The sequence below is a fragment of the Pongo pygmaeus genome, chromosome 14 (genome assembly GCF_028885625.2).
Source record: "Pongo pygmaeus isolate AG05252 chromosome 14, NHGRI_mPonPyg2-v2.0_pri, whole genome shotgun sequence".
In the NCBI taxonomy this organism is placed as follows: Eukaryota; Metazoa; Chordata; class Mammalia; order Primates; family Hominidae; genus Pongo; species Pongo pygmaeus.
The window spans coordinates 35,899,068-35,970,735 of record NC_072387.2 but is presented as its reverse complement, the minus strand read 5'-3'; the positions used below and the strand labels follow the sequence as shown (position 1 = coordinate 35,970,735).

The 71,668-nt window shown below is 44.5% G+C and overlaps 2 protein-coding genes across 13 annotated transcripts; one reads left to right on the top strand and one right to left on the bottom strand.

The window, feature by feature from the left end:
- Positions 1-24,442: 24,442 nt before the first annotated feature.
- MTIF3 (mitochondrial translational initiation factor 3) lies at positions 24,443-39,555 on the top strand. 12 transcript variants are annotated; one of them, XM_063650725.1, is made up of 7 exons: positions 24,920-24,986; positions 25,132-25,198; positions 29,919-29,987; positions 33,274-33,580; positions 34,744-35,204; positions 37,920-38,077; positions 39,308-39,555. In XM_063650725.1, exons 4-7 carry the CDS (start codon positions 33,483-33,485, stop codon positions 39,521-39,523), a joined length of 933 nt encoding a protein of 310 aa, XP_063506795.1. In that variant the 5' UTR covers positions 24,920-24,986; positions 25,132-25,198; positions 29,919-29,987; positions 33,274-33,482; the 3' UTR covers positions 39,524-39,555. The 12 variants fall into 12 exon arrangements, with proteins under 12 accessions (XP_063506791.1, XP_054302519.1, XP_063506794.1 ...); XM_063650721.1 differs by lacking the exons at positions 24,920-24,986; positions 25,132-25,198 and adding an exon at positions 24,443-24,541; XM_063650724.1 differs by lacking the exons at positions 24,920-24,986; positions 25,132-25,198 and adding an exon at positions 24,723-24,908.
- On the bottom strand, positions 39,510-51,392 carry GTF3A (general transcription factor IIIA). The gene is given in 11 exon segments (XM_054446155.2): positions 39,510-39,765; positions 40,003-40,062; positions 40,161-40,390; positions 40,975-41,055; positions 42,386-42,459; positions 44,574-44,662; positions 45,167-45,263; positions 47,945-48,045; positions 50,207-50,473; positions 50,475-50,689; positions 51,332-51,392. Coding segments are annotated over 11 exon segments (1,440 nt in total). The 3' UTR covers positions 39,510-39,600.
- Between the last annotated feature and the right edge of the window lie 20,276 nt (positions 51,393-71,668).

The following is a 71,668-nucleotide window of genomic DNA, read 5'->3' as shown; positions in this document are numbered from 1 at the left end:
TTATTTTCAAGTGGGTTTTAAGGACAGCAGCCATAAATCAAAGTGCATTATGGTGCTCCAAGTTGACAAACAGAGCACAGGAAACATAATCTAAAGAACAGATGTCACAAATAGTAGCAATTTTATACAGACAAGCCTTCTTCAGTAAGCCCAAAACTTCCTTCCTGCTCAATAATCTCAGTGTCCTCTTTTGGGAAAGAATTGTTTCAGCTCTTGGGTTCTGTGCCCACAAAGCCACTTGAGAAGAAGCATGTAGTTTCCAATAAAGAAGCCCGGGTTAAAACCTGGGACTTCCCCACCCGCGATGTGGCCGTCCACAGGGGCTGGGTTGCTACAGGGACAGCTGGTGGTTAACGCTATCTCGTCATTGGGGCCTATCTGGATGGGTGCTCCAGGTGCACACCACAGAGGGGGTGGTGCTGCTCCAGCCAGACCCCAAAGGTCTCTGCTGGTAACCCATCAAATCAATCTGGTTCAACTTTCATTTAACAAACCTGTGAGTTTTTCAGTTGCCACGGGTCTCAGGTTGAAGATCACATAACCTGAGCATGCCCAGATGAACCAAGCATGTAACCACTGGTGGGACCTAAGTGCTTAAGGAGACGGGATTGAGTTAAGATGCAAACATTCCACGGAAGGATCCAGTCAGATCATGCCTCCTGGCATCACCTCATTGCAAGATCCAATCAGATCACACCTCATTACCTTGTGCTTATAAAAACCCAACCCAGCACCCAGCTCAGGGAGACAGATTTGAGCATAGCCCCCGTCTCCTCGTCAGTCAACTCACACTAAACCTTTCTCACAGCCAAAACCCAGTGACTCAGTGTTTGGCTTTCTGTTGCACACAGGCAAATGGACCCACTTTGGTTTGATGACATGCTTTGCTCCCAGTGAGCAGTGCACAGGCCTGGGCCAGCCTCTCAGGTGAGTCCTCAGCAGAGCTGCTCACCCTTTAACACAGATTCTGACTCCGTAGTTTGGGGATTGCAGAGCCTGAGAGTCTGCAGCTCTCATGAGCTTGTAGGGGGTGCCCATGGACCCAGAGTCCTTATGGGGGAGATGGCTCTTCCTTGAGACTCTCCTAGATGAGTCCCAGGCAATCCAGGCAGAGGGGAGGCCCTGGAGCTGCCTCGGCCATGCTGCAGAGACCATAGGGTCTGCACGTTAGTACTAGCATACTGGGCATTCACAATCAAAAAGAGAAAGGAAGCAATGGCTCACACCTGTAATTCCAGCACTTTGGGAGGCCGAGGTGGGAGGATCACTTGAGGCCAGCAGTTCGAGACCAGCCTGGACAACATAGGGAGACCCTCATTTCTCCAAAAAGCAAAAAATTAGCCAGTTGTGGTGGCACACCCCTGGGGTCCCAGCTACTCAGGAGGCTGAGGTGGGAGGATCACTTGAGCCCAGGAGGTCAAGGCTGCAGTGAGCCATGACTACACCACTGCACTCCAACCTGGGTGACATAGTAAGACCCTGTCTCAAAAAAAAAAAAAAAAAAAAAAAAAGAAAAGAAAAGAAAAATAAATCTCAAAGGATTTAAGGAAATGGATGTGCTTTCAAGGCTAAAATAAAGCTATTTTGGAGGAAGTTCTACCTTCTAAGCATCTTTAAAGGTAACCCATTCAACTATTTTAAAAAAGCAAAAACAAAATCCCATCTGTTTCTGGTCTTTTTTTTGTTACCCCTCCCCAGAGAAGAAACTGGAAGACAAGATTCCTGGCCCCCTTTTCCAGTTCTCCTGCGGTGCTTCCATCACACTGAGGGTGATGAACAATCTGTATCCAGACAGACCACTCTCAGTCCCTGGTTAGCGGGAGGGGTGGCTACTGGGCTGAATTCAGATCTGTGTGATTCCACAGAGTAGGACCACCTTCCTTCTAAGGCCAACTGTCCTGTCTTCTTTTCTGCAAACTTTACTCGTTTTATTTTGTTTGTTTGTTCGAGACAGGTTTGTTCTGTCACCTAGGCTGAAGTGCAGTGTTGCAATCACAGCTTATACTACAGCCTTGACCTCCTGGACTCAAGTGATCCTCCCACCTCAGTCTCCCAAATAGCTGGTCCACAGGCACATACCACCATGCCCGGCTAAGTTTTAAAGGTTATTTGTAGAGATGGAGTATCCCTATGTTGCCCAGGCTGGTCTCAAACTCCTGCCCACAAGCAATTCTTCCACCTCAGCCTCCCAAAGTGCTGGGATTATAGATGTGAGCCACCATGCTCAGCTTGCAACATTTACTCTTTTGTTGATTAATTATTTTGAAAACTTCCATATACAATACATACATAAAAACAAATAACAGGCCGGGCACAGTGGCTCACACCTGTAATCCCAACAATTTGGGAGGCCGAGGCGGGTGGATCACTTGAAGTCAGGAGTTCAAGACCAGCCTGGCCAATATGGTGAAACCCCATCTCTACTAAAAATACAAAAATTAGCCGGGCATGGTGGCGCATGCCTGTAATCCCAGCTACTCGGGATGCTGAGGCACGAAAATCACTTGAACCCGGGAGGCAGAGGTTGCAGTGAGCTGAGACTGCGCCATACTCCAGCCTGGGAGACAGAGCAAGACTCCATCTCAAAAAAAAAAAAAAAAAAAAAGAAAGAAAAGAAAAGAAACAAATCAAATAACGAACAGAAGATTCCAACCAATTCCTTAAAAAATTAAAGTGATGATTAATTATAATTGAAGTCCATGCTATTTTTTAGACTTTATTTTTTTAAAGCAGTTTTAAGTTCACAGCAAAATTATAGAGTTCCCATATAGCGTTGACCCCATTGACTCACAGCCTTCCTTACTATCAACATCTTGCACAGGGTGCTGCATTTATTACAATCCATGAACCTACATTGACACATCATCATCCAGAGTCCATAGTTTACATTAGGGTTCACTCTTGGTGTTGCACGTTATGCGTTCTGATAAATACATTACATATGTATCTACCATTATAGTGTCCTACAGAACAGTTTTACTGCAGTAAAAAATCCCAGCGCTCTGCCTATTCAACCCTCCCTTCTCCCTAACCCTAGGCAACCACTGATCTTTTTACTGCCTCCATAGTTTTGCCTTTTCCAGAATGTCATATAGCAGGAAATCAACCCCACGCTACTTTGTTAACTAGTTTTCCTTACTCATGTAAGCCAGGAATGAAAATGAAATTGGCAGATCCAAGCTGGCCTGACATTGGGACAGTTGCTCATTCTCTTTATGCTTCAGTTTCCTTATCCATAAAACGAAAGGGGTGGAGAGCTGAACTTGGACGTGCCTCAGCACTCAAGGTTGGTAGAAATTAGTTTAACTCTACAAGTCCCTTGAAGGCAGGACCGATAACATTCTTCTAATCCCAGCTGCCAAAACAGGATTTGAAACATAGTGGGTGCTCAGTAACTGAATAGTGAATGAATTTTATTTACATTTTTAGTTTAATGGTCATAATTTATCCAAACATTAAAGAAATTGATATTGAAATCTATATGAATTGATGCCTCCAAAGCCAAACTATAAATTTCAACATGACCCCTTATTCTAATTGTAAAGATAAATTAGACTCTACTAAATTTCTCTACCAAAAAGTGCAAAAATTATCAAAAAAGGTACAAATGCATCACAAGAATAATCTATGTGATTAATAATTCATGTGATTAAATGTCAGAAAGATATGGATTTTGTTTAGGGGCCACTAAACCATTACCATTTTACAAACAAAGAAAACTGGATAAAACTCACTTAGCTCATCCCTGGGATTACAGACATAATTATATAAATAAATCCCACATCACTGATGTTTCACAAAATTAAGATTCACTAAGTACTTTCTACAACCTTTATAAGTTATTTTCATAAGTTTCTAATAGGATTGGTGGACACAGTTCTTTCTTAGCCCTGCCCTAAACCATACAATGAATCTATCATAGACAACTGGTATACTTCAGGTTTGAGCATGTATTTGCATTGCCATAGGAAACAGCCCTTTCTTGGTCAGTTTTTGGAACTAGGTTCCTGAGATAAACCATCACGGTCTTTGCCTCCATGGTTATGAAACCGACCCAGTCGTCCCAGAGACAGTTCTTTTGGATAAACATAGAAATGGACCTTTCTGGCTGGGCGCAGTGGCTCACACCTATAATCCCAGCACTTTGGGAGGCCGAGGTGGGAGAATTGCTTGAGCTCAAGAGTTTGAGACCAGCCTGGGCAACATGGCAAGACCTTGTCCCTACTAAAAATACAAAAAAAAAAATTAGCTGGGTGTGGTGATGTGCACCTGTGGTCCCAGCTACTCAGGAGGCTGAGGGGGGGAGGATAACTTGAGCCCAGGGGGCAGAGGTTGCAGTGAGCCAAGGTCCTGCCACTGCACTCCAGCCTGGGTGACAGGGTGGGTCTTTAAAGCTTGAAATTTACATTTGTTTTATCTGAGTTCCTTCCTCAGGAAAGGACCCCCAGGCCTCTCAAAAAGTATCAAAGATCTCAACCTCACCAGATCACTGCATCCAGACAGTGAGGGCCAGGCCCCTCCCTAGTTCCTGTTTTCCAACACATTGTTACATTTCTTCCCTGCTATATAAACTCCTAATTTTAGTATGTCAGGGAGATGGATTTGAGACTGATCTCCCACCTCCTCCTGGCCTACAGCACCCAATTAAAGCCTTCTTCTCTGGCAGTAATCATTGTCTCAGTCATTGGCTTTCTGTGCAGCCAGCAGCAGGTCCTAAACCGAACGCCAGGCATTTCAGTAAGTTACGTTTTTGTTTTTGTTTTTGTTTTTTACTACTTTTTGCCATCACATTCTTGCATTTTGTATTTCTTTGCTTAACATTGTAACATAATGCTTCTACATTATACAGTGTTCACCTTTAGAGGAGAAGGCCTCTTTACTGCCTTCCACTGAACCAGCCACTCATGGTACCTGCCAATCTCCATGGCCTCTGCTGAGCATTCTCTCTGACGGCCCCCAGTCAGGGACACTGGAGGACCGGAGGCTGTGCTCTGGTGCACACCCTCACACTTCTGCTTTCACCCGTTGGACTGTCTTCTAACCAAAAGTCTGTTGTGTTTGTACCCATACCTGTTCTTGCCATCATATTTGATTTTATAATTGCTAAATTTAATTAAATATTACTTAAACCATTAAAATGTGAGTGCAAAAAGAACTATAAAGACTAAGTTGCAAATTTCAATAAAAATGAGTCACTAAAAATAAAGGCTACTGAAATGGATATAGTGAGATAACTATAAAAGCCTGGGGGGAGGGGAATCTAGGTGATTCTGCATTCATATAGATCCCCAAATGTCTTTAATTTCTTACACCATGGTAGTGTATAGATGTGATTATGCACAAGATAATGTGGAAGTCAAGGCAGCAGACTTACACTGGAAGAAAAGCTTGGGTTCTAAATTGAAAGACAGGAAAGTAAATGTAACTGTATTCTCAAAGTAAAAATGAATATTTAAAATAATTTTTTTAAAATCACTGGTTTCAATTTAATTGCACAAGAGGGATGTATTTTAAAAAGTACATTAACATTCCCGTGTGTTGATGTATCATAATTTAGTAAACCTGTAATTAATTTTCACTCCATTAGATTGTTTGTAAGTTTTTTAAAAATAGTACTACACTGAACACTTTTCATACTATGGTTTTTTGCTTGTTGAATAATTTTTAGGATAATATTAGAGTAGTACAATTTCTGCTTCCAAGGATATAAATACCTTTCTAGATTTTGGTAAGTACTACCTTTTTGCTTTCCAAAAGAGTAATAGTTTCATCTTCTTAACAGTAGTCTAGTGGGTTGTGTTTTTGAGAGGTGACAGCGTGCTGGCCGTCCTCACAGCCCTCGCTCGCTCTCGGCGCCTCCTCTGCCTGGGCTACCACTTTGGTGGCACTTGAGGAGCCCTTCAGCCCACCGCTGTGCTGTGGGAGCCCCTTTCTGGGCTGGCCAAGGCCGGAGCCCACTCAGCTTGCAGAGAGGTGTGGAGGGAGAGGCGCGAGCGGGAACCGGGGTTGCGTGCGGCGCTTGCGGGCCAGCTGGAGTTCCAGGTGGGCGTGAGCCTGGCGGGCCCCGCACTTGGAGCAGCCGGCCGGCCCTACTGGCCGGGGTAATGAGGGACTTAGCACCCGGGCCAGCGGCTGCGGAGGCTGTACTGGGTCCCCCAGCATTGCCAGCCCACCGGCGCTGCGCTCGATTTCTCGCCGGCCCTTAGCTGCCTTCCCGCGGGGCAGGCCTCGGGACTGCAGCTTGCCATGCCTGAGCCTTCCCCCACCTCCGTGGGTTCCTGTGCAGCCCTAGCCTCCCCGAGGAGCGCGGCCCCCTGCTCCAAGGCGCCCAGTCCCATCGACCACCCAAGGGCTGAGGAGTGCAAGCGCACGGCGCGGGACTGGCAGGCAGCTCCACCTGCAGCCCCAGTGCGGGATCCACTAGGTAAAGCCAGCTGGGCTCCTGAGTCTGGTGAGGACTTGGAGAGTCTTTATGTCTAGCTCAGGGATTGTAAACACACCAATCGGCAGTCTGTATCTAGCTCAAGGTTTGTAAACACACCAATCAGCACCTTGTGTTTAGCTCAAGGTTTGTGAGTGCACCAATCGACACTCTGTATCTAGCTGCTCTGGTGGGGCCTTGGAGGACCTTTATGTCTAGCTGGGGGATTGTAAATACACCAATTGGCACTCTGTATCTAGCTCAAGGTTTGTAAACACACCAATCAGCACCTTGTGTTTAGCTCAAGGTTTCTAAGTGCACCAATCGACACTCTGTATCTAGCTGCTCTGGTGGGGCCTTGGAGAACCTGTGTGTCGAAACTCTGTATCTAACTAATCTGATGGGGACGTAGAGAACCTTTGTATCTAGCTCAGGGATTATAAAGGCACAAGTCAGCGCCCTGTCAAAACAGCCACCCGGCTCTACCAATCAGCAGGATGTGGGTGGGGCCAGATAAGAGAATAAAAGCAGGCTGCCCGAGCCAGCATTGCCGAGCTGCTTGGGTCCCCTTCCACACTGTGGAAGCTTTGTTCTTTCACTCTTTGCAATAAATTTATCTTGCTACTGCTCACTCTTTGGGTCCACGCTGCTTTTATGAGCTGTAACACTCACTGCAAAGATCTGTAGCTTCACTCCTGAACCCAACGAGACCACAAGCCCACCAGGAGGAGCAAACAACTCCAGACGCGCTGCCTTAAGAGCTGTAACACCGCAAAGGTCTGCAGCTTCACTCCTGAGCCAGCAAGCCTACGAACCCACCAGAAGGAAGAAACTCTGAACACATCCGAACATCAGAAGGAACAAACTGCAGACACGCCACCTTAAGAGCCGTAACACTCACCGCGAGGGTCCGCGGTTTCATTCTTGAAGTCAGTGAGACCAAGAACCCACCACTTCCGGACACATTTTGGCTATCTATTATTACATAACAATCTAACTATAGCTTAAAGCAACCACGGGCTGGTCAAGGTGGCTTGCACCTGTCATCCCAGTACTGTGGGAGGCCAAAGCAGGAGGATGGCTTCAGGCTAGCCTTGGTAACATAGTGAGACCTCGTCTCTATTTTTAAAATAATTTTTAAAAAGCGACAACCATTCCATGAATTCTTACGTTTACAAGGATTGATCAGGGCTCAGCTCGGAAGGTTGATTCTTCTGCTGATTCTTAGACTGGTCTTGCCTGTGGCTGCTTATTCAGCTGCAGGATGAAAGCACTTGGGCATATCCTGAGTCTCTGGCGTGACATCTCCAGGCTCTGACACTGCTTCCAGCCTTCTGGTAAATAAACTGCCAACGTAGGAATGGGAGGGAGGCAGAGAATCCAGGAGTGCGAGAAGGAAAGATACCTTTAAGATCAAACCTTTCAGTTTACCTCTGCTCCCCTCCCACCTCACCCCTACCCTGGCTTCGTTCCACGTGAAGGAGGAGAGATGAAAACATCACAGTGCAAAAATCAGAAGATGGACCTGAAAACCCAAGATAGACTTATTGCATTTCAGGGGCATGGAAACCTTTATTTATTTCAAGAACCTTTTGCTTTAGGATTCCAGATTCCCCTTGAAGCAGTGGGAGTAGAATGCTTCTCTGCAAGTCTTTGTCTGCATTCATTCTGGTCCCCACATTTGAGTGTGCAATCAATAATTACTACTTTCTTTTTTAAACACGACTTCAGCAAAGCTGGAGTGTCACCAATACAAGAGGCAACTCTGAAACAAAGAGTAAAACGTATAAATAGGCCCTCTGAAAGCACAACAAAGGCTGGGCTGTGACCTCCACAGAGGAATCAATATTTCAAATGAGCCTCTGTGCTCTGGGAGCGCAATTCTAATCACCCGGCCTATCTCCACCCTCCTCCTCATCAGCTTCCTCCCCACTTCCCACCTCCACACAAAAGAACAGTGCCAGAAAGCTCAGATATCACCAAATAAGATCTCTGGCAGCAGTGCCACACCGTGCCTCTCAGCTGAGACCTTCTGGAAGGAATGTGACCCTCAGCAGAGGACCATGGCATCAGGCCTACATTTAGGAAGTTGGCAATGTCTTCAGAATGTAATTGGAAGAGTTCCAAATGATCAACCTGTCAAAAACCATCTCCCCGGGGTGCTGACCTGAAATTTTTCCTGGGTGTAGAATGCAGACAGAAGAGAAGATAAGGGCGAGTTATGGGTGGGAAGACAACATTAAAACGTGGAAGAGGAAAGACAGCCCTTTGTAGGGAGCCAATTTCAGGGGCCATCAAACATAAACTTCACCTTCCTCTCAGCCTCATCCATTCTGGCCTCTGCTGTGGTCCTGCTGAAGGCTTTCTTACAGGTCAGAGTCAAGGTTCATGTTTCTTTTGTGGCAGTTCCAACATCACCAGTTTATAGAAACCCTGAACCTGCCCCCGACAGCACTTCATGTAATATTTTATCATGAAGCAATAATAATAATAATGTGGTATCTAACATTTAGGAGACATCCCAGCTATATGTTAAAATCACTATCTTCATTTTACAGACAAGTGAGAAACATTTGATAACCTGCCCAAGGTAACAGCTAGTGAATGTCCCAAGCCCAGTCTTCCCCGATAGCAAAGCCCAAGCTCTTTCCCATGTTGTCAGGGAGCTGCTGTGCAAGAAACATGCCAACGGGAGGCAGGCCGGGAGGACCCTCAGGCCTGGGAGAGCTGCTCAGTGTCCACCCCTCCAAGAACGCCATATGCACACCCTGTTGTTTGAGTTTGTCTGTTTTCCTAGGGAAGAGCAGCAGAAATGGTAGCCACTTGGCAGTGCAAGTAGGTGTCATCTAGGGCATACTGCCAAAACTTGAGCTTTCTTGAAGCAATATTCTAAGAGGAATGTTGTTTACCTCATTTTCCTCCTCATGTGCCTCAGACTCTGGACAGCAGTGATCAGAGCCGGACCATCAGTTTCAGTTGTGGATTATTACCAATACTCAGCAGAGACCTTTAGCAGTCACCCTAACTCAATCATGTTCAACCAAAGCTTTCATTATCCTAACAATGAAAGTCACGGAGCCCTTTTCCCTTTTTATTTTTTTGAGACAGGGTCTTGCTCTGTCACCCAGGCTGAAGTGCAGTGGCACCATCATAGCTCACTGCAGCCTTGACCGCCTGTGCTCAAACAATCCTCCTATCTCAGCCTCCCAAAGTGCTGTGGGCTGGGTATTATCCTAATAATGAAAGCTTTGGTTGAACATGATTGAATCTGCTCTATAGATTGAGAATTTTATACCATTTATTACATAGTCTGCTTAAATATAATTTTATACAACAAACTACAGTGATAGGCGTTGTGAGGTTCATTATTATATATCTCTTTTTGGGAAGGCTGGGTGGAAACCCTTTGTGGCCTGGACTCTTCAGTTTTCACATAGAAGTCAAAAATCCTCAGATTAAGTATTTTAGAGAGACCTGGGATCAAGAGATTAATACTCTCTTACATTTGTGTATTTCTTTATAGTTTTCAAAAGAGTTTATCTTTTTCACCGTTGCAATTCTGTGACATTATTATCTTATTTTATGGATGAAAAAGCAGGGGACCAGACCATCAAAATTACTTGCTCGGGGACCCACAGCAGGTAAAATACGGAGTTGGGAAATAAATCCAGGTCCTCTGACTCCCACTATGGAGTTCTTTCCTCCACACTAGACACAATTTTGAGAATAAAAGAAATACCGGTATAAATATTCCTTCATGGTAGGTGATTTCCATGGTCACCTTTCTAACAGTATTTTTGAGATGTCAAGGAAGTTCTGGGATTATACTCACTTTAAGAAATACCTAGGTATATATTCAGTTGAATAAGAATATATTATTATTATTACACAGATAACTAGGACACTATTATTTTAGCTACCGTTTATAGAGCAGTAGCTAAGAGCATAGACTCTGGAGACAGATTCCCTAAATCCTGATCCCAGCTCTGCCACCTATTAGTTGGGTGACCTTGGACAAGTTACTTAATCTTTCTGGCCTCAGTTTCCTTACCAATGAAAGGATACATAATAAAAACAATATTACTAAATTATAGATCTTTTAATGAGAACTAAATGAGTCAGTATATGTAAAGTGCTTGGAAGAGTGACTGGCACACATGGTAAATCCTGTATGCATTGTGTGTGCATGGATGTGTAAAGTTATTTATTTATTTTATTTTTAAATTTTTATTTATTTATTTATTTTTGAGACGGAGGCTTGCTCTGTCGCCCAGGCTGGAGTGCAGTGGCGCGATCCTGGCTTACTGCACACTCTGCCTGCTGGTTCACGCCATTCTCCTGCCTCAGCCTCCCAAGTAGCTGGGACTACAGGCGCCCGCCACCATGCCCGGCTAGTTTTTTGTATTTTTTTAGTAAAAACGGGGTTTCACCATGTTAGCCAGGATGGTCTCGATCTCCTGACCTTGTGATCCGCCCGCTTCAGCCTCCCAAAGTGCTGGGATTTACAGGCGTGAGCCACCAAGCCTGGCCCACATTATTTATTAATATATGCCCTGAAGCCATTCTGCTTTTAGGCTGGGGCCAAGTGGGATCTGTAGGAGGCCTTAATTTAGAGCGGGACTCCTGGGTGTTGAGGCCGTTTTCTGATCCAGAATTCTCTTTCCCACAAACAAGACAGAATTCCTCCATCAGAAAGACCAGAGAGATAGTGCCCCTGAAAATGCATGTCAGGAATGGCCTGACCTAGCCCTTGTCTTAGAGGCAGGACAAGGCCAAAGGCCCCCAGGGGGAGCGGACATGGGGCAGCCCTGCAAGTGGGGAAAGGCCAGGCAGTTCCTGCTGGCTGAGCACCCTAATCTGCTGCAGCTCACTTCCCTCCAATGTGTACACGCTGCTGGGTCACAGGAAGTGTGTGGCTAAGTGACAGTATCATTTCCAAGAAGATGCTGAAGCTGAAAATTAGCCCGCCAGCAAACGTAGCACAGAGTATACAATGCTACCACCCAGAACACCACGTGGTTCTGGACCGCGTGTGGCTCCAACCACTGGCTGCTGGGCTCAGAGGGCTGCTTCCCCGGGTTGATGGAACCCTGGTGTCCCCTGTCCCAGGGCCTTTTGCTACCTGTTGGTGCCAGCTGACGAGTCCTTTCTGTTGGCAGTTCCTCTCCTGCACAGATTTCTCATTTGTAGCTTTCCTACAGCTGTGTGTGCTGCCTCCTCAGGAAAGCCATGGGTCATTTGTCATGGAATTAGGGACAACAGTCACCAAATCATTTCGCTTCTTTCCTCAGAAGCCTAATTCCCATTTAGTACAGTATCTTACAGGCAAGTCAGAATTATTCAGTAGCAGCACATGCACCCCCACACCCTAAACTAGAGAGACAGGACGTTAACCAAAGAGTCGAATGGAAGAAAAGAAATTCTAGAGGATTCTAGGACAAATTTCCAGACCCAGCTTCTACAGAGCACCTTAGACACTCCAACACTTTACTTAGGAGTAATTTGTATAGAAAGTGCTAGATCGGCCGGGCGCAGTGGCTCATGCCTGTAATCCCAGCACTTTGGGAGGCCGAGGTGGGCGGATCATGAGGTCAGAAGATCCAGACCATCCTGGCTAAGACGGTGAAGCCCCATCTCTACTAAAAATACAAAAAATTAGCTGGGCGCGGTGGCGGGCGCCTGTGGTCCCAGCTACTCGGGAGGCTGAGGCAGGAGAATGGCGTGAACCCAGGAGGCGGAGCTTGCAGGGAGCCGAGATCGCACCACTGCACTCCAGCCTGGGCTACAGAGCAGACTCCCTCTCAAAAAAAAAAAAAAAAAAAAAAAAAAGAAAGTGCTAGCTCCAGTCTAGTCCCTCTCATGAGAATATTTTAGCCAATTGTCAGTAAAAAACAGAAATCTGTATTCTTGTGAAATAGTAAGCTTTATTGTGTGTGTTAACGAATAAAACAAATTCCATTTGCACACTGACTGAATTTATAAAATCTCTCTCACCAAAACGGATTTACAATCTAATGCAATAGCTATGTTTTCATTTTCATTTTCTTTAATATTATATCAGCAGTAAGCAAAATAAAGTTATGACATCTTTTGAACATAAATGTCGTGAGAATTGACTGTTTTTCTAATTGCTAAAGCCAAAGTACAAAATCTGAGCACCCTCAATCCTGTGGGATATGGACTCACTGGGGAAAACACACAGCAGATGAGCCAGCCAAAGCCTGGCTCCAGATCCAGCAGGCTGCCATGTGGCTCCGCAGACCTCTCCACATGCTTAGAATTCTCTACTGTCCTGTGTTTTGTCTTTGAGTTTGTTACATAACAGTGCTAATGTTTCTCAGCCCCAGTTTTGTCCTTCTGTCCACACTTATTGCCTTTGCCTGGGAAAGCGGTTCTCACTCTGTAGGAGCAGACACACACGCACACGCATGCACACGCACATGGCAAAGCTCATGTGTGGGCCCTCCTGCCACACTCCAGGTGTCCAGGAAGCAATCGAAGGTCTCACCTAACCAGGTTTGGGGTAAGATGCAGCTCCTGTGATGCCAACTGTCACTCAGCAGTTCTCTCACCCATTAAAGAAGCAAGTGGGCCAAGCACTTCTATAATCTCAGTGCTTTGGGAGGGTGAGGTGGAAGGATGGCTTCAGCCCAGGAGTTTGAGACCAGCCTGGGCAACATAGTGAGACCTCTTCTCTACAAAAAAAATTTAAAAATAAAAAATTAGCAGGACGTAGTGGCATGCACCTGTAGTTCCAGCTATCGGGAGGCTGAGGCAGGAAGATTGCTTGAGCCCAGGAGGTCAAAGCTGCAGTGAGCTATGATTGCACCACTGCACTCCAGCCTGAGCAACAGAGCAAAACCCATCTCTAAAAATACAAAAAAAGAAAAAAAGAAGTGAACAAGAGGCCAACTACAGACAGAATAGCTTTAAATCCATCCTAATTTGCAAAAAACAAAATCAAGTAAAATCAGTGGCAACTTCTATGACTTAAACTATTATTAACACAAATGACACACACACACCAGTGTGTCATGACATGATGGTTGAGTGTGAAAGGCGGCGTGATGAATTGCCAGTGATTATAGATTATAACCTTAAGTGATGCATCATCATGTGAGGCACACATTTTTATTAGCCCACATTATTCAGTTACATGCTCTCCTAGTAATAATTTGAAGTTGCAGTTATAATTACTAAAGTAAATCCATTTTATGGTGTCTGTTTTTGACTGTGAGTGTTAATACCAAAACATTTGTCCAAGTCGGTCATAAAATCTGCCTATTATATACAGAAAATGACAGATGTGGTTAGACTGGATTTTCTTTTCTTTCTTTTTTTTTTGAGATGGAGTCTTGCTCTGTTGCCCAGGCTGGAGTGCAGGGGCGCAATCTTGGCTCACTGCAAGCTCCACCTCCCGCGTTCACACCATTCTCCTGCCTCAGCCTCCCAAGTACCTGGGACTACAGGCGCCCGCCACCACGCCTGGCTAATTTTTTTGTGTTTTTAGTAGAGATGGAGTTTCACCGTGTTAGCCAGGATGGTCTCGATCTCCTGACCTCGTGATCCACCCATCTCGGCCTCCCAAAGTGCTGGGATTACAGGCGTGAGCCACAGTGCCTGGCCTGGATTTTCTTTTTTGAGACAGTCTCGCTGTGTCGCCCAGGCTGGAGTGCAGTGGCACGATCTCGCTCACTGCAACCTCCGCCTCCCACGTTCAAGCGATTCTCCTGCCTCAGCCTCTGGAGTAACTGGGACCACAGGCGCACGCCAGCACACCCGGCTAATTTTTGTACTTTTAGTAGAGACGGGGTTTTACCATATTGGCCAGGCTGGTCTTGAACTCTTGCCCTCAAGTGATCTGCCCACCTCAGCCTTCCAAAATGCTGGGATTACAGGAGTGAGCCACCACGCCCAGTCTAGACTGGATTTTCTAACACACTGTGAGCCAGATCTGATCTTCCTGATTTGGATGTAGAAAGCTCAACCAGAGTTACACATATGTGATCATTTAATAACCCTTTTGACAATTATTATGATTATATTGAATGTAGGTTGCAGATTATTGAGTCTATAATATAGTAACTAATGCAAGCAAATCCAAAGACCTCACTGTTTCTCCTTTATGAGACACAGACTTTCTCTGACTTTTTCATAAATTATTTAGACTTTCTGTGCTTCTAATTCAGTTATTATATGTTACTACAGGCATAAACATGATACTTAACACAGAAGTTTATTTCAACAAAAACCCCTATTATCTCAGCAGAGCTTCCCATGATGATTTAGAAAGTTTCCTCTTAACACTGTAGTAAAACACCTAGTGGCATCTATGCAGTACTCTCAACTCAGCCAGAAAAAGAAGAGGAAGCCCCTAAAAGACACAAAAGCCTACACTAAAGCTTGTATACTCTACTCAGAGACAGCCTGTTCTCTCTTTTTTTTTTTTTTTTTTTGAGATGGAGTCTCACTCTGTCACCCAGGCTGGAGTGTAGGGGCACGATCTCGGCTCACTGCAAGCTCCGCCTCCCAGGTTCATGCCATTCTCCTGCCTCAGCCTCCCGAGTAGCTGGGACTACAGGCGCCCGCCACCGCGCCTGGCTAATTTTTTGTATTTTTAGTAGAGACGGGGTTTCACTGTGTTAGCCAGGATGGTCTTGATCTCCTGACCTCGTGATCCACCCGCCTCAGCCTCCCAAAGTGTTAGGATTACAGGCGTGAGCCACCGCACCCGGCCTATTTATCTATTTATTAACTTTGAGTCCAGGATATGGAACCAGTTAGGTTAGTTTTTGTATTTTTTTAGAGACGAGGTTTCACCATGTTGCCAAGGCTTGGATCGAGGGATCCACCTGCCGTTGGCCTCCCAAAGTGCGGGGATGACAGGCGTGAGCCTACCGCACCCGGCTTCCCCCTCCACCCACCGCCTGTCTTCCCGACAGTTTGACGGCAGACTGTTTGGCTGGCTTGCTTAAATTCATTATAAATAGAAATTTAGGATGTCAGCTTCTGGCCTCATGGACTCTGAGCTGAGGAGTCCCTTGGTCTGTCTATCATAGGACCGTACACGTAAGGAGTAGAAAAATCAGCCTCCCAAGTAGCTGGGACTACAGGCGCCGGCCACACGCCCGGCTAATTTTTTGTATTTTTAGTAGAGAGGGAGTTTCACCGTGTTAGCCAGGATGGTCTTGATCTCCTGACCTCGTGATCCGCCCGCCTCGGCCTCCCAAAGTGCTGGGATTACAGACGTGAGCCATGGTGCCTGGCCAGCCTGTTCTCTCTTATCCAGAGACCATTCGAAAGTCTTTGTTGTGTATTTTATAGCCCACAACTGTTCAACAAATACTTAGTGTACACTAAGGATATACAGACGAGCACGCCAGCTGCTGCAGACAACACACAAATTAGTGAAGGTGTCGCCCCTGCCTTCAAGAAGCTGATGATGTCAAGGGTGGGATATGCCAAGTATACAAGTAACTATGTTGAGAGACAGAGAAAAATAAATGCCACAGGATGGGCAGACAAAATGGCGGAGGTCCAAAAAAGGGAGAGATGCATCCCTCTGGGCTAAGGGAAGGCTTCATGGAGAGGTGGTATTGGGTGAGGGCGGGAAGGCTGCATTCCAGGCAGAAGGGAGGGCACATACAGCCACAGAGACAGACAAGTACCAAACACGGTTAGGGAACAGCAGTCATTTGGGTGCTCAACAGGATTGGGTGAAGAAAGAGTTAAAGCTGGAGAGGTGTGGTTGCCATGAACAGAAAGTTGTTGTAAAAAAAAAAAAAAAAAAAATCCACCTAGGGGTTATCTAAAGACAGAAAACAAAGACCAGTAGACCCCACTGAGACTGGAATTAGAAAGGTAGAAAGGAAGTCTCCTTCCCCGATTTCTCATGGGGCCCCTCTTTCTGCATGGTTCTCTGTCCATGTCTATTTCATTCTCCTCCTCTCGACCAACTCATCTGCTTGAAGAACTCCAGCACGCACAAGGCATTGGCTTGTATCGCGAAAGAAACAACTTTATAAGACTTTTTAGTTCAAGTACTGTGTTGGTTAGGAGTAAGTTCAACTGCAGTATAAGAGTGTGTTTCTCTCTCACATTCAAGAAATTCAGAGGTAATGAACCTGTTGCTGGTGTGATGTGCCATGGTGTGAGCCCCCAGGCGCCTTCCATCTCTCTGCATTTCTGTGCAGGGTTTCCACTCCATGATCCCTTATGAAAAGCAAATTCAAAGACCATGATGGGATGCTCCAGGATGACTTCGAAGCTCAGCTGTTGTGTCTGCTTTCCAGCCAGCAGAAAGGAGGAAGAGGGGAAGAGGACTCCCTGGAAGTTGCACATACCATGCCTGCTTATTTAAGGTGACCATATAATATGTCATCTAAACTGAAATTCTTGTGTGGATAACAGGCATAAAGTAGGATTTACCATTATCTGCCTCATATAAATTGCTAGCCAGAGCTTGGTCCCATGACCACACCTTTCTGTAAGAAAGGCTGAACATACTGTTTTTATTCTGGGCAGCCACGTGTGCATAAAACCTAGGAAAGAGGAAGACGGCTATTGAACTAGTATCTCTGCCACAAGTACCCTTTGACACCCACCCAAGCCCTCTGACAACCCTAATTTCCCAGAGCAAATTCGCAAGCTGTCATAGTCTGTGAACTAGTTTCCTATAGGCCAGGCTTCTATCCCAGTCTAATCGCAATGTACAAGAGGAGGAGGTGGGACACAGGACATTTAGGTGCAAGGTGCCCCTTTCAGAGGCTGCGTGCAGGAACAGAGACCCTTAGAAAAAGGCCTGAGTGTTGTAGTGGAATTGACTTGTTTCACTACAGCAGCTAAAGATCTGTTGCAGACAGCAATCAATACTAGAGTGGAAAATCACAATCCAACAGGGCAGGCAGGCCATGGAAAACCACCAAAGTTTTTTTTTTTTTCAAGGAAATAGTGTGCATGAAGCTTTACTAAGACAAAGTTATCCTGGCAGTGGTGTGGGGGCTGATTTGGATCAAAGCAATATGGAAAGCTAGAAGACTCCTTGGGCAATACCTGTATCAGGCCAGGTGATAATGAATTTGACTTTGAGCAGAACGTTAGAAGGGGAGGAGAACTATTAAAACTGGGTAGGCAGTTATAGCAACAAGAAAGGCCAGATGACAGCCTAATGGTAAGGGAGGGGTAGGAAAATCTATAAAAAGCAGAATTTCAAATTCAGAAACCATGATGGTTTGGCCATGTAGTTAGTGGCACTTAATACACATATGAAGTGTTGTATGTCACCATATCATAATGTACAATCATGATACTCCCAGTTCTTTTTTTTTTTTTTTTTTTGAGATGGAGTTTCGCTGTGTTGCCCAGGCTGGAGTACAGTGGCGCAATCTCGGCTCACTGCAACCTCCGCCTCCCATGTTCATGCCATTCTCCTGCCTCAGCCTCCTGAGTAGCTTGGACTACAGGCATGCGCCACCATGCCTGGCTAATTTTTTGGTATTTTTAGTAGAGATGGGGTTTCACCATGTTGGTCAGGCTGGTCTCGAACTTCTGACCTCAAATGATCTGCCTGCCTCGGCCTCTCAAATTGCTGGGATTACAGGGATGAGCCATCATGCCTGGACTGATACTCCTAGTTCTTAAAAAATATCATACCATACTTCAGAAAGCAAGAATGTAATACATTATATAAAATACTTTCATTCATAATGGTAAAAATATAGAAATTTGTATTGATTTGAGAGGTAAGCTTAGGGTATCTGGAAGATTGCCTTATATAAAACATCTTATTTCCCAAATAATACTTAAATGAGTCCTCACCATACCTGAAACAAACATGTTTTCAAATGCAGATTATAGTTCAGCACTTAGATGTGTAGATTACATTTTCCTTGCTGACCATCAGGTAGAAACATGGCTCTGAAAACCCAAGTTCAGCATTTGAAAATCTCAGCTAAATGAATGATTAAACTCATTCAAAAGCTAAGCCTCGTATTTATCAGAGAAACACAGCTGAAAAACACATAAGGCCTTAGTATGATGCGGGACACTGAGTATCAGTCCTAGGTAATCATACATTTCCAGTTGAAGAGTTAGAATTTACATGACTCTCTTTTGAAAGCCCAATTTCCATAACAGTTCAGTTCTTGAACAGAAAGTGCAGAGTAACAGAATTTTAAGAGCGAGCATAAAGGACATACACAGAAATCTATGGCTATCTTTCTTTGCTTACATAGAAATGCAATAAACAACTAGTCCTGCCCGGTATTATGTTCTAAATTTGAAGAAATGCACCTACAGAGAAGGCCGCTTTGATAATTTTGAATAACTGGGAAAAGTTTACTAGGATGGCCGAGAGAAAAATTCACACAAAGAATCTTCTAGAATTTGGAGCTCTGCATCTGACTGCTGGAGCATTCCTCCATTTCCAATAGGGATTTTTTTTTCACAGATTATTTTTTACTTAGCCAAGCAGGGAGCCTATTTCAAAGCTCCCAATTTGGAAATCATGGAAGCTTTATAAAGTTTTCCACCTGCATCTCTTTTTAGGAACACAGTTCTTTATTCTCTAAGGGATGAAAACCTTTAGCATATAAAAACTTTGTTAAGCTGTCACTATCAATAGGGGGAAAAAAATAACAGTGGACAAAGAAGAAACAAATTGCATCTTCGAATAAGTTTTCTTGAAGCTCTTGTTAAAAGCTATAACCTCTGATGTTAACTAAATTTAACCCATTCTGACCCTCGTGGCGGCCCTTAACCTCTTCTTTCTTCTGTTTCCTGTGGCTGCTGCAGAGAACTAGCCCAGTTATTGGAAAAGCGTTCTCTGTAGCACACAAAGGCCCAGCCTTCCTGCTATCCCATCAGGAGGCCCCGAGTCGACCGAGGGGTCAGCACCTGTGCCGAGAAGCAGGTGACAGTGAACTGCCTGCATCCTTCTTGGGCAAGTTTGTAAGAGTGTCTACCCTTCAAATATCACACTGCAGTTTCAGGCATTCAAGCCACTGAAGTTTAGATTTTCTTTGTGAATGCAGACTTTACACAAATTAATCTATTGCTGTTCAACTGACTGTAAAATTAGTAGATTTACTGTTGCAAAAAAAAAAAGAAAAAAAAGAAGAAAAACTAAGAGCTTTCACTTTCACTTTGGTAAGGTCAGGGATGTGTCCTAGGCTGTTAAAAAGCAGGCTTTAAAAATCTTTGCAGCAGAACCTAGCAACTTGCAAGGTGAAAAAGCAGCAAAACAATGACTCCAATGTACAGTCGAAAGTCTGCTTCTCTATACAGTAAACATCTGAAACTCCACATTTGAGGAACTTTCCAAAATGGAATAATTTGCCTTTAATTCCATTTGCCTCAAAGATGGGAAACTGTGAGAGCACAAATTTATTTTATCACAAACATTCTATTTGCTGTCAGTCCTCCCCTCCTTAAACAGCCTTGTAACTACAACACCTCACATAGGTGTTTAAAAATAGTATAGGGTTGCATTTTTTTTTTTTTTGAGATGGAGTCTCCCTCTGTCATCCAGGCTGGAGTGCAGTGGTGTAATCTTGGCTCACTGCAACCTCCACCTCCCTGGTTCAAGGGATTCTCCTGCCTCCGCCTCTCAAGTAGCTGGGACTACAGGCGTGCACCACCATGCCCAGCTAATCTTTTTTCTTTTTTCCTTTTTTTTTTGTATTTTTAGTAGAGATGGGGTTTCGTCATGTTGGCCACGCTGGTCTTGAACTCCTGATCTCATGATCTGCTCGCCTCGGTCTCCCAAAGTCCTGGGATTACAGGCCTGAGACACCGTGCCCGGCTGGGTTGCATTCTAAATGTAAAATGCTAACTAATCATTTGGTCCTGTTTTGCTTTATCTACACAGCAGTCAGCATGGTACATTTTGTACTAGCTCTTTGTTGTTCTGCATGATGTCCTATGATGGTAATAGAAATTATTTTCATTGTTTCAAAATGATCAAAGTTAACTGAATCACCCCAAAACTCAACACCTCTGAAATGGAAAGACATGTCTCTGTTGTGTTCCAAATGAAACTTCTGAACCTATTTTCTGCTTCTGCAGTTGCAAAAGAGACTTTTCACAGAAGATAAGTGGATCTTCCATATACAAATATTTTTATTTGGCAGATATGAAAGCTTTTTTAAAAATTTATTACAATATGTCATTCATTTTAGACAAACTTATTTTGCTGATTCACAACCACCACATTTTAATAACGGAGGCCATCATATTCTGACAGGAGAAATGGTTAATCTGGAGTCTAATGTTATGGGAAATCTCACTCATGGTAAGGAAATCTATTTTCAATCTAGCAAGTAGTTTGAGAGCACACAAAGGGTTATAACACAGATGTGGTCACCAGATGTTCTCCAGCTCTACTGCAGAACCAGACTAAGTAGCAACATGATGGATTTAGGTTATGTAAAGGAAAAGACTCCCGTCTTATAAAACATTGAAATGAGAAGCTAAATCTCCTTGCCTCGAGTTTTGTCTTGTTTTAAATATAGAGATGTTTTACATGTTTGGAATGGATTAATTATAGTCCTGCCTGAGGAAAATGGTAGAGATTTCATAAGAAGGCTTTCAGCTTTAATAGTTTCTAACAGACAATAATAGACACAAAATATTGGCCTGACAGTATCTTCAGGAAGTTTTGAACGAGTTACCTAACACTCAGCCAAAGCCTCTCGCATGCCTTGTTTCTATGACTCTTGACAAGTCTGTAAACATCAACTAAGGAGAGCATGAACCCTTTTGGCTATTAAACTGGCCTTGTAATGACAGAGTTGCTGCCGTTTAAGATAACTGCTCTCAGCTACATTTAGCTGGCACTACATAGGATCTCACACATAATAGACTTAAATTCCCCCAATTTTAGCAAAACTGCCCAGGTAAGAGTTTATAATCTGGAGAGGGAGGAGTATATAATCTATGAACAATTATTTGTTGAAGAATATGCTGAATATCTGAACCCACATGGGCTTTAAAGTTTGAAGATGCTTCGTATCTTCAAAATAAACCCAGGATTTTGACTGGGCATGGTGGCTCACGCCTGTAATCCCAGCACTTTTTGAGGCCGAGGCGGGTGGATTACCTGAGATCAGGAGTTCGAGACCAGCCTGGCCAACATGGTGAAACCCTGTCTGTACTAAAAATATAAAAACTAGCCAGGCGTGGTAGTGGGTGCCTGTAATCCCAGCTACTTGGGAGGCTGAGGCAGAAGAACTGCTTGAATCCAGGAGGCGGAGGTTGCAGAGCCGACACGGTGCCACTGCACTCCAGCCTCGGCAGCAGAGTGAGACTCCGTCTCAAAAAACAAACAAACAAAACAAAAAAAAAACAACCACCAGGATTTTTATTATTAGATTTTTAAATGAATTGTTACAGTCATTGTGGCATTATAAAGATGCAGCCCACTGTTCATAACTTTTTAAAGAAATCACCCACAGACTGATTCTTTTGTGGATCAGATATGTTGTACCTCACTGACCTCGGGCTAAGCAAGTAAATCTCACATACAATCCTGTTTTGGAAGGTCCCTCGGCGTTGGGGAAAAGTGGGAGGACTTGGAAAGCTAACAGGCAAAGGGAGGGACGGGATATTTCCATTATTCCTTCATCAGAGCAAATCACCAATATATTCATTGAAAGAGAAAGTTCATGGGCATGCTATGGAAATTAACGTAGAAATTACTATGTAGTAGAAAACATAGGCATTTTTAGAGTCACCATGATTTGAGTCTTATTGAGTTACATTTTTGAGGGGGTTAAATTATGTGTAGAAACGATAGCAATTGGGAAAGCTCTACACATGTCTCAGAGTCCTCTTCTATGTATATAACGGAGTAGTTTATTAAAGATCTGTGGCATAGTCATAGCATTTCCCCAAACCAAAATCTTCATCTTTATTCAAGGATCTTCAAAGTCTGCCCCTACCAAGCAGAGCTTAAGGCTCTCAATGACTCTTTAAAAGCTGCCAAGTGGCCGGGCGTGGTGGCTCACACCCGTAATCCTACCACTTTGGGAGGCCGAGTGGGGTGGATCACCTGAGGTCAGGAGTTCAAGATCAGACTGGCCAACATGGTGAAACCCCGTCTCTACTAAAAATACAAAAATTAGCCGGACTCAGTGGCAAGCGCCTATAATCCCAGCTACTCGGGAGGCTGAGGCAGGAGAATCGCTTGAACCCGGGAGGCGGAGGTTGCAGTGAGCCGAGATCGCGCCACTGCACTCCAGCCTGGGCGACACAGAGAGACTCCATCTCCAAAAAAAAACAAACAAACAAAAAAAAGCTGCCAAGCTCCATTTCAGCTGGAGGTCAAAGAAGAGTTCAAGGGAAAAGATGAAAAAAATGGCTTCTCTCCATCTGTAGGCATGTCTGTAATTGCCACCCCATCTCTGCATGTCTTCTCCCAGGAACACTAAAGCACCATCTTCTAGGTGTGGAGACATCTGACAATGGAAGTCTAGAAAGCTTCCTAAACCACCTGCTCTGGACACAGCTGCCTTCAAAGAGGGACTGCAAATGGATGCTGGCCGGTAGCTTCAGTTACCAGTGATTACTTGGTGTGAATCTACCTGTGCCATTACCTTAGCAAATTTTAAGTCTTTAGTTTGGGCACTGAATGTTTCAGTTACTTGTACATACTTCGCATCCTTTAATGTTTTCATGGACTCGTAACTTTACTGTTTCTCTCACTACTTCAGTCTAGCAATGCAAGGAACATTTAAAGTTTGCCTGGGTTTGGGGTCCTTTGGCTTTTTAAAATTATTATTATTCTTGATTCTGCTACTAGTTGCGCGACCTTGGGCAAATTTGTTTCAGTTCCCTCATCTGTAAAATGGGTAATAATAGTAATTGGCTCATAAGGTTGTCCTGAAGATTAAATAACTTGAGATGTGTTCAGTGCGTAGAACAGTGTCTGGCACATAGGCAAAAGCAATCACAAATGTGGGCGATTATAATTGCTGAGCACCTAACTTTTCCCAGGTATTGTGCTACTCAGTCTATCCCCGAATCTACGTCACACAAAATATCTTGGCATTGAGAAATAATTTTGATAGAATAAAATGAATAATTAATTCTTCTTGATTAATTTGGAAATGGCCAAGATGCACACCTGGACTTTCGGTCTCACACAAGAGTTGTTTCATCACCTCCCTATTTTAACAGTGAGCGTCGAGCTACCAGCAGCTAAAAAGGAAATGGAGATTTCATCTTTTCTCTCAAAGAACTATTTAAAGCTTTAGTAGTTTTGTCATCTGTAATAAAAGACGTAATGCTGATTCAAGGAGTTAATGAGAAATAAGACAACGCCTTCCAGTGGACAAGTAGCCAATAAATGTTAGTTTCTCTTCGTACCAGGAATCCAAACATTCCAGGTATGAAGCCAGACTAGGTGGCTTCACGCCTGTGGACTCGCAGACGGCCCTTGAGGAATTTCTTATTGAAGAAGAAAAGGAGGGGAGACAGGGGCCCACAGCCCCAGCACCCGGCTTTCGAGCAGGCTCCACGGGTCCGGGTCCGTTTTCCCCTTCGCCAGCTGGGGCCCCGTTCGAACCTCTCCCAACTACAACGCGGAGGCTCCGACGCCCCGGCCCCAGCTTAGTTTTGCCTCCGGGAGCCGCGCGCCACCGGAGACCCGCGGGGAGCCGTTCGCACTCCGAAGCTGTCTGCTCACCTGCAAATCCGAGACAGCGCCCTTTCACTCACGATCCTTATAAAAGACGCTTATAAAACATTTTATTCAGTGTTACATTAAAAAGACGTTTATGAAAGCTATTTATAAAGCCCTAGTGGGAGACCGATATTGGTGTTAATGTAACTGGAGGAAGGGCTGCTCTGACTGCAGCAGAAATTCGACATTACCCTTCATCGCACCTGTGGAGCAGCGGGAGCCAGGTGAGCAGCAATTTCCCCTCAGGGACTTCCTCCGCGCTCTCCGCATTTTCTGTCGGCGGAACTGAATCCCAACAGTAGAAAAGCGTGGCTCCGCCCATCACTTCCTTTAAACGACACGGGATGAAGCCCCGCCCACTACGGAGAGCGAAGGGGACTCGCCGGGGAGCCGCTGTACTTGCGTCCGCTAGAGTATACCAATCCCTTGCCCCAGCACAGGTAATGCTAAATATGAGGCGTGCGGAGCCGTGCGCGGACCGGCACCGGGAGGGCGTGGTCTTAGGGGGCGCCCCTGTAGAGGAGGCACCTGGAAGGTCAGGGCCACCCCCTCCCGCCGGTGCCGAGGGCGGAGAGGCTCCGCAGGTCCTGCTGCGGAGTCGGGGGGTTCTGCCGGGCTGTAAAGCCATTTTCAGCGACGCCGCTGCACGAACTTCCCAGAGATGTTAGACCTAGAGTCGGCGCCGGCCCTACTGAGCTTTTCTAGTTCTGTCCCGCCCTGCGCGCCCACCTTTGTGCGCACGTACGCACGCAGTACGTCGCTACGTCCGGTCTCTAGCCCGGACGCTCCGCCGGTCGCCTTCTGCAGGTGGGCGTCGCCGCCGTCTAACCCGCAACCGGGTCGGGGGCTCCCGGAAGTGCTCTTGCGGATTACTGCCTGGCACAGGTGGGGCAGAGCGAGCCAGGCGAAGAGCGCCTGCGCAGGACATGCTGGACAAATGCATTGTTTTTGCTGCCTGCTGCTGCGGGAGGAGGCCTTATGGGGGAAGGTCGCGAAGTGACTGGGATTTTTTTTCTCATTTGTCATTTAGTGGGCTCCGTGGCTTAAGACTTGAACCAAGTAAACCAAGTTCTCTTACTGAGAAGTCTCAGTTTCAAGTACGTGTTGTGAAAGGCCTAAGTCTTAGAAAAGTAGAGGGTGGAGAGAAGAATCTGAAAATCGACTAGTATTTATTCTGCCAGGCACAACACAGTAACGAATAAGTCCATTTTGTTCCTGCTTCGTAGAGTTTACGGTCTAGTGATGGAGAGCAGTAGTACTAAGATCATCACAAAACTGTAATTGTAATGAATGTTTTAAAGGAAAGATAAACTGGACTGTAGAAGCATTCAGTGTTAAGCTCAGTAAATTGGGGGAGGGATGGGAGAACTGGCTTAGTTTGGGAGGTAATCAGAAGGATGCGCTAAGCATTGATCTGGCGTTTCCTAAACCAAGGACAAGAGTACTGTATTTCAAAAACCGAATGGCCAGTGTGGCCTAGGCATAAAGAAGAAACTGGAGAGGTGGGAAGGGCCTTTTGGCCTGGCGAAGGTGTAGATCTTTAATCTCGGGGCAGTTTTATTTAAGGTGAGGAGGGTCCTGGGTGTAGTGACCGCAGTGCAGTGGGAACTGGTTGCCAGGGCTCAAGCCGAGTTAGGAGACTGGCAGGAATCCAAGCGAGGTGGTCGATGTTTTAAACTGACGGTGGTGACAGTGGATACAGAGAGGACTGGATGGATTCGAATGGGGTTTAGGAAATGAAGTCGATGAGGCTTGGTGTTGGGTTGACTGGGAAAGTGGAGGCGTCAAAGGTTCTTGGAGGTGACGAGGTTGTGGATGGGTAGTGATTCCATCACTAGAGTTCTGGAAGAAGACTAACATAGACATAGGATTAACATAGGAGAATAAGTTAAATATATATATTTTTTTGAGAGTCTCACCCTGTTGCCTAGGCTGGATGCCTAGGCTGGAGTGCGGTGGCACGATCTCAGCTCATTGCAACCTCTGCTTCCCGGGTTCAAGTGATTCTCTTGCCTCAGCCTCCCAGGTAGCTGGGAATACAGGCTCACGCCACCAGGCCCGGCTAGTTTTTTTTGTATTTTTAGTAGAGATGGGGTTTCACCATGTCGGCCAGGCTGGTCTTGAACTTCTGACCTCAAGTGATCTGCCTTCCTCAGCCTCCCCAAAGTGCTGGGATTACAGGCGTGAGCCACCGCGCCGGGCCGTAAGTCCAATTTTTAATACAGAGTCTTTAGCTCTGGGTTTAAAAGCTTTTTAAAACATATGGTTATTACTTCAATTTAATAGCTAAAGAAATATGGTTAAATAGTTGGCCAAAGATATATGTTGGCTTTTTCCAGTGTTTTAAATGGGAGTTCTAGCACGTAAAAGCTCAGCCTCATTATGGAGAGTATACTTTGTGCTCCCTGCGGAAGAGCAAAACCAGAGCCAACGGAGGGTAGCATGAAGGCCCAGTAACGGTAGCGCAGGTCCTCTGGGATTAAGGCTGCACTGCTCAGGCCAGAATGGGGCAACTGGGACAGTTTGCAGGCAGAAGCAAGGACTTTATGAAACTTCTTTGGAAGGTATAAAAGAGTTCTTAGAGTCATGAGAATTGGCAAAATTAATTGCACAAATATTTAGTCCGCTAGAATCTGTGCAACTTTGATCCAATCTCCCAGGAAAGAACAGATAACAGTATGAGCTTGTGAATATCAGCTGTATGAGAAAAGCAGTGGAGTGAACAAATAATAGAAGTTATTTTCGTCTCTGCAGTCCACATGATTTCAAATGCATGCAAGCGATTTTTTTATAGGACAAGAATGCCCACCCACCCACCCCTCATATCTATTAAACCACATATTTAAATCATGTTCCAGGAAGTTTCCCTGCAAATATTTTATCAGTACTTCTGGTAGAATGCAAAGTAATGAATTATACAGGGAATACAGCTGTCCTTTGGAGCAGTAATAATTGTCTTTTTTTTAGTACAAGAATGTTCACAGCAGCTATTCATAAGAGCCAATAAATAAATAAATAAATAAATAAATAAATAAAGGGAACAGCCTAGGTGTTCATTAACAGAAAACTAGATTTAAAAACTGCGATATATTCATATACTTGGAGGACACTTCTTAGAAATAAAAAGGAACAAAGTAATGATCCATACAACGTGAATGAATCTCGAAACATGCTGAGATGTCTTACAACAAAGAGTAGATACTGTTTGGTTCCGTTTATATGAAGTCTTAGGACAGACTATGATGGGAAAAAATCAGAACAATAGTTGCCTCTTGGGGATGGAGATTGACTTGGAAATGGCAAGAGGGAACTTGCCATTTCCTATCGATAGGAATTTTGTCGATAGGAGTTTTGGTTACAAAGGTGTATGCTCTTGTCAAAACTCAGATAAAGTCTGAGTAATCATCGAATTAAAAATGGATATCTCATACTATAAAGTTATGCATTATAAGTAATTGACATTAAGATAATTGGCTTTTAGAATATTGTGGCTGTCTCGGAGAGTATAGTTGTGGGAGTGAGTGCAGCAAATGCAACAGGATTATCATAAGAACGTAAGCGTTTGTTTCTATTTTGAGTTAGTCTCCTGGCCTCTTCAGCCTAGTGTTGTTTACCTCACAGAGGCATCAGAGAGTTTCATCAGAGAACATGGCTTCCTATTTTTATTCAACTTTGAAAGGTTAGGGGCAGTCTCAGGCATCCTAGCTCAAACTGCCCTTGACCCCACTTATAGTGTTTTCTTACTCTTTTTCTTAAAGTTCATCTTTTTTTTTTGGCCTAACCCAGAGGTTCTGAACAGGATAGGGAAGAGGAAACATCTGTGTTTTGAAAAGCATCCCCAGGTGATGCCGACAGGCCCTGGTTTCTGAGAAACACCACCCCATTGTAGACCAGTTAACTTTTAACCATTCACTAGCAAAAAATTGTGCAAGTTCTGCCTCAAACTGAAACCATCACCATTTGTTTTATTCTTCTAAAATTTTTATTTCAGTAGCTTTTGGACTGCAAGTGGTTTTTCATTACATGGACGAATTATATAGTGGTGATTTCTGAGATTTTAGTGCACCATCACCCGAATCGTGTACATTGTACCTAATGTGTACTTTTTTTATGCCAGCCTCCTTCCCATCCGCCCCCATCACCATTTATGATGAGACTTTTAGACTTGAGTTTAAGGAAAACTAAATGAAGAAATAAAGGCACTACGCATTACAAAAAAATCAGAATTTTAAGTTTATAAAGTTCCTTATTTATGGGTCACTTAGATATAGGCTTGAAACGAATAAAGGGAATATTTTTTTAAATTATGTACAAAGCCAGAATGCCAATGTATTAAATTACAGTGAAATTTAGAACTTACACAGACTAGAATAGTTACATTGACATTACTAGTGAACCGTTCCTCCCTCTAGGCTATTGATTTGTTCTTTAAAAATGTATTAATTATTGAACACCCGTATAACCATAACCTAAATTCAGCAAATGCTGCCATAAGTGCATTGTTTATATTTTCTGCTGTGTGGTTTCAAAGCAAGTGATAGATGTCATGACACTATCCTAAATACTTCAGCATTTGTTTCTTAAGAATTCCATTTTCACACCTAAGAAAATTAACAAGCGGGTGCCGTGGCTCACTCCCGTAATCCCAATACTTCAGGAGGCCAAGGCAGGTGGATCATTTGAGGTCAGGAGATCGAGACCAGCCTGGCCAACATGGTAAAACCCCATCTCTACTAAAAATACAAAAATTAGCCAGGCGGTAGTGGTGCACACGTGTAATCCCGGCTACTTGGGAGGCTGAAGCAGGAGAATCACTTGAACCTGGGAGGCGGAGGTTGCAGTGAGCCAAGATTGCCCCACTGCACTCCAGTCTGGGTGACAGAGTGAGAACCTGTCTCAAAAAAAAAAAAAGAAAATTAACAATATATCTCTAATAGTATCTAATACCTAGTCCCTATTCAGATTTTCCTCTCATCCCCAACATTTCTTTTCAGCATAATTATGTCTCCTTGATTTTTTTTTTTTTTCTCTCAAGAATAGCTTCCCTCTTCCCTTTTCATTCCCAATGGCATTGGCTTTTTTAGACACTAACCAGGTGTCTTGTTCCATCTGGATTTGTCAGATTGTTTCCTTGTGGCATCTTCTGTTGTTTCTCTGAGTCTGGCCCTTGTATCCCCTGGAAACAGGAAGCTAGACCCTGCATCAGGTTCAGGTCAAACCTGTCTGGCAAAGCTGCTTAATAGAAGGTGCCATGCACTTTGGGTAGCTTCCCATCCGGAGATATGGCAAGGATGGCAGGTTGTCCCACTGTTGGAGATGCTGAGTCTGACGTTGGCTTAGGATGACAGACAGCTGTCTACCCTCAGCAGAGTGTGCTTTTCCCTCTCGGTCTGAAAGTAATCTGTGTGTGACCCTTTGGCATCAGCTCTCTTGCATCCATCCCTGCCTGAATCAGTAGTTTCATTGGGGTTGGAAAAATGGTGATTTTCTTTTTTTTTGAAACAGGGTCTTGCTCTGTTGTCCAGACTGGAGTGCAGTGGTATGATCAGAGCTCACTGCAGCCTCAACCTCCTGGGCCCAAGTGAACCTCCTTCCTCAGCCTCCCCAGTAGCTGGGAGTACAGTTGCGTGTCAACAAACCTGGCTAATTTATTTTTTGTAGAGACTGGGTCTTGCTATGCGTCCCGGGCTGGTCTCAAACTCCTGGCCTTAAGTGATCCTCTCGCCTTGGCCTCCCAAAGTGCTGGGATTACAGGTGTGAGACATCGTGCGTGGCATGATTTTCTAATTACTTTTACTTTTCTTTTGTGTTTATTAGCTGTCATTCTTCTCTACAGAAGAGCTTCTCCTCATCAACTGGGGATGATTACAGTTCTTCCTAAAAAAGGTAGGATAAATGCTCAGTTCTTTTTATTTAATTACCAATTTTCAAAGTAAAGAATCAAGATAATAGTCCCATGCAGTTGTGGCAAATTATCATTTTCATAGATTTTTGTATATTCAGTGTATTGAAATGAATGACAGTAATTATGCCTTACTGTTTAAATTACACCAAAATTGACCAGTGGGAGTCTCTTCATGCTACCAAACTGTGAATGACATGTAAACAAACAAAATCATAATACCATCATGGAAATCTGAAAGCTAAATATTTGATGAAATAAAGGAACGTTTTTTAATTGGGATAATGTTATTGTGAATACTAAAAAGATTAAGGAGTACCTCTTAGAGATACATACTATTTCCTGAAAAAGTAGGATTTACTTTGAAAGCATTCCTGGATGGTTAGGGGGAGATAGTTGAGGGGTAAAGATGAAACCCAGCTGCTGTTTATTATCCATTTCTTTCTGTACGAGGTTAAAAAGTTCCCTAATAAAAAGTTTTTAAATTATGAATTTATGTTGATAGCTGCAATTTAAATGTAATATTACAGGTTGTTTTAACTTTGTATTTATATTTTTATCTATAAGGGCCTGTTTGGAAGAAACATATATTTTCAATTTTGCTGATTTAAAGCCGGTATTGAGTTAGTATTAAAGCTTAATTGCAATGAATTGCATTGTTTGCTGTATACATTTAAAAAAATTGAAGTTTCTTAAAAATTTAAACTAGTGGCAAAGAACTTTAAAAGTTACATACTTCCAGTGTTTTTCTCTTTTTTTTCGTTTTGTTTGAGATGGAGTCTCACTCAGTCGCCCAGGCTAGAGTGCAGTGGCGCAATCTCGCTCACTGCTAGCTCTGCCTCCCGGGTTCACGCCATTCTCCTGCCTCAGCCTCCCGAGTAGCCGGGACTACAGGCGCCCACCACCACACCCAGCTAATTTTTTTTTATTTTTTAGTAGAGACAGGGTTTTGCCGTGTGAGCCAGGATGGTCTCGATCTCCTGACCTTGTGATCCACCCACCTCAGCCTCCCAAAGTGCTGGAATTACAGGCGTGAGCCACCACACCCGGCCTACTTCGTTTTTCTACTCTTTCCCTTTCCTTTGTTTCCTTCTTGGAAAGTGTTTTTAAAGCTTTTTTAAAAAACCTACATCATTTTTCTGAAATAGTCTTTATTTTGTAAATAAATAAAATTTATTTTCAAGTATAAAAATAATACTTATAAAATACTTATAAAAACTTGAGAAATACTGGCAATTAGGAAAAATAGGGGAAAGAATTGCTTTTGTCTTCAACATTTTTATAAATTTTTTTCATCTTTTCCTATATCTAGTTATTTTGTTTGCTTGTTTGAAAAAAATCAAATTTTGAAATTTTTTATATTTTAATATGTTGATAATTTATTAAACAAGGCACTTTAGCTTTTATTCATAACTACTAAGGGAAAAAGATAGCTAATATTGAGTTAGTATTAAAGCTTAATTGCAGTGAACTGTTTTGTCTACTGTATACATCAAGAATATTTGAATTTATATATATATCTATTTAGTAACATGATTTTACATGTGATAACTTCTACATCATTGTCGCTAATACAGACTTCGGAAAGAAACAACACTGATTTTAGACATAAGGTTTATAGAGTAGGCTTGTGAGCAGGAACTTAGAGTCCTCTAGCAGAATACCTAGTGACATTTGGGACTGGATGCTGATGCTAGTTTTCTGATGATAAGTGAAAAAAAAATCTTCTCTGATCTTTTCAGATTTTTCTTCTTTTTTTGGTTTGGGGGCTTCCTCCATTCACAAAAGATCTGACTTTTTATTAAACAGTATGTCAGTGATTTAAAATCACTTTGCTCCCACTTTAGAGCCTTTACAGCATCTACAGCTGGAGCCACCAAAAAAAACGGAAAAAAAAAAAAGAAAAACACTGGAAGTATATAACTTTTAAAGTTCTTTGCCACTAGTTTAAATTTTTAAGAAACTTCAATTGATTTAACCATAAATCAATGCATGTCATACACTGTGGATGGAGCATCTGGCCACAGATCCTCACCATTACTGACGGGCATCTGAAATGCCAGCTAGAAATGTGAAGGGTGTAGCTTGTAGGCATTCGTGACGCATCCGAAGGCATAGAGGTTAAATGCCAGCAGCCCCGCCATAGCTCCTTGGCTGTTTCCTTCGGCCCGTGCATTCATTCAGCATGTACTCGCTGAGCCAGGCTCTGGGCTGTAGTGCTGGGGAACATAGCAATGAACAAAATGGACAAAGTCCATGTTCTCATGAAGCTTTCATTCCAGTGAGGAAAGATTATGAACATATATGCAAATAAATACAGAATGTGTCCAGCAGTGATAAATGCAGTAAAGTTTTTAAAAGGCAAGGTAATGGGCTGGAGAGTGTTGGGGTGTGCTCTTTTATGGAGGGGTCAGGGAAGGGCTCGCTGAGTAGGTAGCATTTGAGCAGAGATGAGGTAAATGAACCATGAGGCTATCTGAGGGAAGAGTGTTGCAGGGAGAGCGAACTTCTGGGTGCCAGGACCCAGAGGAGGGATGTGTTCACTGTTCACAAGGAACAGCAAGGAGGCTAGAACAGAGTGAGCCGGAAGAAGCACGGTCGGCACACGCCAGTGGGCATGGTAGAGAGCTTAGCTTTTACTTGGAATGAGATACTAGCCAGGGGAGGGTTGTGGGCAGAGGAGGAACGTGATCCGACTTACGCATTTTTAAGGATTGCTCTGTGTGCCCTAGCAGTAATAAACTCTAGGGCTTGAGGTCAGAGGCAGGAAGAGCAGTCGGGAAGCTGCTACTGTGATGCAGTTTTACTGTGATGCAGTTGAGCGGCGCAGCGGTTTGGGAGTGGGATGATAGCAGTGGAGAAGGTGAGAAGTGGTTATACTGGTTGAACAGTAGGTTTTGCGGATGGGTTGCTGAGAGAAAATAAAGAGTCAAGGATAACGTTGGTACTTTTGGCCTGAGCAACCAGAAGAATGTGTTGCCATTACATGAGACAGGGAAGACTTGAGGGAGGAGCAAGTTTTGCGTGGAAGGCAAAGCATTGAACTTTGGACACGTTAATCCTCAATGACTATTACATATCTAAGTGGAGAGGTTGGGTAGGCGGTTAACTCTACAGGTGTGGAACTCAGAGAAGAGACTGGCACCAGAGCTATAAATTAGAGTGTTGGGTATTACCAAACTAGGTAAGGAGGGTGTTGAGAATATGCATGTCCATCACTTTCTGTTTAATTTACCATATTTTTTTGCATATCACTCTTGAACATGACAGGTGAGAGATTAGTGGGTTGTACAGCCCGGTGGGGTCAAAGCCAGGGACCAGAGGGAACTTCCAGTTTTAAACACCTCAGGAGATTCTGGGACCATTCTTTGAGAAGCACCCTGAAGACACCTTCTGTTTTCCTCTTTCATCTTTGACAAGTCACACCTCTCCAAGTTTGTGATTCTCTAATGATTCCTAGCATGCGCTAGATGAGATGAATGGGTCCTCTCAGCACTCTTTCAGCCTGTACTTCTAAGATTTACCAAATGCATGAATGGAAGGACAGAAAAGCAATTAAAAAATCAATGTGCCATTTGTAAGTGCTTCAAATTCAGTCTCATAACCATGAAGTAAAACCACTGTCACCATACATGCCTCTGTTAACATTTGGTAGTAATTAATACCTGCCTTACCTTGAGAATGATCTTTGTAGTTTATGAGGTCAGCACTTTGATTTATGTCACAGTGTTTTCTGACAGTCTCAGTTATTCTTGCAGTGGGCTGGCGTCCTTCCTGGAGAGGTCCCTTTCCCATAGTGTGTTCCTATCTGCTATATACCATCAGATGTACTGAAAAATTGTTAACAGTTAATTATATTAGAAGTTTATCAATTGGTGTTTATGAATCACCAAGCATTTTATGTACTGCATCCTCATAAATAAACCCCTAAGATGATATTCGCTTTTGGAGTTGGCACTAGAAGATGCATGAGAAATACACTTGACCCTAGAACAACACAGGTTTGAACTGCATGGGGTCCACATATATGTGGATTTTCCTCCGCCTCTGCCACCCCTGAGAGAAGACCAACCCCTCCTCTTGCTCCTCCTCCTAAGCCTACTTGATGTGAAGACAATGAGGATGAAGACCTTTATGGTGATCCACTTCCACTTAATGAATAGTAAATATATTTTCTCTTCTTTATGTGATTTTCTTAATGACACTTTTTTTCTCTAGCTTGCTGTATTGTAAGAATACAGTATATAATACATATGGCATACAAAATATGTGTTAATCAACTGCTTATGTTATTCAGTAAGGCTTTCAGTCAACAGTAAGCTATTAGTAAGTTTTTAAGGAGTCAAAGTTATACACAGATTTTCAACTGCACAGGGGGTCTGTTTTCCTAACTCCCAAGTTGTTCAGGGGTCAACTAAGTAGTCAAATGAGATCATGTGTACAGAAAAAAAAAAAAAAAGTGAAACCAAAATGCTATGTAAATCCGGTTTATTCTAATAGCCACTTGTCTTGGGGACAGTACCACCATGAGTTAGTCTGGCCAGAGTCACCTGCTAGTCCACTTTATCAGTGTAGACTTCCTGTGTGTGGATCTGAAAGTCTAGAGAACAGCATTTCCCTCACACTTAGACTTGCAGTTACAGCCTCCACAACCTCACACACACCCTGCCATGTACCACAATGTCAGACCAAGGGAATAAGTGATTGAATTTTAATGAACTCTTCTTACTACTTTCTTAGGATGGCTGCTCTTTTTCTAAAGAGGTTAACACTACAAACTGTAAAGTCTGAAAATAGTTGCATTAGATGTTTTGGTAAACACATCGTGCAAAAGACAGCACCAACACAGTTGTCCCCTATTGCTTCTGCCCCAAGACTCTCCTTCCTAATTCATGCAAAAGCCTTTAGTACCGCTGAAGACACCCAGAATGAAGGAAAAAAGAAAAAAAAGAATAAAACAGCTTTTAGTAACATTGGAAGAAAAATTAGTCAGCGAATTATTCACTTATTTGATGAGAAGGGCAATGATTTGGGAAACATGCATCGAGCAAATGTGATTAGACTTATGGATGAGCGACACCTGCGACTGGTTGAAAGGAACACCAGCACAGAACCTGCAGAGTACCAGCTCATGACAGGACTGCAGATCTTCCAGGAGCAGCAGAGGCTGAGGGAGATGGAGAAGGCGAGCCCCAAAACTGGTAGGTGTTTTGCTGTTGGCTCCCTGAATCCTTTAAGAGCTACAAATCTGCAGTTTAAATTCTAGCATTTGTCAAGGTGCCTGTGACAATAGGGAAATGAGAAACTAGAAAATTCACAATTGTACCACCATTCCCAGTGTCTGTCTTTCCTCCTTTATCCTGCACTTACTCCTGTTCCCTTTTTTTCACTGTTTTTCCATAATACCCTGCCCATTATCTCTTCCCTTTAAACCTGTGTAAAATGTGGGAGAAACCAGGCAAACAAACCAAAGTGAAGAGAACTCTTTCCCCTGTCCTGTGGCCTTCTCCCAATGCCACGGCAAGCTGAGTAGCTGATGGGTGAAACGGAGTGAGATTGGGAGGGGTACGTTCAAGTTCCCTGCCCTCTGCCCTCTGCCGGGCCACTCATTTAACCTCCCTCCTTTTGTTTTTCTTCCCCTTCTTCAACTCTAAAGTGGAGGTGTTTGGTTAATTATCTGAAAGCACCTTTTTATTTTTTTGAGACGAGTCTCTGCCTGCCGCCCAGGCTGGAGTGCAGTGGTGCGATGTGTGCTCACTGCAACCTCCGCCTCCCAGGCTCAAGTGATTCTCCTGCCTTAGCCTCCCCAGTGGCTGGGATTACAGGTGCCCGCCACCACGCCCGGCTAATTTTTGTATTTTTAATAGAGAGGGGGTTTCACCATGTTGGCCAGGCTGGTCTTGAACTCCTGGCCTCAAGTGATTCGGCCTCCCAAAGTGCTGGGATTACAGGCGTGAGCCACTGCGCCCAGCCTGGAAGCACCTTTTAAACTCTAAAGTGATTCACAGAGCATCTCCCATGCCAAAGCATTTTGTTACAATATCAGTAGCAACACTCTTAGATATACAACCAGTCACTTGATGAGGCACTTGTCATTTAAGCCTCACAGAAGTCATGAATTGGATATTAAGCAAAGATGTTTGTTTTTCATAGTTCCTAAAAAGTGTTAATCATTATGAAAGTTCAATGGATGGCGCACGGGGACAGGCATCAGATGACTGCTCCCAGCACTGCATCATGAGGTTGTGTGCCTTCAGAAAACCACATGTTATCTGCGGCTCAGTTTTGTAATGCCACATTTAACAAGGATGTTGACTGGAAAACAATATTCAGAAGAGACCAACCAGGGAGGATAATGACATCAAACTATGTCACTTAAGAAAAAAATAGTCATTGGGCGTGGTGGCTCATGTCTGTAATCCCAGCACTTTGGGAGGCCAAGGCAGGTGGATGGCTTGAGCTCAGGAATTCAATACCAGCCTGGGCAATATAGCAAAACCCCATCTCTACAAAAAATTTTAAAATTAGCAAGGTGTAGTGGTGCAAACCTGTGATCCCAGCTACTGGGGAGGCTGAGGTGGGAGGATCGCTTGAGCTTAGGAGGCAAAGGCTGCAGTGAAGAACCATGATCATGCCACTGCACTTCAGCCTGGGTGACAGAGCGAGACCCTGTGTTTAAAAAAAAAAAAAAAAAACGGTCTTGCTCTGTTGCCCAGGCTGGAGTGCAGTGGTGTGATTTCGGCTCACTGCAGCCTCCATCTCCTGGGATCCAGCAATCCTCCCACCTCCGCCTCCCATGCAGCTGGGACCACAGGTGCACACCACCATGCCTGGCTTTTTTTTTTTTTTTTTTTTTGTAGAGACGGGGTCTCGCTATGTTGCTCAGGTCTTGAACTCCTGAGCTCTAACGATCTGCGTGCTTCAGCCTCCCAAAGTGCTGGGATTATAGGCCTGAGCCAGCACACCTGGCCCCCAATCTTTATGATGAACCCTGGTGCATACTCTAGGGTCTATGAACCTAAATGGATCAAACTGCTCTCAGCAGCAGTGTATGCAGTTTCTCTACCTCCTCCCTCATTTGTCATTTTAATGGTGAGAAATTAATGTGTATTTCACTATCTTTTTTCTTCTGTGAATTGCGTGTTTATATTCCTTTATTATTCTACGTAGATGGTTTTTCTTCCTGATTTATAGGGTTCTCTGTTGTGTATGATGCAAAAAACCGTATCCCAGTTATATTTTTCCCTTTTTTTGCCTTTTTTTCCTTAATGAATTCCTTCCCCTATCCTGAGATCACAAACCATTCTGTCTTTTCTCCTGTTTGTTTTAAAGTTGTATTTTTCACCTGTGGAACATTAGTACATCTGGGGAGACCTAACTTTTTGTCAGCTATAAACTTCTCAATTGTCCCAACACCTTTATTGAGTAGCCGGTTCCTTCTCTATAATTTTCCAGTAGGCAGGATTTCTGGAGACAGAGGGCATGAACACAGGACATAGGGACCCTTAGCTGTCCAACAGTCTGGCTGACCCCTTAGTAGCAAGGAGAACATCTCAAAAGGAGTGGGTAGTGCACTCCCAGATGCCAACCCACAGCTGATAGATAAGGATATTAAGGGCACCATGAAGCCGAACTTGATCCTTTAAACGACTATCTTTTGGTGTTCTTTCAACAAACGATGGTTAACAATAAATGGAAGCATTTCAGATTTAAGTACCCTTCCAGGGCGGGTAAAAAATTGGTACCTTTATGTGTATCTCCCCCATTTGAAAAGACATTTACTGGTCTGTGAAACTGAAACCCAGACGAGAAGATTGTCAGGTGGCAACCTAGGATTTTATGATGGGCATGTTGGGAAGTTCAGGGTTCACAGTGGACTAGTCAGTAGTCCTTGCACCCTATCTTTTTCAAACCAGGACCAACCGTAAGAAAGGAGCTGATTTTGTCTTCAAATATTGGACAACATGATTTGGACACAAAGACTAAACAGATTCAGCAGTGGATTAAGAAAAAACACCTAGTCCAGATTACTATAAAGAAAGGAAAAAATGTAGACGTGTCAGAAAATGAAATGGTAAGTAAAGAAGGTACAAGCCACTGCTTGTGCTTTTGGTCTTCTGATCTAAAAATACAATTGTAGGCCAGGCGCGGTGGCTCACGCCTGTAATCCCAGCAGTTTGGGAGGCCAAGGTGGGTGGATCACAAGATCAGGAGATTGAGACCAACCTGGCTAACATGGTGAAACCCCGTCTCTACTAAAAATACAAAAAATTAGCCGGGCCTGGTGGCGGGCGCCTGTAGTCCCAGCTACTGGGGAAGCTGAGGCAGGAGAATGGCATGAACCCGGGAGGCAGAGCTTGCAGTGAGCCGAGATCGCGCCATTGCACTCCAGCCTGGGTGACAGAGCAAGACTCCGTCTCAAAAAAAAAAAAAAAAAAAAAAAGAAATTGTAGAAAACCTGAAATATAAAGACAAAGTGACTGGTAATTCTTCCACCCAGTGATGTTAACAGCTTTCTGGTTTGCTTTTCAAAACTAAGCATACTGTAGATATAGTTTCCATTACAGCGTATGTTGCCATATGAAAATTGTTTTATTCTTTAAAAGCAATATACTATTTTATAAATTGTAGAATAACCCTTAAACAGGAAAATTAGAGACTTTATAGATTGATCTTTTGTTTCTTCTTTGTACTTATGAGGGGCATTACTTACGTAGACTGTCTTCTAGAAAGTGTGTAATTTCCAATCCCATAAGTTTATGGAATACCTATTTTGCTTTTTTTTTTTTTAAAGTTAGATAACTTTATCATCCACTAAGGGTATCCTTAGGAATCCAGCTCCACAGTAGAGTCGCTTAAGCATAGGTCGCAACCCAGCTGATTCAGAATTTCTTGAGCCCAGGTATCCATTTGTTTTAGTCACTGAGAGAGACTCTGTTAGGGGCAGTAGACAGTGCTGAGAACTGCTCGGCTGACACCTTGGGGATGAGGAGGTATTTTACCAATGCCCAAACCCAGTGCTTTCTGTTTGGGGGAGAGGGTAATCTGAGCCAAACATAGCCTCTTAGTGCCATGACAAAGTGGAGATTTAAAATTAGGAAGCATTCAGCATGTCAGTTTAGTTACATGGTGTTACTGTACAGATTTCAGTCAACTTAACCAGATACGTATGAACTGATTAGCTAATCACTTAACCGACAGCAGCAATTCAAGGGTGCCGGTTTTTGTGAATGTTCAAGCAGAACACTAGAAAGCACCAAAGCCTCTGATTTTAAATTAATCTTTGGCTGTTTCCCTTTTTTAGGAGGAGATATTTCATCAAATACTCCAGACTATGCCTGGAATAGCTACATTCTCATCTAAGCCACAGGCTGTTCGAGGAAAAGCTTTAATGTGTGTTCTTCGTGCTTTGAGCAAAAATGAAGAGAAGGCATATAGAGAAACTCAAGAGACCCAGGAAAGAGACACTTTGAACAAAGACCATGGAAATGATAAGGAATCAAATGTTCTGCATCAGTAATTTTAATAAAGAAAAGTATGCTCTGAGAGAAAGCTCGCTCTTTGGTCTGCAGTCCTTTAAACAAAGCAGTGCAGTTCTTAGCAGAGGGTAAGTACTGCAACTGTCGAGAGCATCTTGTCTTCCACACAGTTGGGTGACTCTCCGTTTTGACACAAAGATAAGCCTTGCCCTTGTTTCCTTTTGGGAGGGATATATCCACTGAGACGAGAGGCCAAACTCCGTTTTTCACGAGATTTTTTGACCTTTGGGAATAAGGAAGACACACGATTAGAATTCAAAATCAAAATTGTCTGAGTTAATTTTACAATAGTCATATGTACCACCAGATATAGTGTACAACATTGCTTTATGAGGAAGTAAAGTCTTCAACAGTAGTGCAGACTCAAACAGTAAAGCAGCTGAAAAGAATTCCAAACAGACTCCTGGCTTTAAGCAATTTCCACTTGAAAACTAAGCTTGCCTAAGTAGTTTCAACTTACTTGGAGCTTCATTTTCTTCTTGTCAGGATCATGTACAACAGCATGCCTAGTGAGACTTTGCTACAATGAAAGAGAAAGTTATTAATGAAATATTAATATGAAAACCATGTTGTGAAAGCATAGACTATAGGACCATGAGTATGAGGGTGAGCGCTTACTTTCATTGCAAATGTTTTGCCACAGCCAGCATGTTCACACACAAAAGGGCGGCTTTCCTCATGGAAGGAGAGGATATGGCTTTGGAGATTAAACACAGTTGTGTAGGTTCTTCCACAGCCTTCTCTTGGACAGCGACATACATCCCTTTCTGGGGCATGAGTTTTCATGTGTTGCTTAAGGTAATCTTTGCGTTTAAATGTTTTCCGGCATACTTCACATAGTATTTCCTCTGGTGGGACAGAGACAAATTTCACCAATTTCCCCAGGTATTACCATTTAGAAAAAATTAATACCTAATATATAAGTAACATTCAGTGCCTGAAACCTGATCACTATATACAAATCAGAAATTCCCAAGGAAACAACCCCAGTTTTTATCACCTAGGAAGTTTGTCTCAATTCTCTGAAGTTCTTAAATGCCACACAGTCACTGTTCACTTGCCAAGAGGCAGGGCTCTCAGGAAGGTGACTGTGGGGAGGTACAGAAAATGAAGCAGACCAAACAGTGTCCTTCCTTGTCCCCCAGTATGTAGGGTACTGTTTCCCAGGCAGTCCCACAGAACAGCAGTGCCTCCCAAAATTCTTCACTACAGACCTGCCACCGCCTTCAGCATGCTAATTGTGCATGGTGGGGTGGCTCAGAGACCTGGCACAGCTCTGCTCACCTTTCCAACATCATACGCAGCACTTCACAAAATATCATAGAGAAACCCTTTTACTTTAAAGCACACAGCATTTCACTCTTGAAAAGCACTAAATCAGTTCTGTGGAGACAAACATTTACACCATGCCTGCCATTCATGCCTGCCTTACCTTTATGGGTTTCTCTCACATGTTTCAGAAGTTCCGTCCATGTTTTTGCCACAAAGGAACATCCTTTTTGACATACATAGCCTATTAAAAAAATTGGTGCATTGTCTGTCATGAATACTCAGTGTAAACACTAACCATAACTAGAAAGGAAACAGGTGCCTATACAATTTTCCATTCCCCGCCTAATAGTATTCAACTCAGCCTCTTGAGGTGGGAATAAAAACTAAAAAAAGATTGACGTTATAGTAAAACTGAACAGTGGCACAGCAAGGTGCCTCCCTTTAAGGATTTTACCTTCCTGTGAAGCAAACTTCAGAGTTCCCATCTTCTCAGCGTGATCATGGAATGGGCAAACTTCACAGGAAGGATGCCTAAGGATGCTTTTCCCTCTCTAAGCGTTCTCAGGAAGTTGGGTGGGCTGTGTATGGACTCCCAACTGCTTTAACCTCCTATCTCCATGTCTCATTTCCCTTCCCCTGCCTGCTCTATCCTCGCCTCTATTTTCCTCAGCAAACATACTCTGCGGTCAGTCCCTTGTCCATGGCACACCACCAACTTTTCAGTAGTGTTACCATGCCCAACTCTGGCTTCCTCTAGTCTGGCCATCTTGTAAGTGTCATACTGCACAAAAAAAGTAGGGTACATTATATTTTAACTTCATCACAAAAAAAAAAAAAAAAGTTTTTTGTTTTTTTTTTTAAAAGAGTACAGCTGAGGAAGAAAATAAACTGGAAGGACCCAGAGAAAAACACTGAATAACAATGGATATGTGCAAAGCACTAAAATGGGATTAATAAGTATACAACAGCAGGGCTGAGTTCCACCCAACTAGAAACTAAAAACGATGAGGCTGCCTCTCACTGTTAGCTACTAACCTCTTAAAAAAAAAAAAAATCATAAATTCTAGGACCTGGGAAATTGAAATACAGATTAGCAAAAATCCCTCAAGGAAACAGATCATAGATTCAAATAGTTAATATAATCAAGTCTTTTTGTTTTTTTTGAGAAATGTAACATCTGATGGCTCTCAAAATGTCACACTATTATCCAAGCCTTGTGAATGGCCAACAAGGAAAAGAATGGCACAGGCAGTAAATATTAATAGAAGAGGTTAAAAATGACAGAAGCATCAAAGCCATGGTTGGAGCATCAGCACATTTGTCAGTATAATGTGTAACCAGGCGCTTGTTGTGAACAAACAACACATTACATGTGAACAGCAATGATACGCTAGTGGAAAAACAGACATACACAGTGCCTCTTTGGACAAGAGTGTAAGACCCAAATAAGCAGGATGGTGTCCCCTGCCCACAGGGTTCCCATCTTTTCAGCGTGATCACAGAACAGATTCAAAGGCGCCCAGGATTTGGCATCCCCCTCAGAGGAGCACACCCAGGCTATCCGTACACACCCTCGTGGGCCTTGGCATGTCGTTTCAGCTTGCTGGGTGATGCAAAGTGTTTCCCACATCCTTCCTGGGTACACCTGCATTGGCAACACATGAGGTATTAGCCAATCCATTTTCACAGAGAACTCCGCTCAAGGTCAATGGCACTTTGTCCTGTTTCTCCCACCAAAGTTTTGCCTCTTCCCATAACTAAACCCATGTTAAAATGTAGACCTCATCACAGGTGAGATTCAAGTTACTTGACCAGCTTTAGGGCAAAACAAACTGTTGGAGAAAAAAGTCACGTTACTTTTTTTGACCCATTTAAACAGTTTTCATCTTTATACCTCTGGAAATATACTCTGCTTTCATGGCTACAAAAAGATACATCAAGAGGTTATCTGACTTGGCTTAGGTAAACCCCTAAGCCATTCTGAATCACTTGTGTCTAGCTTTCCTAATGATGCTGCACAGGGGGTGTGCAAGACAGCACAGCAGTAGATGCATCTGCCTCTGGTGAGCAATAAAAAGCACAGGCCCCCTCTGTGCTAAAGCCATCAGCAGCAAAGCAGCAGCAGCAGACCCACAAGCAAGGACAGGCAGGGTCACTGCAGCAACTCCAAGGCACAGGGCAGCCTGTGCAAGCCAAGGGAAAGTGCCGGACGGCCAGAGCCATGCAGAGAGCCGCTGGCCCTTTTGCAGGTCTACCCAACTTGTCCAGCCACCCTCACGTTCCTCAAAAAACCCTAACTGCAGATAAACCCAACTACTTGTTTTGTTCTACAGGAAAAGCATAATGAGTGTCTCCATAATGACATTTCATATAGTTGCACAGGCTCTATTTGAATAGTTAAGTAATTTCTCAGCCTTTAAGCTTAACCACAACTAGAATAATCTCAAAAATTATTTTGAAACACATTAAATATTTTCTTTTAGAGCAAAGTAAACCTTTAAAATGCTCCCAATATATAAATGTGCATATGCAGCACATATTAACAGAAAAATGTTGATTAGGAAGCTTTCAGAAGATTTGTCCCACCGTTGCTTTAAATTTCAATGGCTTTTGGGGTTACAAGTGTTTTTTCATTACATGGATGAATCCTATAGTGGTGCTGAGATTTTAGCGCACCATCACTCAAGCAGCATACACTGTACCCAATATGTAGTCTTTCATCCCTCACCCCCCTCCCCAAACTCCCCACCCCAAGTCCCCAAAGTGCATTAAATCACTGTGTCTTTTTGTCCTCATAGTTTAGTGCCCACTTAGTGAAAACTATGGTATTTGGTTTTCCACTCCTGAGTTACTTCACTGAGAATAATGGCCTCCAGCTCCATCCACGCTGCTGCAAAAGACATCATTTCGTTTCCTTTTATGGCTGTGTAGTATTCCATGGTGTATATACATCACGTCTTCTTTATCTACTCATTGGTCGATGGGCACTTAAACTGGCTCCATGTATTTGCAATTGTGAACTGTGCTGCTACAAATGTGTGTGCATGTGTCTTTTTCATATAGTGACTTCTTTTCCTTTGACGAGACTTCAGATTATACTACGAGGCTACAGTTACCAAAACAGGGTGGTACTGGTTTAAAAATAGGCACTTAGACCAATGGAACAAAATAGAAATAAAGCCAAATACTTACAGCCAACTGATCTTCAACAAAGCATATAAAAACATAAACTGGGGAAAGGACTCCCTATTCAATAAATGGTGCTGGAAAAACTGGATCCCTATCTCTCACCTTATACAAAAATCAACTCAAATTAAGTTTATGACCTGAAACTAGAAATTCAAAAAGAAAACATTGGAAAAACTTCTGGACATCAGCCTAGGCAAAGAATTCTTACTAAGACCCTGAAAGCAAATGCAACAAAAATAGAAATAAATAAATGGGACCTAATTAAACTAAAAAGCTTCTGCACAGCAAAAGAAATAATCAGCAGAGTAAACAGACAACCCACAGAGGGGGAGAAAATACTGGCACATTATGCATCCAATAAAGAATGTATATCCAGAATCTACACGGAACTCACATCAGCAAGAAAAAAACAAATAATCCATCAAAAAGTGGGCAAAGGATATGAACAGACATTTCTCAAAAGATACACAAATGGCCAAAAAACATGAAACAATGCTCAACACCACCCTTGCATTTCCAATCTTATTCACACCTAGAATCCAGGCATTTTCAGCCACATGAAGTACCTACTTGAATAGAGGTTCATTGGTATGCTGGCACTGATGGATTTTCAGCTGCTGATGTTTCTTAAAGGTCTTCTTACAATCTTCAAAACCGCACTGTTAAATTGTAAATTGTAAAGGCTCATTAGTCTTATGGAAAGTCAAAACAAAATCAACAGTTCATAACAGAATCCTCAAGATAAAACAGTTTTGGAGATTATATAAAATTTCTGCTTTCACCCATTTTGTTACTGTAAAATTCTGCTTTATCTCAAAAAGGTTTGAAGAATCATATAACATTTGAAAAAGCAAAACTGTTTCAGTTGGAATAGTCTCCCAATATACTTTAATTTGCACAATGTTTGCTTCCAAAATAAAACCTTTATCATTATGATGGCATTAAGTAAATTCAGACATTTGACAGACAAAATTTGGTTGACGAAAACTTTATTTTTCACTTTTATTTTTTAGAAACAGGGTCTCTGTTACCCCAAAATTTTTTGTTTTGTTTTCTGTTTTTGTTTTTTTTTCAGAGACAGCATTTCACTGTTTCCCAGTCAGAAACACAGGCAGTGAGTGTAAAAATACTCAAAAAATTTAAGCATATAAAATCATACTTACTATATATTGTTTTTGTTGATTTTCATGTTTGCGTTCAAAATGTTTCTTCAAGTTTGATTTTGTGTTGAATTTTTGATCACAGCCATTAGCTGCACAACTGTAAGAAGTTGTATAAACCAAAATATTAATAAGCCAAGGGAAAAGAAGTTTTAAGACACATATATCTTCCTACTTTATAAAAGCTAATTATTCCAAAGAATAGTAATACTATAAAATAGTCTTAGCAAATTCCAGAGTGTTAAGCCATACCACATAGACCTCTAAACCTGATGACTATCATGTAACAAAATGCTTTCTCATATTAGGCTTCTGAAATTGTACACACTACATCAGTCATCTTTTATACACACTGGGCAGATAGGAAGGTGAAATACACTAGTCCCAAAAGCCTACACTAGGCCTAAATCATGCTTAAGATAAATTATTCTCAGCTTAGAATCTGACAACCTTAATGCTGCTTGAGATGTCATTATAAACTGGATTTCCAGAAAGGCCTCAATAAAACTTGTCTTGGCTTATCATTAGAGGTAAAACAGATACTTAGAGCAGAACCATAACCATTATGTTCCCTGGCTTATCAAGCCATTCTAGTTCCCCTTATCTTGGCATCTTGGCTTTGAATGATCTAAATCCTCTGTGAAGCCTTTTCGTTTTTTTTTTTTTTTTTTTCCCAAAAGAAAATTTGTGCCTCTTGTGATGAGCCTTCGTAAGCTTGAGGGATGAAGCAAGACTTCCTTTCCCAGCCTCAATCTTAGCCGTCACTCACTGATAACCCTGAGGCAGGCACTGTCCCATTCCTAGGGCCAAGCAGAGACAAACAAGCCAGCAGTGACCATGGGAGGCACAGCGCAGAGGCCCACAAATGGGAGGGGCGCTGTGGCAGAGACCCTAGAAGCCCCCATAACTGCAGGGACAGAATGCTGAGTGTTAGCTGGGCAGGTGGCCGACCGCGCACTCTCCAGCCTCCCCTGCAATTAGGGCGGCTCATGGCTGAGTCCAGCCCATCCTGCTCAACCCCCACAAAGTCTGTAAATAAGGGGGCATGCCTCTTACACCCTTTCCTCCTTCCTGCCAGTGGCATGCTTATGCGACAGCTGGGCCCCAACAGGCATCACGGTGAGGTTAAAGCCCAAGATGAGGATGGCAGAGACCAGTTAGAAGGGGCTCCAGAGCTCCTGCCTCTGTATTTCTGTATTTCAGTCACAAGACAAAGAGCCCATCTTGTTTAAGCGTCTCTTGTGCTGGGTTTCCTGCCATTCTTCACTCTAAACCTGACACAGGCATCTAACCCAACCGAGTGTGGGGCAGGAGGAAGGCCAGGAAGAGTCCTGACAAGACCCAAGTGGGCGTGAGAGACCCCGGCACACTTGGAGAGGGGGCTGGTTAGTTAGCACAGCTGGACCACAACTTCATGCCTGCAAGTCAAGCAAATGGGGCAAGATAAGCAGAAAAGGGCCAAATCACGCAGGTCATTGTAGGACACACTTGGAACCTGGATTTCACATGTAGGCCGTGCTTGAAAGCACTGCACAACTTTAAGGGAAGCACATGGGAGGGCACTGGGGGAGAGGGCTGGCCTGCAGACTGTCATTCCAGCCAGAGGAAGAGACCAAGATAAGACAGTGGCTGCTGGATCTGATGGGTCAGTTACAGGACCTGGCAACCCACCTGTTGCAAGGGATGGGAGAAAGAATGGAGAGTCCAGGGGGCTGCCTTATCTTTGCTATGGGTCACTGGACAGACAGCGAGGCCACCTCTCCAGACAAGAACATGAGAGAAGATCAAACAGAAAAGTGAGCTCAGTTTGACTGTGACAAATTTGGGCCACGTGGAATTTTTTATTTATTTTATTTTTTTAATAGAGATGGACCTGACCATCTTGCCCAGCCTGAACTCCTGGCCTCAAAGCAATCCTCCCACCTCAGCCTCTCAAAGTGCTGGGATTACAGGCATGAGCCACCACACCCAGCCTACCACATGGAATTTAAGAAGACACAGAGATAGCCAAGTAGCACTGTCCAGTGAGCAGTGGGAAATGGGGATCTGTAGCTAAAGAGGGGCAGGGTCTGGGTTAGATCGTGAGCTGGAAGAGTCACTGTCCAGTAGTTCCTGGTTGCATGGCATTTCCTACCATCCCCACCCCCTACTTGGCCAGGATCCTCCACTGCTCCCAAAACAGATGACATTTTTAGTTTTGTTATGTAACTTTTAAGACTTCTTTACAAATAGGAACAAATACAAATATAGTTGCTTCCTGCCTACCCAACACCCACTACTCACCCCTCCCCCCACCTCCTAGCTTTTTTACACACATAAAAGTAGCCTAAAGAGGACTCTTCTGCACCTTGGTTTTTCAATTAAAGTGCCCTGGTGATTTTCTCATGGCTTTGCAGAGAGCATCTGCATTCATTTTCCTGGCTGTAGGGTATCCCATTGTGTTGATATACTTCAGCTTGTCCCCACCCATGAGCATTTTATTTTAGCTCAGCCTGCTGGGTAGCTAGGATTACAGGCACAAACCACCACCCCTGACTAATTTTTGTATTTTTGTACATACGGGGTTTCACCATGTTGCCCAGGTTTGTCTCAAACTCCTGGGTTCAAGTGATCTGCCCGTCTCCGCCTCCGCCTCCCAAAGTGCTGGGATTCCAGGCATGAGCCACCGCGCCCTGCCAGGCTTCACGTTCCTGATCTCGTGAGTTAACAATCAATCTTCTTACTGGGTCTATATGCCCAACACAACCCACTTCAAAAGCCTAAAAACAGGTCTCTACTTACACAAACGGCTTTTCTCCGGTGTGAGTCAGAATGTGGCGGTTCAGATGGTAGTCCCTGATGAAGGCCTTGCCACACCCTTCATAGTCACAAACAAATGGTCTCTAGCAGGAAAAACGAAAAAGCATGTCACTCCTGCACTAGTTAGTAACTCTGGTATTATTTAAAAGCTTAAACTGCCTAGTGTTAAGGCCACAGGCTTCCTATGAAGAGGTGGTTTATACTCAGTAAGAGCCGTGCACCCGCTGCAAGACAGTGTTCCTGCACAAAGTTACACAACATAAACACCACAACTTCTCACAAAGTCACTACACAGATTTTTGTTCCATGAACAGCATTTAAAATAAGCAGGCATAGCATTTTTAACCTGCTCCCAACCCGGCAGCAGGCTTTCACAGCAACCCCCTCTTGAAGACGCCCTGGCTGTTAGCATGGTTTGTCTGCATGGATCCTCACCACCGCATGATTTAACATGTAAAAAAGCAAGCCTAGGGCAGAGGAACGAGGGAGGCCTGTCTCATCGCAGACAAGCCCAGGGTCTGTGCTAAGATAATGCCAAGCACAGCTATAGGAAAGTGTGTCACACCTGAAAAAGCTCACAGGTGCCAGGGTGAAGCAAAGAAAACAGCTCAACACCCTAAATGCAACCACCTTTTGTGACCCAGGAGTTGGGAGGGGGTGACTCATTTTGAACATATAGTAAAAGCCAAACACACACCCCAAATAACCAGTTTGGTGCATCGAACTATGAAAAGCATACTACCAAGGCGTCCAGGAGGGAGGCACCGAGGCCTCCATGAGAGTACTAGGAGCAAAACAAGCAAACAGGAACACAGTGAGCTATATACCACCAGGCGCGGAGCCACAGAACCTTGCACAGCGGCAGGCGTGGAGTAGGCTCAATAAACATTTGTCAAATTAATCTGCATGAGAGATTTGGGACAACAAAGATGACTCCAAGTTTTTTAACCTGTATTAAGGAAACTGGTAGCGCCAGTATCCAAAATACAGCACACCGGTCTAAAAGGAAAGGCAAGCTCTTACATGGATCTACTGGTAATACAGAGCCCAGAATTTAGAGGCTAGAACAGGCAAGAGGAAGGGCAGAGGGGCAAAGCATAAAGGATGTTATGAGTGATGCCAGTGGCTATGTAAGACTGCAAGAGGGAGCTGGGCGGGGTGGAACATGCAGAGGGCAGAAGAGGATCCAATGAAAAGGGCAGACGAGGAAGAGGAAAAGAACCAGAGAAGGTCTCAAGGAAGAAGCGGTCGGCCTTCCAGTGCTAGAGAGGGTAAGGAATGGGGCCCTGGAGGACACCTGGAGAAGGTGGCCCATAAATTAGAGGAGGTGCAAGGGGCAAAGGTATGGACTGCAGCCCAGTGGTTTAAGAAATTAAGGGCTTTAAGATGAGGCAGTGTGAAGCCTAGCTCTGCCAAAAACTGGGAAGCTGGGCAGATTCCTTGACCTCCATGACCCTCGTTTTCCTCACTTGCGTGTGACATGGGCTGCCACGTCATATCATGGTATCTGACATTCTCCCGCCCTCAAAATAAAATCCAAACTCCTAATGGGCCTACTTCTAAACAGACCTCATATGGTGATCTCCGCACCTAAACACACCCACCTGCCTCCCACCCCGAGGGCCACAGGCTCCCTTTGTGTTCTCTCCGCCCAACTCAAATGTCTGCATGGCTAGATCCTTCCTTCTTATACGGCTCACACAGAGAGGCCTTTCCTGACCACAACACTGCATGTCATTCCCACCTATCCTGTGGTCGGCTCGACCCAGCAACAAAGGTCCATGGCAGCAGAAACCCTGGGTTTGCCTGTTTTGCTCACTGCTCTCTCCAGTGTGGAGTTACGAAGAAATGAGCACATGCTGCTTTCACGACCCCCGGTACATGTAACCCATTTTCTGTACCAGCTCCAGGGGCCAGTGTTTGGCAGGTGTCTAGTAGTGGTGGGCCCCCTCAAACCTCGCACTTATTTGCAGATTACAGGAGGCACTTGGCTGGCCGAGACTCACGATCAAAGAAGGGGAAATGATTGCTTAGTAAATCCCGAGCCCCTGCCATGGATATCAAGGTCGCAGAACGAAGGTCCTAGAACTTCCTGTCTACTTCCTCAGCTCCTTCCCTAAGTCCTGGATGTCAAAGCTGAACGCGCCGCACAGCTGGGCCTGCAGGCCTGGCCACTACTGCAGTGGCTACCCGGGGGCCACGCGCCATCCCTACGCCCAGGGTTGGCAGCCTCGCTCCCCTCACCTCCCCCGTGTGCTTGCACAGGTGCGCGTCAAGCTTCCAGGCTTTGCTGTAATTGGCGTTGCAGTCAGGGAAGGAGCAGATGAACCTCCTGGGAAGCGCGGGGCGCGGCGGGGTCGGAGCTGAGCTCTCGCCGGCTGCAATGAACGCGTCGGCGATGGTCAGGGACGACACCGACTCGGCGACCATAGCCGGCGGATCCAGGGCGCCAGCGCCTCCAAGCCCAAGGCCAGGCGCGCTGCCACGTGCCGAGACACGTGCGGAGAACCGGCGCGCCCAGCCCACGGCTCCCGGCGGAACCTTCGCGCGACGCCGGCACACTTCCGGGAGAGCTCGCGGTCACCAGGCACCGCCCCGCGTCGGCGCCGCTGCTGCGTATGCTCCAGAAGATCGCGCATGCGCCAGGAGGCCCCGCCGCGGCTCGCGGCCGCGCCCTGCCAGCCGTGGATGAGAGGCGGGGGTTTTTGCGTCTTCGGCGAAAGGCTGCTGCGTTTCACAGGCAACTCAAATGCCGAGGCACTGCTTAAATGGGACTTGTTTCTCGTCCTCCAGTACACTCTGGAAAGCACTAGCCTTACATAATTTAAGTTAGCCTGTTGCCACATTACTAGTGTGTCCTGTGTGGTTTCGTTTCTTCTGCTGCAAGCCCCAGTTCAGAGGTTCCTAAGCTCAGATTCACGTGGAGAGCTTTACAAAATTCCGAAGCCTAGAGGATACTTGGACCAATTAAATCACAATTTCTGGGGGTAGGAAACAGGCATCAGTATTTTTGGAAACTTCCTAGGTGATTTCAATGCGCAGAAATATCCTGGCACAGTAGTGCGCACCTGTAGTCCCAGCTACGCGGGCAAATCGCTTGAGCCCAGAGTGAGACCCCGAGCTCTAAAAGACTAAATACAGATGTCTCCCCATCCTACCCTTCCCCACCCCTGCAAACTGACCAGATGGTTGGAAAAAAAAAAAGGAAAAGTTTGGGAACACTGCCCTAGAGCCTTGAAGACCTACTTGAAACAAATCTCCAGGTGATTCAGTGCATGTTAAAACCTGAGAAGCACTTTTGAGAGGCCTGAATGAATATGAGTATCTTAGTTTATGAGGACCACATGCCTAAAAAATGTCCTTGGATACAGATAACTGGCAGGATGACTTGTGGGATGTTCGCCATATCCATATTTTTCACATCCTGCATTATTCCGAATCATTAAACCCTTGTCGGAATCTGATGAACAGGTCCCTGCACAGCAGTGCAGTTCTGGAAACAAGCCAGGGCTTAACATCAGTGCTTATGAACTGAGTATTCCAGTTCATAAGCACTCCTTTGCCTCAGTCTCCTCATCTTGAAAGTGGGAGAGTTGATAACGCCTGTCTCGTCCTCCGTCTCAAGATAGCGGGGCTGTGAGAGAATGTCTATGCCTTGGGTCCACCTGTTGCTTTCTTCGTTTGCCACTCTAGCCCTTGTCCGTGAATGGCAGAATTCTACACACATCCCTCCCACAACTCCGGAATTCTCAAATGGTTTCCCTTGCGCCAGTTCTGGTTTTCTCCTCCCCATGCCTCATGCCCAGGGCCAGGGTGCGCGGTAAATCTCTGGGATTCTCATTTCTTTTGGCTTTTCTTGGCCACTGACCCCATGCGGCATAGCCATACTCATGGCTTCCCCATGCCTTCCTGACTTGTCCTGTCTCCTTGGACAATCGTTCTTCCACCTTTTTTGGTTGGTGTGCTTAGCCCTGTGCGCTGATGTATTTATAGCAGGCGAGCGCTGGCTTTCAGCCTCAATCCCCTGACATTGAATTCCAACTCTAAATTTACTAACTAGGATTTTGGATAAGGGTTCTTTAAGTTTCTTTTCTTATCTTTAAACTGAGACTGTTAATACCCACCAGTAAGGGCCATTTTTAAAATTAAATGAAATTCTATTAACCAATAGTTGTATTTATTATGTGCCATCCCCTGTGCTAGACACGTTTACCACCAATCTACAGCTCTTCCAACAACTCTCCATGTAAAGCAGCTAATAGGATCCAGGTCACTCTGTATACTCAACAACTTTTGGTCTTTTTTCTTTGTTCTTTCTCACCCTGTGATCCACGGCTCCACCTCCTTTCTCTCTGCAGTTTGCTTCCCAATGTGTTTTTCTTTCTTTTTTCTTTTTTTTTTTTTGACAAAATCTTGCTCTGTTGTCCAGGTTGGAGTGCAGTGGTGCAATCTCGGCAATCATAGTTCACTGCAACCTCCGCCTCCTGGGCTCAAATGATTCTCCTGCCTCAGCCTCCTGAGTAGCTGGGAGTACAGGCACGTACCACCACACCTGGCTAATTTTTGTATTTTTAGTAGAGATGGGGTTTTACTACGTTGGCCAAGCTGGTCTCGAACTCCTGACCTCAAGGGATCCGTCCGCCTCGGCCTCCCAAAGGGCTGAAATTACAGGCGTGAGCCAGTGCGCCTGGCCCCCAATGTGTTTTTCTAATTTTTCTAATATCCCACATTTGTAGATGACAGCTGGGATTTGGTCGTGTGTGTGTGTGTGTTTTACTTGAATGTCAGGCAGTCACCTTAAACTCAATATTCTTTGTAAGTCAATCTCACTGCCTTTGTCTGGCCACACCTCTTTTTGCCCTTTTTCTCTCTGTCAACGGTGGCATAATTCTGTCTCCAGTCACGAAAACTTATAACAGTGGTTCTCAACCCTGGCGGCACATTAGTCACCTGGAAGCTTTTGAAAATGCTGTTGCCACCATACCAGTGAAATGAGTCTCTTATGCGGGGTTGGAAACCATTGACAGTATCACCTGCTCTCTCCTCTGCACTTCCCTAGCTGGCTTCTGCACCCGTCCTGTCCATTTTCCTCCTTCCCCACCTCTGCTAGGCTTTTCTTTGCTCTAGGCCTTGACACCTGTAACAGCCTGTCAACAGATTTTCCTGCCTTTACACTCTCCTGCCTTTAGTCTCTCTTGCCTATAGCTGCCCGTGTCATCTCCCTAAAACACCCGAGACTTTATAGGTTTAAATTTACAAGACTAGTATTTGCAAAGCATTTGTATTCCTGCTAGCTATTATTCCTACAAATCAGGTAACAATGCTCAGGTGGGACATGGAAGCCCAGGGTGCAGGCCTCCTCCAGGCCCCTTCCTACCTGAGGCTCAATTCCAGGCCCAGATCAAGTTCTGCCTCCTCTAGATAAGCATCCCCTGGTGGCTGCAACCCGCACCCGCCTTCTCTTCCTTTGAACTTTTGTGGCCCTTTCTTTCTATAGAAATGCTCAAATGTGTTGGGCTATTTTTAACTATTTAGGCACATAATTTCTTATTTCCCTGATCTTGATTTAACCTCTACAAGGCTAGAGACTGGAAGATACTCTTTTCGAGTCCTCAGTAGCAAGATGACATGCATACATGAAGGGCTAACCTTACTGTTAGTTGAATGAACAACTATGAACTCATTGTGTGAAGCCTTAAAGATTTTACGTGAATGTCTTCAGCAAGGAATCTTTTGTGTGCAGGGAACATAATTCCATTCAAACTAATCTAATGAAAAGGGAGTTATTGTAAGGATACAAGGGGATCTCACGGGACCAACTACAGAAAGGCCTCAGGGTGGGAGAGTTGTCTGCAAACGCTTTGGGTCTCAGTCTGTCACTGTTGGGATCTGCTGTCCTCCTTAGTCTCACTCCCCCTTTGCTCTCCAGGCATCTCTTAGACTGCTGCATTCATGTCCTGTGTGCACATGTGTGTGTGTTGCTCAGCTCTCCCTCCCGTGACCTTCCCTTTCCTCTCTCCTGTCCACCTACCCTCCCAGGTTTCAAGTCCTCGCAGGCCCAGGCCTCTCCTCACCTCTGCCTGTCTCTCCACTCTTTTCTCTGCAGATCAGCTTCGTCCGTAAGGCTGAGTTTCTGCCTCTGTGAGTGTAGTTTTCTGAGGGCTTTGGCTCCACCCAAGCAGCCCAGACTTTATGTAATCTGTTCCCTTAACTCCCCATGGCTATTGACCCCTGAAAGAGAACCTTTGGCCCAATAGGGGTTCAAGCTCTTCCCTAGGCCCAAACAGCTTCGGTCTGGAGGGGATGAAACTGGGGGTCATGAAGGTCAACCTCGAAGGTGAACTTAAACAGAACTACGGTGTACCTGCTCAAGTGAGTACTAGCTGCCCTTTGCCATGTGGCTTTGTTTTGCCCGTAAAGGGGGCTGGAGATATTTTCTTACCTATGTCTATGAGTCCATCCACATGACGTGCTTCCGTTCTGTAAGTTGGAACTGATGGTGTGCAGGTTCCAAGCCTAGGCCTCAAGAGATCTCATGTGTTGCTCCCTGTGCTCTGCCATTGCCACAAGGACCACATTTCTGCATTAGTCTGTCTCAGGAAAAAGACAGATGTGAGGGGCAAAGCCAAGCCATCCCAGCTGAGCCTGGCCTCCCATCAGCTGACCATCAGCCAATCCACAGATCTGTGACCATAAATGACTATAAGCCAATAGCTCTAGGGTAGTTTTGTTATGCAGCAATTTTGTGGCAATAGCTAACTGATACACCCTCTTTGCTGGTGCTTCCCCTCAGCCAATATATATGCTCAGGTCTCTTTGTCTTAGCCTATTTTGCATTGATATAAAGGAATACCTGAGGCTGGGTGGTTTATAAAAAAAAAAAAAAGAGGTTTATTTGGCTGATGGTTCTGCAGGCTGTACAAGAAGCATGGTGCCAGCATCTGCTTCTAGTGATGGCCTTAGGAAGCCTCCACTCACAGGGGGAGGGAAGGGGACCAACATCACATGGTGAGAGGAAGGGAGCAAGAGAGAGAAGAGGAGCTGCCAGGCTCTCTTAAACCAGCTCTCGCTTGAACTAACAGAGCAAGAACTCTGAACTTGCTTCTGAGCTCACGGCCTACCTCGCGATGGCACCAAGCCATTCATGAGGAATCTGCCCCCACTACCCAAACACCTCCCGTGAGGCCCCACCTTTAACAATTTGATCCCTTTGAATTTGAATTTGGGGATCAAATTTCAATCTGAGATTTGGAGGGGAGAAATATTCAAACTATATTACTTTCTCTTCTCTTAATCAGACAACTCCCTTTTATGCCTCTCATAGTCATTGCTGGATCTGACTCCTTCCCTTCATGGCCAGGTTCACTGAAAAGATTAGTCCATGCTCTTCTTCTTGTTTGCCTGTTCACACTTTCATCATCATCACAGAAATTTTAAGCATATACAAATACATAGTAGTACAAAGAACCCCTTTGGACCCATTATCCAGTTTCAACGGCCAATTTTTTGCCATTCTTGTTTCATCTAACTGCCTCCAGGCCCAGTCTACAGCTCATAGACCTCAATATCAGCATATTCAAAACTGCTCTCCCCACTGACCTCAGGGTTTCCCTGTCTCCATGAGCAGTGCCACCATCCACCCAGCTGAATGAACCCATGGCTCCTTCCCTTCTCTCATCTTTGCGTTTATTAAATGATCTGCCTCTGTTGATTTTATGTCCCCATCTTCAATTACACCCAAGGGAGGCTCTGGTCCTCTAGTTCCCATAGTCAGCTGCGATTCATCAGAAAAGGAGTGTCCAGAGAGCAAACCAGCCACCCCCCAGCCACGTGGAAAGAGTCCTGCTCAGGGGCCATTCTTCCCCAAATGGCTCCACATCTCCCCAGTTCTCCCATTATTCTGCCAAGCCTGGGCCTTCTTTCTATACCATCTGAGTTGGTGTGATTTTATCATGGGCATATCACGTGGAAATCCTTGTTAGCCTCCTCCTTTGCCACTATCCAACTTATGAACGAAGTTGCATCAAATAGAAAGCCAAGATCCCTTCCAGCTTCTGACATTCTGATTCTTTGATAGGAAATAGGGAGATGGTGAGACTTTTTTGGGCTGGAAGTTGGCAAGATAAATGTGATACTTCCAGCTCTAACGTTCTATGATTCTATGATAAGAAAGAGGGAGGTAGTGATAACTTTTTGAGTCAGGGCTTGACAGGATAAATATGGTACTAAAGCAAATGAGGAGATAGAATAGGATTAGGAGAGAGTCGTAGAGTAGGAAGGCACACTGCTCTCCTGGCAGTATCATCATTATCATCACCAGAGTAGGAGGTCTGGACTCCAGGGGGTGACCATGGAACCAAAAAGAAGGGGGCAGGTGGAAGAAATTTGAGTGTTTCGGTTAAATGGCAATTCAGTAATGGTGGTGGCTGAAGGCATGGGCTTTGGAGGTTGGTAGACCTGACTGAATCCTGGCTCTGGCATTTACTATTTGACCTTGAGCCAGATATTTAATCCCTCTGGAGTTCAGGTTTTCTGCACAATGGAAATAATATTTATGCCACATGGTGGTCGTGAGAATTATATGAGATAATTCATGCGAGGTGTTTAACACAGAGCCCAGCACATAGTAAGCAATCAAAAAATAGCAGTCTGGTTTTTTGCAGTTAGATTACAGAAGGTTGAGACTTCCATCTCGCTAGCAGACTCTCCTCCTTGCCTCCTTGAGCTTCTTGGCTTCCACACTTTGCTTTAACCAGCTACCCTGTTGGAGAAGTCTACAAGGCAAATAATTGATGGTGGCCTCTGAGCAACAGCCAACTAGGAACAGAGGCCCTCAGTCGGGAGCCCGGGAGGAACTGAATTCTGCCAGCGACCATGCAAGCTTACAGTTGGCTTCTGCTGCAGTCAGACCTTCAGGTGACACCCTTACCTGGCTGATTTCTTCATTGCAGCCTGGGAGAGACCCTGAAAGAGAATTCATTTAAGCCATGCCCTGATTCTGGGCCCACAGAAACTGTGAGATGATAAATGTGTGTTTGGTTTAAGCCACTGTGTTTTAGGGTAACTTGTTATGCCACATAACTAATACACAGAGTCCAGGCTTTTCATACCACAAAATGACCCTAGGCCTGGTGGTTCTGAACTCATTCACATGGAGGAGAGAGCATTTGAACAAAGGGGGTTCTGGCAGAGGGTGGGGCTCCGACACAAAGTCCAGCCATTTTACAAAATGTCTTCCTAACTATAAATCAGATACAATAAGTCCTCACTTAATAATGTTAGTAGGAGCCGGGCACAGTGGCTCATGCCTATAATCCCAGCACTTTGGGAGGCCGAGGCAGGCAGATCACTTGAGGTCAGGAGTTCAAGATCAGCCTGGCCAACATGGCGAAAACCCGTCTCTACTAAAAATACAAAAATTAGTTGGCCATGGTGGCGGGCGCAGGTAATCCCAGCTACTCAGGAGGCTGAGGCAAGAGAATCGCTTGAACCCGGGAGGTAGAGGTTGCAGTGAGCCGGGATCATGCCACTGCACTCCAGCCTGGGCGACTGAGCGAGATTCCATCTCTAAATAAATAAATAAAACAATGTCAGTAGGTTCTTGGAAACTGCAACTCTAAGGTAAATGACTTTGAATGAAAACATTTTCTTTTTGCCATCAACATTATAGAAACGACCTTCTCCAAGGACCAAACATATGTCATTTCACTTTAAGTCGTGGTTTTCAAAAACCTACTGACAACATTAAGTGAAGACTTACTGTACACAGTGTGACAAGAATGAGTGTGGTTATGATGATAACTGCACAAACTGTCTCAAATGTGGACTGTCCTGGAAAATTCTTCAATGGGTGGTCCCTTGTATGCCAATTTTCCTGTTATCTCCAACATTATCTCCTCCCAGATGGATGTGGCACAGCCAAGGTGGTTAGTGAGAGCCATTGTCCGTGCAGGTCAGGCAAGGAACCAGGACGTCACCACAGAAACATATCTAACTAAAGAAGCAGACCACGTGCTCTGTTTCTACTCTTACAGGCCGCATGGCATGGTAGAAAGACCTTCAGATTGGACCCTAATTGCCATTCCTGACTTGAGTCTGACCTTAGGCAACTCTATCCAGCCTGCACGACCTCTTCTATAGAATGGAGGAGACCCTGCCTGCCTCCCTCACAGAGGTGTTACAAGCATCCCATGAGGTCTTGGCAAGTTAACCTCTCTCTGCCTCATCAATCAATGATAATGGTACCTACCTCCCAGTTTGTAAGGATTCAACAAGAAAATACATGTAAAGCACATAGCAAAATGCACAGCAGAGAGGAATTGCTCAGGAAATGTTGGCTCTTCGCATTGTTATCATTATGATCTGCCTGAACACCTTTGTCAGTGACAAAGTGCCACCCATCTGTAAATGGTTTCTGACAATAGGTTCTCAAATATTGGCCCAGACAGAAAGTGAATGAGTGGATGAGCACCATTATTATGTTGGCAAGGTGAGCTGGAAGACAAGGGGTTAAAAAAGTGCTCTCCACTTTGCCTCTGGATTCAACAAGAAAGATTCTCACTTCTAGGCCACTTTCCTGCTATATCTCAGTCTCTCAGGAAGCCTCAAGGAGTCACTGATTGTCTAATCGCCCAGTTAGGACAGGTCCCCCAGGCTGTCACCTGTGTCTTTGTCCTGGCTCCCAACTGAACTCATCAGCAGATTTCTCACCCTCTCTCAGGGTCTGCTCTTTGAATGCTCCCCACCACTTCCCTTGGATGTTTGCTTATCTGGAATCATCTAGCGGGTGGTGTTTAGACACAGTACCATCTTGCCTTCTTGATGATGGGCTCATCTGCAATTCTGGCCCGGCTTCTCTAATTAGCCCTCCTCTCACTTGGTTGGAGCATCACGTTTTCCTGCAGCTGTAATTGACCCTGTGGGGTACCGCCACAGGCCTGGGCTTAATCAGTGCCATCCACTTCAAATCCATTTCAGTCTGTGGTGGCCAGACTCCATCTAGTAAGCGAGGCCTAATTGCTCTCTGATTACCCACAGGATCAGGTGCTTGAATGTGCACAGTTCCATCCACAGCACATGCAAGATCCTTGTGTTCGCTAATTTCCTCTGACAGCTTTTTACTCTGAGCCACCAGAGATGCCCCTGACAGAAGTGAGCAGTCACCTTTAGGGAGCCCTCACCCCATTTCTGGATGGCTGCTTGGCTTACTTTAGGGGTAGAATCCATCCATCTCTCCTCTCCTCCTGAAGAGGATGGGGAAGCCCAGGCTCTCAGCGCAGACTACTAGGTGCCTGGTGGCCTCCAGCCCCTGCAGGGGGAGACTTAAAACTTGACACAAGTTCTCTCCCTCTTGGAACTTTCAAACTAATGGGTTTGTTCATATTTGCTCAAAACAGTTTATTTTGAGGAGATTCCAGCCTCTATGTTGACCTCAACAGCAATGTAAGACAAAAGAGATGAGGAAAGTACAGGCTGGTCTCGTCCTTTCTTGCTTGTCGCTGGGGCCAGCTTCAGAGATAGGAACCATCTCTCTTGTGGTGGAGGGCTGGATGGAGAAGAGATAGAAGAGGAAGGGTTTCTGTTCTCCTTGGGACATCTGGGGTCATGTCTGAGAACTTGCAGGATGTATCCTGGAAAACCGCTATTCTACTTTACACGATGATACAAACTTGCCCCAGAATCTCAACAGGACTTCTATAAATACTCTCTTACCCATGGAGAAGAGAAAACAGCTGGTCTCAAATGTTCCTTCTTCTAAAAATAGGGATTAGAGCAGATGTAGGCACAGTTGCTAATTCTCCTGACTGTGCGCTGCCCCTCCCCACCCAGAGGGAGAAAAGAATTGAAAAAGGGAACATGCCCCCATCTACTTGCAGCTGGAATGGGATGGGGTGAAGTGTTTCTATTAAGCTTTTCTCCTTTGCAGTCCTTTTGTCATTCTTTTCCCCAATGGAGATAGGGTTAAAGACACTGAATTATGTGGGCGTTTCCTTTAGCAAATGTAGAAAAAAAATGCAGCACACCAAAAGCTCTTCCTTTGTCACACTTACACTGCATCACTGTATCACTACAACTGGAGGACCATCCCAGGGCCGTCTCCCCAGAATATACACACAGAAGCAAAACATATGTCATACAGTTTCATGGACTTCAGACCCCAGGTTCAGAATTCCTGTTCCCGAGGTGAGTAGAAAAGGATCTTTCTTTCACCCTTCCTTTCCTTTCCTCTCCTTTCTCCTCTCCCTTCTCCCCTCTTTCAAGACAGACTCTAGTACAGTAGTGATCACGGCTCACTGCAGCCTTGAACTCCTAGGTTCAAGCAATCCTTCTGCCTCAGCCTCCTCAGTAGCTGGGACTACAGCTGCATGGTTGTCTTTTAAATTTTTTCGTGGAGATGGGGTCACACTATGTTCCTCAGGCTGATCTCAAACTCCTGGGTTCAAGTGATCCTCCCACCTTGGCCTCCCATAGTGCTGGGACTACAGGCATGAGCCATGGCACCCAGAAGAAAAAAATTTTTCAAAAGTAACTTAGGGCAGCTGAGATAGAATGGGGACAACAACATGATTCGAAATTTTAGATCTTGCCGGGGGCAGTGGCTCACACCTATAATCCCAGCACTTTCAGAGGCCAAGGCGGGTGGATCATGAGGTCAGGAGTTCGAGACCAGCCTGACCAGCATGGTGAAACCCCGTCTCTACTAAAAATACAAAAAATAAAAAGAAAAAAGAAAGAAATTAGCCGGGCATGGTGGCACACACCTGTGGTCCCAGCTACTCCGGAGGCTGAGGCTGGAGAATTGCTTGAACCTGGCAGGCAGAGGTTCCAGTGAGCCAAGATCGTGCCACTGCACTCCAGCCTGGGCGACAGAGTGAGACTCAAAAAAAAAAAAAAAAAAAAAATTTAGATCTTTCAGTCGGTCTTCATTGTCACAGTTTAAGTCCTGGAGCTGGTGACTGTTTCCAGCTCAGTACCCTCCTTCAGCATCCCAAAGGTGGGTGGCCCAGGATCCTCTGGAAGGGAGCCTGTCCTCCCATGGGATCGTTTGTGACAAGGAATCCTGTGCGTAAGCAGGTGGTTGTCTTACCCGTGACTTCACCTCCCTCAGCGACTGCCACAGAAAGACATTTGCTTATGGTAGCAGTGACAATGGAGTAAACCCGCATGTAAAGGCTTCAGTTTTTTTCAGTTTTTTTCATTTCGTTTTGTTTTGTTTTTTTGAGATGGAGTCTTGCTCTGTGGCTCAGGCTGGAGTGCAATGACACTATCTTGGCTCACTGCAACTTCTGCCTCCCAGGTTCAAATGATTCTCCTGCCTCAGCCTCCCAAGTAGCGGGATTACAGGCATGCACCACCACACCCAGCTAATTTTTTGTATTTTTAGTAGAGATGGGGTTTTGCCATGTTGGCCAGGCTGGTCTCAAATTCCTGACCTCAGGTGATTTGCCCACCTCGGCCTCCCAAAGTGGTGGGATTATGGGCGTGAGCCACTGTGCCCGGCCATCTTTCAGATTTTTTTGGACATCTCCATGTGGCATGCTGTGCCAGCCCCAAGGTGATGCTCAGGGCATGTGCCACAGAACCTTCCAGCTCCTCACTGTCTATTAAAGGCATTGAGACCACTGGGGCCAGTGCCATATTAGTGTAAAAAGTATTTAAAACATTAGAGTGTGAGGTCACTCATTTACAGCAGGATTGGTAAAGAGAGGCTTCATGTGAGCTTTGCTCATATCACATACAACCTTTTAATTAAGCTTCTGTTTAGTTTATTTTGCTTAATAAATGAAAGCATGTAAATCTGGGAGAAATTTAGGTTATAGTCCTCTGGAGAAAATTAAAGGGCCAGTTTTTCTCTTTCAAAGTTATTTTGAGCAAGAAGAAGGTTTTTATTGCTGTCTGTATTTGCAAAAAAAAAAATACTTTCTGAATATTATAATTGTTCTAAAATTGACTTTACTGAAACACTACTCTTTTTACTTGAATAAATTATATAGGAGTGGCAATAAACAACAAGAATTAATCTCCAGAGTGTAGCCCACTCATAACATTAATGCCCACCTAGAAGTAGTGAGTGGCTGTCTCCATGGAATGAATTTGGGGGTTCAAGAAGGAACCCTACCCCACAATCACTCCTTTCCTTCAAGCTTGAAGGCACACAAGGTGTTGGGTACCTGGAAAAGCAAAGCAAATCTTCCTGGGAAGCTGCACATTAGCACCCACCAGCACAGATCTCTGGGACCCCCTGTGGTTGAACAAGTTGGGTTTATTGCCAATCCCATGTGATGTACAAATCTGGAAAAGTCTGGCTGGGAGATGCAAATTGCAGCATATTGAACTATATTTTAGGACTCGTAGGTATTTCGAGGTCACCACCCAAACCCTCTCAGATTCTCTCACATCTCAGAGGTATGTCACCAGCCTTCTGGGTGCCCTGGGGTGCAGGAGACTCTCCACCTGTGGCCCTTGGTGCCCTTGGCCCTCTCCATCTCAGTGCCTGGCCCTCCAGAGGTGCTGGAGGGAGTGACAAACCCGGCAGCCTTGCCTGGAGCTGGAGCAGGGTCTGGTGCAGTCTGGGATGTGCTTCTCCCGCCATTACCAGTTTCCCCTGGGAGCACTTTCTTAGTACATCATTGCACACCAATCTCCATCTCAGGGTCTGCTTCTGGGTAACTCAGAGTCAAATCATTTTGTAAAGCTTATTGTGAAAAACAATGTGCCATCATCCCCTGGATTCCCTTCAGTTTCTTGTTCTCCAGAAGCAACCATTCATTCTACATTCGTTTTAGCTTTTTTTCCCTCTATGTTTCTTCAGATCTCTAAATAACATTCCTATAGTGCTGCTTCCTGATTTTTCAGTTTTAGGCATTTCTATTGATTTTCCTCTATGGAATATGACAGACAATTAAGTTCCCACCCTCCATCCCCACCCCCACCCTTAGCTCACCTCTTTCTCTCCATTTTCCTAATATGATTATAAAACAATACTAGGGGCCAGGCTCAGTGGCTCACGCATGTAATCCCAGCACTTTGGGAGGCCGAGGCGGGCAGATCATGAGGTCAGGAGATCAATAGCATCCTGGCCAACGTGGTGAAACCCTGTCTCTACCAAAAATACAAAAATTAGCCGGGTGTGGTGGTGCATGTCTGTAATCCCAGCTACTTGAGAGACTGAGGCAGGAGAATCACTTGAACCCAGGAAGCGGAGGTTGCGGTGAGCAGAGATGGTGCCATTGGACACCAGCCTGGGCAACAGAGCAAGACTCCCTCTCAAAAAGACAAAAAACAAAACAAAACAATACTAGGTTACTCTTAGATAGAACTTACTACATTCCAGGCATTGTTCTAGGCATTTTACATGTGTTGATTCACTCATTACTGCCCCAAGCCCTAGACAATAAGTTCTGTGATCATCCCCGTGTTACAGATAAGGAAACTGGGTCATCGAGTGGTTAAGGGAATGGCCCAGTCACACAGCTAGTAGGTGGTGGATACAGATTTGAATATAAACAGTATGGTTTCAGAGTCTATGCTCTCAATTGCCACATCATACTGCTGGGATTATGCCATAATTTTAGTTAGACCAGTCTTCAGTATTTATAGGTACTAATATGATTACATCAGTGCTATGCTATGTAGGTGGTAAACTGTGATTTCTCTTTCTTTCTTGAAAAACGTTTCATTTTACCCAGAGTTTAAAATTTTTTTTGTTTGTTTATCTATTCTTTTGTGTCTTATAAATTTATCATAAATTCAACTTATCTGAATTGCAGCTCAATATTGCATCAGGTATTTGACCAATTTTACCTTTGGGAGAAATTTCTCCTGGAGCACTTCTTGAACTCCTGACTTCAAGTGATCTGCCTGTCTCAGCCTCCCAAAGTGCTTGGATTACAGGCATGAGCCACCACACCTGGCCTCTCCTGGAGCACTTCTGACCTGTTCCCATGTGGACTGGGAGCTCCCAGAACCTGCTACAGAGCCCTCATCCTGGGATCCCCTTTCCTCATTTTCCATGGGCTTCCCTTTGCCCCTCTCCTATTTCCTGGATCCCAAGTCTTCGTCTTTCCTGGTTTACCATTTTGTCTTGATGGAATGCTCTGTAGATTCCTGGGGATGGGAGGAGTCAACACAGGAAGGAAAATTTGGGAGACCTTGTATATCTAAAAATGACTTTTGGTAAGGTGCAGTGGCTCATGCCTATAATCCCCATGCTTTGGGAGGCCGAGGTGGGCAGTTCGCTTGAGCCTAGGAGCTTGAGACCAGCCTGGGCAACATGGCAAAACCCCTCTCTACAAAAAAAAAAAAAAAGAAAAATTACCTGGGTGCGATGGCACCCATCTGTAGTCCCAGCTACTTGGGAGGTTGAGGAGGGAGGATCGCCTGAGCCTGGGAGGTCAAGGCTGTAGTGAGCCGTGATCACACCACTGCACTCCAGCCTGGTGATGGAGACCTTGTCTCAAAAATAAATAAATAAAAATAAAATAAAAATGTATTTTGTCTGCCTACCCCCATAATTCATTGATTGCTTGACTGACTATAGAATTCTAAGTTTGAAATATTGTTTCCTCAGGATTTTGAAGGCATTGCTTCATTGCCACCTAGCTTCCAGCATTCTGCTGGAAAGTCTGAAAACATTTTGACTCCTGATCCTTTATATGTGCCTCTACTGGCTTTGGTTTTCCTCGAGCACTCTGCAAACATTTAGGATCTTCTCCTACTTAGTGTTCTGAAATTTCACAATGACGTGCAATGATGTGTCTTGGTTTGGTCTGTTTCATCCATTGAGCTGGGTACAAAGTAGGTTCTCATGATTTAGAAATCTATATCTGTAGTTTTAGGAGATATTCTTGAATTACTTCTTGGATGATGCCCTCTAATCCTCTAGTGTTCTCATCTTTTCATTAGAAAATGTTTAATTTCTTTTTCTTTTTTCTTTCTTTTTTTTTGCTCTATTTTCTGGGAGATTCCTCCAGCTTTATTTTCTAACCCTTTTATTAAGTTTTTAAAATATTCTATAATATTCTATCATATTTTTATGTTTTAACATTTCTGCTATGTTTTAAATTTAAAATTTTTAAATTTAATCTCTGCTTGTTACTTTTTCATAGCATCCTGTTCTTGTTTTATGCATGTGCTATCCTCTCATCTATTTGAGGATATTAATAGTAGTGATTTTGAAATTTGAAACTCCCTACATGATCTGTTTCCTCCACCTTGCATTCTTCTCTTCATATTGGTGCCTGTCTTACATCAGAGAATTCTTCAGCTATTTGGTGATCTTCTGGGACTCAGAACATACCACCCCAAAATACATAGGAGATTAGAAGATACCATTGCAAAAATGTACTTCTTTGGCATGTTTTGAGCTGATTATTCCTAGAAACTGCAGATATAGGAGTAGTTCTGAAAAGCTGTCCTTTTGTAAATGGAGGTAACATCTAGAAAGAAAATCTAGTAAAAGTATCTGTATCAGGCCTGGCGTGGTGGTACACACCTATAGTCCCAGCTACTCAGGAGGCTGAGTTGGGAGGATCATTTGAGCCCAAGAGGTTGAGGCTGCAGTAAGCTATGATCACGCCACAGCACTCCAGCCTGGGTGACAGAGCAAGAACCTGTCTCAGATAAACAAATAAACAAAGAAACAAAAAAACTTCTGTCTCTTATAATGTCATAACTTCTTTTAAAAAGTGAAAACAAAAAAGTACCTGTATCAGGAAGAGGGATGCTCCAGACAACTTTTATTACCTGAAAGACCTTTTATCTGCATAAGACAACCTTTGTTCACCATGCATTTCCACCCCTCTTCCTCCCATACCTTGTTGCCATCTCCTGCTAGAAGCCCCGAGGCCCTATTTCTTTCTGTAACTCAGGATGGGATATAAGCTTCGGTCATCTGGCCCTTCTTCAAGTCTCGTATATTGTGGGACTGCTGTGCATATGTACATAATTAAACATGGTTTTTCTCCTGATAATCTGTCTTATGTCCATTTAATTATTTGTAGCCCAGCCAAAGGGTGGAGGGAAGCCCTTTTTCCCTCCCCTACAGATCCCTGGTTGCTTTCTCATATTTAATTAAAAACTAATTGAAGTCCTGGACTCATGATTAATGACCAAGAGCCGGGCCGTTTCATTGGGATCCCCGGTGTCTGTAGGGCTTTCCTCTTGGGGTGGTCACAGCCCTCAAGTCCCTGCACGTTGCGTTCTTCTGGCCGCTAGTTGTGGGGAAAGAGAGTGGGGGTTGCCCTGTTCATTGTATAAACGTTTCCTTAGTTTCTGTACCCTCAACTGTACCATTCCCATCAATCCAGAGACCCGGTGCTTTTATGTCTTCATTGGGTATAACTATTTCCAGGCTTCTTCTGGAAAAAGAAAGGTGAAATTACCCACAGTGAGGAGTGACGGCATTTGTGTGTGTGTTGTTGCATGTTGTAAGACCTAAAATGTCGTGTGCTGCATGATGTCTTAGAGCCTCACAGGGCCCCAAAGGCCTGACTATGAGTTTCCCTGCTCTGGCCAGATATGCTCCCCCAAGCAACAAATCTCCTCCACCTGGCCAGTTCCCCTCTCAGCCAGACCAGCAGCACCTCCACCTGATCCTCCACCTAACAGGCTTCACCTCCTTGCCAGTCTGTGGAATTATTCAAACAAATCAATCGCATCCTCCCGTGGAAACCAAGGAGCACCTCACCCTCCTGTTACTACAAAGCCTCCTCCCACAGCCCCTACTGGTTCATTCCAGTGCAGCTGCTGTGTGGCCCTGCACAGTGTGTGGTGTCCTCCTCCCCTGGCTGTGAGTGTGTGTGACTGATGAACTGTTGTCATCTCATCAGCCCAGTGCTGGGTGTCACGTGTTCAGCCATCTTATACTGTTTAGGGCAGAAGATCCCCCCTCATTAACATGGTAAATAGAAGAGAATCAGTACAGAGTATGTGTTTCTGTGTGTATGTATGCATGCATGCACATGTGTGCAGTGTGCTTAGGGGTCTAACTACTTATTAAACAGACCTTCAGTCAGTTTTCTATTTCTAGCACCTCCCCTCTTCTAGAGAAAAGATGATAAATGCTGGAGTCAGATTGCCTGGAATTGGATTCTAGTTCTGTCCCACTTCCTGATGGTGGGGTCTTGGCAAATTATTCAACTTTTCAGTACCTCAGTTTCCTCATCTGGGAAATGAGGATAATAACAGTGCAGGATTATTGTGATGAGTCAATGACACTACATGCAAAGGGTTCACTTTGGACTCCTTATAAAAGATGTTGGATTGAATATGAGCATTTACTTCTGCTTCCTCTGAACCCTCAAATAAGTAATGGTGAGGTCCTTTTTCAAAAAAGCATATTACCCCAGAAGGACAAATGAACCAGAGACAAGAGACTGTAGCAACAACATTTTTGGATGCTGGAAAGCAAAAGTTGGATGGTAACTGATTGAGTAGAGGCAAGAAGCCATGGGGAGAATTGAATAAGTTAACACATACTAGGCACTGCAAACAGTCAAGTGCAGTAAAACTATTGTGGAAAGCTTTAGGTTGGCAGAAAAAGAAAATATTTTGAAGAGGCTGAGATAAGTCCACAGACTTCCTGAGAAAAAGAACTGACAGCAATTGGTACTGCCTGGGAATGGTAGGTGAAGAAATGTAAATAAGGCTGACTTATTCCCAAGTTTTGAGCTACACAGGGTTGGGGACTTTGGAAAGGAATTATCTTAATATAAATAGACAAGTGAAAGAAGTTGTATATTAAAATTATATAAAACTTGACCACCCTTCCATGCAGGGAATGAATTTCAGGCAGTGCACCCTGAAATGGAGGTGGATAAAACCCGGAATTGACAGTGACTCCCACGGGTACTGCAGCCTCCACCGGCACACCCCAAACTTCTAAGCGCAGTTTCAGGCACTGCTGTAAGCACTGGGAAGACAGTGATGAACGAAATAGGCAAAGTCCCTGCCAACACAGAAGGATCCAGATGCTGGTGGGTTTTTTTTTGTTGTTGTTGGTTTTGTTTTATTTTGTTTGAGAGATAGGGTCTCACTCTGTTGCCCGGCTGGGGTGCAGGGGTGCGATCTTGGCTCACTGCAACCTCCACCTCCTGGATTCAAGTGATTCTCCTGCCTCAGCCTCCTGAGTAGCTGGGATTACAGACGCGCGCCACCACGCCTGGCTAATTTCTGTATTTTTAGTAGAGATGGGATTTCGACAGGCTGGTCTTGAACTCCTGACCTCAGGTGATCCGCCCACCTCCCAAAGTGCTGGGATTACAGGTGTGAACCACCACGGCCAGCCCAGATGCTGTTTTAACCTCTGACAGAGGGAAGCCAAAGGCATCAGGTGCTTGGGGGAGAGGATGGGAAGGAGAGGGTTCCTCTCAGCAAGGAAGGGAGGCTGAAGTCACTGGTTCAAACCAAATGTCCAGTTTCGACAACACCATTGCCCAGAGTGTGTGTGCTACTTCACAACCATGAATTTGTCCTGCCATCCATGTGGTTTCTGAGAAGAAACCACCACAGAGCCATCTTGTGGTGGAAAAAAGACACACAGGTTTCACCACGAATACTTTATTGGATTTTATATGGCATTAGCAGGTGTAAATACATCTGCATGCTATTGTATCCTTGAATCCTCCCATATGGTCCAGCAGCATTTTAAAGTGGTCAGCAAATGTTTACAGCAATCTACACTTGTCCCACTAACACGTTTACCACAGGTAATTAACTTAACTACCTGATAAAAATGTAATTGGCGTGTTGTAATGCAAGCTATTGTCTGAGAAGACTTTGACTGACGGTTACTTACATTTGCTTCTTGGTTATCTTTATAGGTCCATAATCAAATCCAAATTTGATCATTATTTTGTGATTTGATTAAAGTAAACAGTCAAATTGGGTAATCATGGTCCAGAAAGATTTATTATTTGCCTCAATTACGTGGTTTGGATTTTTATATTGTTAGAACATAAAAAGAAATTAGTCTGACTGCTCTCTCCATGCTGTCAAATGCTGTGCGGCCACACCCTCCACATCAGGGAGAAACTGATTCAGCAGAGATGATTTCATGAGGCTGTGGAATATCAATTTGTATGATTCAAGGACTCATGTTGCCTCTCCTGGAAGCATCCATCATTGCGTCTGAGCCATTTAGCACATTGCAAACAGCAACAACACACACTGAGTTCAATGACACCACATAGAGCATCCCCACCCAGCACAGGGGACAGAATTTCAGTGCATGGATTGCAAAGCAGCTGCTGCCTGAACATGGCTCCTCTGCTGCTCCAAGCACTAGTGTCACCTGTGGATACACAGCTGTTATAAACAGCTTGAACAACCGTGAAATGCCTCCTCAAGCTGCTTCGGCTACGACTGGTGATACACATGCACCACCAGTCTTCATACAAACTTCAGCCCTCAAATAAGCAAACAGCCTCCTGCATAAGCTCAGCAGATGCCCCCATCTTCAACACTCATAAGAGACACTTAAAAATGTAACTTTTCAGGGTTCTTCTCACTCTGCTTAGCGAGTGCTCAGGATTCACCAGGTGCTTCCACAGATTTAGGCAACTTTGCAGTGGCCTGCCCAATAACGACGCCTTTGCTGAGCTGTGTTTATGAAGGCCAAGTCTCAAGACCACGAACAATGGAACCATAAGAGCCTCAGCTTGGTGCCAATGTTTCCAGGCACTAAGTCACACCCCCAAACCCAGTCCATGGGGATACTCTGCTACAGATGACTTTGGCTATGCCCTGGAAGTTGGTTAAGACAGAATTCAGCTCAATTTTTCCAGGTGGTGGAGGTTGCAGTGAGCCGAGATCACACCACAGCACTCCAGCCTTGGTGACAGACCAAGACTCCGTCTCAAAAAAAAAAAAAAAAAAAAAAGAATTCAGTTCAATTTTTAAAACAACTGGTTTTTCCCATTTCCTTACGGAAAACTGGAATGTGTTTCCTGCTCCTCCACACCTGTCCAGCCTCCTACCCCGGCGCCAACCTGATCTTTGCCCAGCAGACGCAGAGGCGCCTGCCCAACCTCAGCCCTGTGCCCACGAGGGCCTCAGAGCCCGCAGACTTCCTGCCGGGACCTGCTGGCCTTGCCCATGTTTAGCTCCTGGCTCTGCTAGTCTTTTCCTGCTGTCTCATGGTCTCACGTGTAACACTCACGTCTCCCCAGTGAGACCGTAAGTGACGTGGAGGCAGCAAGCAACAGGTGTAGAGCAGGTCATACGATCTGTGTGTTCGCTCAGCAAATACGAAACTCCTGCTCCATGCCAGACCCTGCTCTACACCCGTGGAAAACAGTGATGAACAAATAAACCCGTCATACCCTAGATGCACAATCTGAAGCATGCTCCCAGGTCACCCAGGACGGGAATAAAATCAGAGCCTTCAGTGATGCAAGGTAATCAGACCCCTGGCTTTTGGTTTTACTGTGCATCACCGTGAACTGATGTGCATGCCTTAGATGGCACATTTCCTGATGAGGGACAGGCTCCAGGAAGTCCATGGGGCTGCTAACATCTTAGTAATCCAGTGGTTCTCACAAGATATGCAGCATTTGTCCCACTGGGGGGACTTGATGACCATGAGGCCGGCAGCACTAACCTCAACACAGTGCCCAACAGCAGGAGGAAGTCAGGGGGCCATTTGCACTGCCGATTTCAAATTACCCTTAGCAAATATGGTTCACTTTATAGAGCAAACAGGATCAGCCAGTTAATCTATGGAGCAAGAGAGAAAGAACTTTACCCATAATTAATGTTTTACTACCTCTCTCAAAAAGCGTAACCTTTAACCCCCAAATCAACTCTAAAATGAGGCGAAGGAGGAACAGCTCCTGGTCAGTCCCGGTGCTGGCTCTGTCCCTCTGCCAATGCTGTTTCGATCTGGAGAAACAAATAAACAGAAAGATAAGCTCTTTACAGCACACGGTGAAGCAGACCCACAATTTCCAGACCAGAGGCAGCCTCGAGTGGAGTGATATATGGCTGTCTTCCCGAGCGCTGCCCTGCCTGAGACCAAGCTAGGCCCCAGGAGTAAACTGGTGGTGAGGGAAACCCTTCCATGTGCCTGGAGAGCAGTGTGGCAGGAGGTGGGCCTGCCTAGAGCTGACTGCAGAAATTCTGTCGTGGACTTAGCTCCAGCAGCAACTAATTGACTACCTCAAGGAGTTAATACTTCCACAAATATGCCAGACAGTGCCAGTAACTACCGGCAAGGATCTCATTTAGCATAAGGATTGCATTGACTCCAAAGTTGAAATCAAACTTGGTGGTGATTAGAAATGGCCTTAGTGAAGCCCAAGCCAGGAAGAGAGCTGTTCTGTGTAAGATATCAGTGATGCAGTAGAATTCTCTAGAGCTAGTACTGCTAACCCAATGCCCAGCCTGCCTCCTGCTAAGCAAATCACTGATACAACCACTCAGGTTATTTTTGCATGTCTACTGTGTCAATGACAGGCAGTTCCAGACACTTTCATTTCTATAGAACCCTAATTATTTGTGACCTAACAAGTGAGTCATTAGGAGTCAGTACAGTTTATTATTCACACACTAAAACTAGCATTTACCAAGGGTTTAACTTCAGTTCCTTTCCAGAGATCTGGCTGCTGTGCAGGGCTTAGCTCTGTGGCCGACATATGCAGCATAGTTGGAATTCCTGGAGTTTGGAAGAGGAACACTTTGCTATTAGTGCTGTCTTGAGGTTGTCAT

Excerpts from the sequence above, each read along its gene's own strand:
- MTIF3 (XM_063650721.1), top strand. The coding sequence starts at position 33,483 with ATGGGTCCTCTCAGCACTCTTTCAGCCTGTACTTCTAAGATTTACCAA. Across the intron at positions 35,205-37,919 it reads GAAGGCGAGCCCCAAAACTG|GACCAACCGTAAGAAAGGAG; the intron begins GTAGGTGTTTTG and ends TTTTCAAACCAG. Across the intron at positions 38,078-39,307 it reads ACGTGTCAGAAAATGAAATG|GAGGAGATATTTCATCAAAT; the intron begins GTAAGTAAAGAA and ends TCCCTTTTTTAG.